General features: G+C 41.5%; 1 protein-coding gene and 1 long non-coding RNA gene across 2 annotated transcripts; one reads left to right on the forward strand and one right to left on the reverse strand.

The window, feature by feature from the left end:
* Nucleotides 1-2,850: 2,850 nt before the first annotated feature.
* LOC115157134 (uncharacterized) lies at nucleotides 2,851-10,905 on the reverse strand. Its single transcript, XR_003868393.1, has 2 exons — nucleotides 10,844-10,905; nucleotides 2,851-3,979 (listed from the first exon to the last, which is right to left on the reverse strand). It is a non-coding gene; the product is annotated as an uncharacterized LOC115157134 (long non-coding RNA).
* LOC115157078 (poly(A) polymerase alpha) lies at nucleotides 10,068-38,276 on the forward strand. The gene is made up of 20 exons (XM_029705026.1): nucleotides 10,068-10,257; nucleotides 12,207-12,377; nucleotides 14,187-14,253; nucleotides 14,462-14,543; nucleotides 14,748-14,857; nucleotides 14,974-15,027; nucleotides 15,195-15,306; nucleotides 17,528-17,617; nucleotides 20,695-20,833; nucleotides 26,566-26,638; nucleotides 27,000-27,120; nucleotides 27,596-27,680; nucleotides 32,146-32,199; nucleotides 32,387-32,506; nucleotides 33,357-33,466; nucleotides 33,636-33,757; nucleotides 33,920-34,195; nucleotides 34,369-34,722; nucleotides 35,346-35,417; nucleotides 36,183-38,276. Exons 1-20 carry the CDS (start codon nucleotides 10,250-10,252, stop codon nucleotides 36,276-36,278), a joined length of 2,316 nt encoding a protein of 771 aa, XP_029560886.1. The 5' UTR covers nucleotides 10,068-10,249; the 3' UTR covers nucleotides 36,279-38,276.
* Nucleotides 38,277-72,089: the final 33,813 nt, after the last annotated feature.

The raw sequence follows: 72,089 nt of genomic DNA on the forward strand, positions 1-72,089 counted from the left end.
GTGGCTCAGCTGGTAGAGCACCGCACCTGCCTTCGCCAAGGTTGTGGGTTTGATTCCCATTGGGGACCAGTATGAATTTTTTGGTGGGTGAATGTATGCATTCACAACTGTAAGTCGCTCTGGATAAGAGTGTCTGCTAAATTACTAAAATGTTAAAAACTAATTAAAAAAGCTAAGCCAGACATATTTATGATCATTAAGTGTATTTCTAAAATTGTTGCATTTCTTTCTTTTAAATAGATGTGTAGATTTCATTCAGCAATCTGGGACTGGTCTAAATTGGAGCATCAGTTTGACCTATTTAAAAAAAAAAAAAAATTTGCACACAGATGTGAATTACTGGAGTGTCAATAACCAGTCTTCTGAAGGATACCTTCATTCTCCACTGGGTGTTCGAGGCTGGAATTGTTGATAAATCAGCCGGGTGGTGGAGGAGAGTGGTCCAGCTGTGGTAGTAACAAGAAAAGCTGTCCAGCATCAGTTTACAATTATATATTATAGGAGTACAGGGCTGTAGCAAGTACACAGCAATGCTGAGTGTACCATGGTATTATTGCCTTATACCCATTTTCAAGCCAGACATAGAATATTGAGATATTGTGCTGTTTGTTTTCCAATCAGTCTGTCTCCTGGGCCCTCCAGCGGTAGGGAAGAGTACTGTGGCAGAGATACTGTGAAGCGGACATTAGGGACAAGGCAGAGAGATGTAAGACCTCGCTCTCACACAGTATCTGCGCATGTGCACTGGTTCTTACCGTGGGAAACAAAACATCGTACAAGTCAATGCTATTAGTTGTTGCGGACAATGACCCACAATGCGGTTTACTTTGCATCTATGTCATATCGCTGAGTCTTTAATACAAAAACGTACAAAGATACATTTATGAAATATTCTATTCCAGGAGGAGGCTATGAAAAGGGTTGAGCGTGAAGAGTCAAAAGCATTTCCCGAGTCCATGGAAATCACCAGTGGCGACCTGGGCGATGACCAATCATATCGAGTGGTTCCCATGACGAAGGTGACGCTCTGCGACAAATACCAGGATGGACGTAATAACGTCATCATCTTAGTTAACGTAGGTAAACGCATTACGCATTTGTCATAAAGTTAATTTAGGAAAAATCGTTATTTAGCAAGCTAGCTGACTACTAGCTAACATTAACCAGCTAGGTAACGTTAGCTTTATGGATGTTGTGACATTGTAATTCTGGTTGTTTAACAACTTAACTCATGTTTCTAGTCTATTGCATAGTTACAATGTGTAACCATTGAGGTCCCAGATTGGTAAACAGTGGAAGTCTATAATTGTCATACATACACAGCATCATTCAAGAATAGAGTTTGATACTCCTGGTATTGGATATGACTGAAATGTTTCTCAGATATTCATATCTGAAACACAACTTTATTTGCCAATTTAGAGTACATGATCAGTGAATATATTCAATGTGCAGGCTACAATGTGAGGATCTCATGCTTGGTAATAATTACATGTATATATGATTTGCATCCTTGGCAAAACGTTATTATATTCTACTCAATCCATAGGCTTTAGTCAGACTGTTTTGTAGTCATTACAACAGGCTATGATAGCTGAGGTTCATAGCTAGGTTCTGAACCAATATTTATACCAAACATTTTAGGGTCCATACACAGATCAGCTAAAGTTTCATAGCTAGCTACACATCCATGGGCATACAGGTATTGTTATACTCCACAAGCAAGAAAATGGCTAGATTACTAGCTACATTACTTCAGCTGCATTGCATGGGAAATGTCAAGGCAAGCTTAAAAAAAAAGTATATTAAATTGCAGTAAATGCTTTTCTAGATTCTTTACATCCACTGTTTCACAAGACGAAAGGCTGGTTCTCAGGAGTCCCTAAAACCATTAAAGGCTGATTTGTAATTCATATATACAGAAACAGAATAATAAAAAAAACACAGTACACTACACTTCCTTTGCATCATGTAACTACTATAAAACCAGTTCATCTCAATGTCAAAACACTTCTTCTGCATTGATCTGAGGACACAGGATAGGTGTAGTATGTCATCAAATGAGACTTCATTTCAACCAGTAGAGAATGTGAAACCCTTTACTGAAAGTTCATTATCCAAGTGTTATAAATACATGCATTACAAATGTAATATATTCTAAATAAAATGTTCAGTCTGTACTTCAATGCACATCTGGTGGCCATTATAAATACAGATGAAAAGAAAGTTGGGGAGAGGTGTGAGAGACAAAAGAGGAACAAACAGAGGAGCATATGATTAATGAATTACAGGGTTACCCTGATATTCTCTCAGTTTATCACAGTTACATAAGTGTCTCTAGCCATGTCTCCAAACAGCCTCGGGCACCCAGTTTATCCTCTCACATCAGAACATACCTGGAGACGAGAGACAGAATAAAAAATAAAACCAAAAAACAAGACACAATCATCCCCTAACACTCAGTCATCAGTAGGTGAAATTCAAAACTAACCTTGTAGTAGTCCCAAAGTTAATAATACATCTCTATTTCAACGTAATCTAATAATACTTCCTGTTGACCCAACCAAGTGACCTCTTACCTCTGAGCATGCTGTGCCCTTTGTCTCACCTGGTGTCCACACTAAGTGGCTGCAGAGTACTTTATACTGAAAAACAGACATGACAAACAATATAGCGTAGTATTCTAAATAATGAAGCATCTTACTATTCTCCATGGTTAGTTCTCTTGCCTATTCTTTGAAGGTGGAAGGAGCCACAGTTACACCTGAGCCTGCACAACAGATTGATACACAAGTGTGTAGGTGTGGGTTATAGGGTGTCTAGTTAATTTGTATTTATTTTTTTTAAATATGGGCGACTCTTAAAAGAGCCCGTTTTGTTTTTGTACAGACATCACCCTCACCTGAACAGCACACTCACCTGAAGTAGAAATCAAAAGGAAAGAAACCTGGAATTGAATAACTGCATTTGACAAAGCTAAGTAAATGGAAGACTCCTCTTATTGCAATGTGGACGGCTCTTAAGAGCATTTGGTTGTACATAGTGTAGTCTGTAGTGTTGCCAGGGAACAGCACCCTCTTTGAAGAAGGTGAAGATCCCCTGCACATGGATTGCCTCCTGTGCCGAGTTGTTTGCCCCCCATCCTTGAAACATCCTGTAGTCCTCTCCTCTGGCGCACAGCGGCAAGCTGCAGATCCCCTCCTGGTCCTCGTGTCCATTAAGTTATGCAGGACACAGGTAGCCGTCACACGGATGGATTAAACTATTTACTTATTTAAAATAACCAGACCTTCATACAAACTTGCTATGCTGAATTCTTGATGCACAAATCAAACGTGCTGCTATATGCTGCCAGCACACCCACAAGTGAGCCACTCTGGGGTGGCTGAAAACAGCAATTTACCATGTGCTAGTGTACACAAGCCATCAATGCTCAGGTCCAACTGGCCTCACTAAAAGGGACAGCATGGAGCAAAATGAAGGTGTTCATATCCCAGTTCTTTATGTGAAGGACACCTGTTGAGGGGAGTTTGCTCTCAAATTGAGATATGGTAGTATGTGTGTATGGAGTTGTGGCACGAGTTCTTCCTGAAAGCATGTTTATAGATTTTATTTAGACTTGCTGCCTCGTCTTATCGTGTTGGATTTCATTATTCAGATAGAAATGTTACAAAAACAACAGAAGCGGAGTTAGTGGTTTCATAAATGTCATTCTTGCAGGTCACCACAAGGAATCGCTAGAGCACGATGGGAACTAGGACTTTCCGGCCGGTCAAACCCTCACGGCGCTGGGCCAATTTTGCACTGCCTCATGGGTCTCCTGGTCGCAGCCGGCTACGAGAGCCGGGGATCGAACCCGGGTCTGTAGTGACGCCTTAGACCGCTGCGCCACTTGGGAGGCCACCTGTCTGTTTTGCAGATTTTATTTTCTCCCTGGAGGCATCTGATGACTTCTTAATGGAGCGGGTGCAGAACCAGGCTGAGGGTGTGGCAGATTAGACACGTTACTCTCAAGACAAGTACTTAACCAGCTGAAGAAATATAGAATGTGGAAGATGAAATGGTTCTGAAATACTTTGACATGCTGGAGAGTCACCAAGAACACAATTGGTAAGGCTAGAATATAATACTGATTTAGCCAAAGCATTTCAAAAACTCCAATATTCAACCTAATTATCAGAATCAGTGTATAGTAATTGTAGTAAATTGAATAGAACTTAACGCATTGAGAGGAAATCTGTCAGTCTTTCATTGTCTGTCAGAGGTGAACAATGCGGTACTGTGATGGAGACCACCACCAGGCTGGTGGGGCATCTCCGGATCTCCGAGGAGAGAAAGGCTGCGTTTTAGAATCCCTCATTAAGTCAAGGTCCACCCACCAAAAAAAAAAAAAGTGTTGTTCTGTGACCCAGAAAACAGAACTGCAAAATGTCAGTAACACTATGTAGCTAACGTTATGGACATGAACACTGTGCGATTCAAAACTTGTAAAAGAGCATAAGTTCTCTTTAAATCAAAGGTAGGATATTCGGCATCAAAATCACAGCGCATCTTAAATAATTTCCCTAGCAACACTGCTGTTTCACCTTGGTTACTTTTGTTCCCACACTGGTGCACAGAACTGTGTGTGTTCGTCCTTGCATCAGCTCAAGCGACACGTTGCCTTCATTGATCCAGATGAATCCCGAAACGAGGAAATATATTTTGTCTGTGTACAGTGGTTCTCAGTTAATGTAGGAGGTTTTGGCAGCTGTATTTAGTCTACAAGAGCCATCATTGCTCTTGCCTGCTAGCCAAACTAAAGAAAAAGATGTTTGCTAGTGTAACCAATATGAAATGGCTAGCTAGTTAGCGGGATGCGCGCTAATAGCGTTTCAGTCGGTGACGTCACTCGCTCTGAGACCTTGAAGTAGTTGTTGCCCTTGCTCTGCAAGGGCCACGGCTTTTGTGGAGCGATGGTAACGATGCTTTGAGGGTGGCTGTTGATGTGTGCAGAGGGTCCCTGGTTCAAGCCCAGGTAGGGGCAAGGAGAGGGACGGAAGCTATGCTGTTACACTAGCTAACACAAAAAAAAAAAAAAAAAAAAAAAAGACCCCACAGCTAAATAAAGCACTGTTCTGACATCCCAATTTTTTAAAATATATTTAGCATGTTTCAAACGCTTCTTAACTCGTATTATTTGGGGATTCCTTCAGTCTGGTAAATGCATTGCTTTCTGCAAGCATGGACAACTTAATGTGTGGAACAATTGTAACATGGCAACCTCAAAATGTTGCTAGTTAAAATTACACAAAATGCGCTGATTTCAAAATCAACAGGGTGGCGATTTATAATATTAATGTGCAACTTTTACAATTTTGAAACCATAGTGTTCATATTCGTAAAATGTTGACGTTTTGTTTCCTGGGTCACAGAACACCTTTTCTGAAGCCTTTGGTGGGTGGCCCTTGGAATATATAGGCTCATCTCCACATTGCTTACTTCTATCCAGTCCTCTCAGACCTGTGAACTCTTAAAACCACTGTATACCATCAAAGAGTGGGCCACCAGCAACAAACCATGGAGCTGTAGTTGTATACACACACACATATGTGTATCTTTACAACAGTCACGTGACTGAGGTGAAGAGACAGGAGCATGAGCTGCTGGAGGCTCGCTTCATCCCCCTGAGAAACTACCTGATGCCCTCTCTCACTGAGGGCACGATGGAGTGCTGCAAGGCCAAGCCAGACGACCCTGTAGACTTCCTGGTAATGTTGTTCCTTTTTTAATCCCACAAAGAGATCTGATTTTTCACCAGAAAGGCACGTACAGAAACATGCATATCAGGGTGGCAGGTAGCCTAGCGTTGGGCCAGTAACCGAAAGGTTGCTGGATCGAATCCCCGAGCTGACAAGGTAAAAATCTGTGTTTTGCTCCTGAACAAGGCAGTTAACCCACTGTTCCCCGGTAGGCCATCATTGTAAATAATAATTTGTTCTTAACTAACTTGCCAAGTTATATATACACTGCTCAAAAAAATAAAAGGGAAAACTTAACACAATGTAACTCCAAGGCAATCACACTTCTGTGAAATCAAAACTGTCCACTTAGGAAGCAACACTGATTGACAATAAATTTCACATGCTGTTGTGCAAATGGAATAGACAACAGGTGGAAATTATAGGCAATAAGCAAGACACCCCCAATAAAGGAGTGGTTCTGCAGGTGGAGACCACAGACCACTTCTCAGTTCCTATGCTTCCTGGCTGATGTTTTGGTCACTTTTGAATGCTGGCGGTGCTTTCACTCTAGTGGTAGCATGAGACGGAGTCTACAACCCACACAAGTGGCTCAGGTAGTGCAGCTCATCCAGGATGGCAAATCAATGTGAGCTGTGGCAAGAAGGTTTGCTGTGTCTGTCAGCGTAGTGTCCAGAGCATGGAGGCGCTACCAGGAGACGTGGACGAGGCCGTAGGAGGGCAACAACCCAGCAGCAGGACTGCTACCTCCGCCTTTGTGCAAGGAGGAGCACTGCCAGAGCCCTGCAAAATGACCTCCAGCAGGCCACAAATGTGCATGTGTCTGCTCAAACGGTCAGAAACAGACTCCATGAGGGTGGTATGAGGGCCCGACGTCCACAGGTGGGGGTTGTGCTTACAGCCCAACACCATGCAGGATGTTTGGCATTTGCCAGAGAACACCAAGATTGGCAAATTCGCCACTGGCGCCCTGTGCTCTTCACAGATGAAAGCAGGTTCACACTGAGCACATGTGACAGACGTGACAGAGTCTGGAGACGCCGTGGAGAACGTTCTGCTGCCTGCAACATCCTCCAGCATGACCGGTTTGGCGGCGGGTCAGTCATGGTGTGGGGTGGCATTTCTTTGGGGGGCCGCACAGCCCTCCATGTGCTCGCCAGAGGTAGCCTGACTGCCATTAGGTACCGAGATAAGATCCTCAGACCCCTTGTGAGACCATATGCTGGTGCGGTTGGCCCTGGGTTCCTCCTAATGCAAGACAATGCTAGACCTCATGTGGCTGGAGTGTGTCAGCAGTTCCTGCAAGAGGAAGGCATTGATGCTATGGACTGGCCCACCCGTTCCCCAGACCTGAATCCAATTGAGCACATCTGGGATATCATGTCTCGCGCCATCCACCAACGCCACGTTGCACCACACACTGTCCAGGAGTTGGCGGATGCTTTCGTCCAGGTCTGGGAGGAGATCCCTCAGGAGACCATCTGCCACCTCATCAGAAGCAAGCCCAGGCGTTGTAGGGAGATCATACAGGCACGTGGAGGCCACACACACACTACTGAGCCTCATTTTGACTTGTTTTAAGGACATTACATCAAAGTTGCATCAGCCTGTAGTGTGGTTTTCCACTTTAATTTTGAGTGTGACTCCAAATCCAGACCTCCATGGGTTGATAAAGAATCAATGGAAATCCAATTTTTGTGTGATTTTGTTGTCAGCACATTCAACTATGCAAAGAAAAAAGTATTTAATAAGATTTCTTTCATTCAGATCTAGGATGTGTTGTTTAAGTGTTCCCTTTATTTTTTTGAGCAGTGTATAATTTTTAATTTTTTTTTTATATATAAATATACGGAGCGCTGATGGCTGGTGAAATGAGCACAAACCAAATGGGTTCAATATGGCGTAGAAGATAGTAGATGGCGTAGAAGTAGTAGGCTACTACCTCCATTGTATAGGTTGCACTTCAACAATGGGAATTGTTGTCAGGTATCAATACGTGAAGTAGCTAGGTCTACAGTAAAGTAGTCAACTGAAGTGTTTATATAAAAATAAACAAAATCAATAATGTGTTTGTTTCAGGCGGAATATCTCCTCCGGAACAATTCACAAGACTAGTGTGATGTGGTTAACACTTCAAACATCTAGGAGACCTTGTCGACTGGTATTTAAATGTTGTCCTGACAGTGTTAAGGCTCTGTGTTGATCAAGTCTTGCAATACACCTTGTTTATTTTTCCCATGAGAGATAAACATGCATTCCTCTATTTTGACTCTTGAGTTTTTGTAAAGATACAACTAAATGGTACATTTTATGAAGAAAATGTGCGCTTGCCTGAGCTACACCTACCCTAGCACGTGATATAATCTAATTACAAACCCACAGGATCTGAATTGCAATGGTTCCAATCTTTATGATAGCCACATTAGCGTTCACATTTGTTGGGGGTAAATACATTTATAAGTGACCTTGTCCGAGAGAGATTTACACATTAATCAAAACATCAGGATAAGCCTAAAAAGTGGGAAAACAGCTGTGCTATAGAGCCCCACAGTGAAGATGTCATAATACCCATAAAACCTTGTGGTCAAACGGGGTATCGTGGCAAAATTACAAACTCAGCGCTCTGTATACACATGTGCTGTAAAGCTTTAAACCTGTACATTGCCACTGTCTTTCTCTCATAAGAAAAGTGGTTTCCCTCTTGTTTCTGAGTAGCTTGGTCACACGGCCAAAAACAAAGAGCCTCAGAGTGACCACACTTTGTTGGTCCATCCTGTCCTTTCCGTTATCTTTCAAGGGCACAGCTGTGTGACGATGCGAAGGGAACAGAGGCTAGCTTGAGCAGCAGCGACAATTCTAGCAGCAGAAAGGAGTAACACTGTTGTTATCGCTTGTTTGTACACCACGTTCCCACCATGATCTCACACACCTGCTAAACTGACACGTAGGCAGAGGTTGTATTTCCCTATAAAGGCTGAGACCCAACTCTTGTTTGAAGGGCCCTTAACTCTGCACTGTTGTTGAGTGGATTGTTAACCAGCTTCAGATTTGCAAATCTAATAATAAAAGATTGATTGTTTGAAGAAATTATAAAGTCTCTCACTTGGTTAGAATTTCACAGACAAGGGAAATGGTTCCAATCATTTTCCACTATTCATTTTTCCCCCTATAAAGGGATTTTTAGAAACACTTAAAGGGCTGTGTTTCGTGTAGGCTTACCACAGCGTGACGTTTTGATAACCATGTAAATCTTTCTCAGACAAGGTGATTTATCAATATATTCAGCTCTTTACGCAAAACTACAAATCCCTGGAAGCATCCTGCACTTCATCTCTAGCTGACATGTTCCCTAACAGGTACATTTAAAGATACAGCAGTCAATTCATTCATTCATTATTACATTAAGGTAAATGTATAGTTAATCCAGAGATTCTTACCTTTGCCTCGATTCAACAGCCTCATCCAGATAATCATGGCATTTGTATTTCTTTATGATAGCCACATTAGCAGCTAATTACAATTTCATTTGTTGGGGGTAGAGAGATTTACACGGTTGTCAAAACATCAGGGTAAGCCTACACAAAACACAGGCCCTTAATTTAAGTGTTTGTAAAATCCCCTATGGGAAAAACGAATGATGGAAAAAACAAGTGGAACCATTTCCCTGTTTGACTGGTAGGATTATGGGTATTATGACTCATACTGTGGTACTATATTCCAGGTAACAGTGATGCTGAGATTTCGATTTCTCACTTTATATTTTTTTAAACTAAAACCAATGATTGCAAAAGTTAAACAAACCATAACTCTATGCACAAGGACTACTTTTAACAAAAATCACATTTACTCGAACAGTGCAAATACCAAGTTTAGTAACAGAATGATGGTTTGTGCCGTCATTCTGTTACCAAACTTTGCATCTGCACTCTTCAAGTGAATGTGTTTTTGTAAAATTACTACTAGATATTCAAATACATCTATTGTATAGTAAAAAAATGAAGGCTATGCAGCAGATGAGAGATATATATATATATATATATATGACCCAACCCCCTGAAGGTAAAACCAAGTAATACATAAATAGACACCCTCCTAGGTTAAGGATGTATGATAAACACAACACAGAGTACTTACTACACAGAGCTCTTAAAGCTTACAATTGACTCATTCATCCCCCTCCTCCTCCTCCTCCTCTCCCCTGAAACTATTCCCCAGGTCGTTGCTGTAAATGAGAATGTGTTCAGTCAAATTACCGTCTATTTTAAAAGACTACAGTTCCCATGTGATAAAAGTGTGCTCTACATTATGACGTGCACACAACCCACTCACAGTGCGATTTTGTTGCAGAGACCGCACAGCTTGAATACGCGCCATGTTTAGAGGAAACAAAAGGTGTAAATCCCACTGCTCGGTTGCTGGTTAAATAACAACATAGCTAGATAAATAAAATAACGAGTATGAGAAGGGACTTTTGGGAAGGCTGATTGGATTTGCTGGAGGTTGTTTCAATGGCCCTGTAAGTATCTCGTTACTTTGAAAAGATACGTGTTTGGAAAGGGGATTGGGCCTACCGATGCTGGCGAGCCAGTTTGTCAAGTATTTATTTTTGGTAGCAAGTTTTGTAGCGGGAAATGGTATAGAAACAATTGAGTATTAGTTAGCTACAATAGTTATCGTTAGTACGGTCTGACTTTCAACCCAATGCATTCAAGCGTTCTTGGCAAGTGAATTCGCAAACGGCTAGTTAGCATTTCCAGGAGTTAGCTAGCATAACAAAACACGTTGACGTTAGCTTTATGCTATGTTTGCGCCATCTAGCACGTAGCTAGTAAGTAATTGATTCGGTAACCAGCTAACGTTAGTTAGCTACGTGTTTGCTAGTGCCAAAGTTTAGTTTAAAGTTGATATTGGAATTTGTCCGTTGCAAACGTTAAGCTAAAGGTTGAATACAAACAAAGAACGTTACGCTAGTTACTGTTACTACTCCAATTCGCTTGTATTTTGTCCTTCGTAATTATGTTAAATATATATATGTCAGATACAACTAAAAACCATGTGGCTTCATTGCCAGTTTGAGAAAGTTGGCTGTTCAGGAGTCTTACCCGCTGTTATTTAGGCGTAGCTCTTACATGCTGGCCATCGTGTTGATTTTGTCCTTCCACACCAGACACGATCAGGACACGCAGGTTGAAATATCAAAACGAACTCTAAACCAACTACATTAATTTGTGGACAGGTCGAAAAGCATTAAACATTTAGCAACTTAGATCGCTAGCTTGCAAATGTGTCCAGGGATATAAACAATGGGTTGATATTTTACCTGAAATGCACAAGGTCCTCTTCTCCGACATTTAATCCACAGGTAAACGTTTGTTTCAAATAGTCTCTCCTTTTTCTGGCATCTTCAGACTTTATATAGCAGTAGGCAACCAACTTTAAGGTGCATTACCACCAACTACTGGAGTGTGGACCTCAGTTCATCTTTCAATCACCCACGTGGGTATATGCTTCTAAAAACCAATGAGGAGATGGGAGAGGAGGGACTTGCAGCGTATCAAGTGTCACAAATACAACCAAGTTCTATTTTAGTGCAAGCGAGCAGTGTGGGTGCAATGATTGAATAACATGTATGTGTACATTTATTTTGCGACTCGAGCGGTGTGGTCAGCATGTTATGTTTTACATTGTGATGGGTCACTAGACGTGTCAAATCAGCTTGGTGCAAAAATATATTATTTTACATGCTAACAACACCGCTCGCGTTGCAAAAATAAATGTACACATGTATGTTATTCAATCATTGCACCTACACTGCTCGCCCGTGTCTGAATAGCCAGGTGCTAAAATAGAAGTTGGTTCTATTTGTGACACTTGGCAGTTGATTCAGAGTTGGTTTTGATATTTCAACCTGCGTGTCCTGATCGTGTCTGGTGTGGATGGACAAAACCAACATGCGCACGATGGCGGACACATGTGTGCCTGGTCTGGTCAGCATGTTAGGCCTTTGTAATGTCATGTCAACATCAAACTGTAACATTACAGAAGGTCACCAAGTTGATGTTCACTATGTCCTTGGTGGCTCTGTTCAGTCAAAACATTTTAGATAATGAGGTATGACATCATCAGAATCAATTCAGAAAGCCTCTGTGTTTTTCCCCAGAGTCCAATAGGAAGATGTATAGCTATGTCTGTTTTTCTCTACCACCACACCCACAGAAACCACAGCAGGCAATGAATGCTAGGGAGTCAGTATAGAACTAACTTTAAAAGACACACTGCACACAACATTTGTATGTGCTGTGATGCCATTAGGCACTTTCTGTATGGGTTGTCATGTATATTTGTATTGATGGATTGTTGATGTGTGGATGTTTCTTTGTACAATACCAAGAAAAATTCCTAGTAACATTTGTTACATGGCACATAAGTTTATTCAGATCACAAACACATCTGTCCTGTTTTCAGTCCAACTGCTAACCAGGTGTCGTTGGGTCGGGAGACTCCCAAGCACTATGGGATCACTTCTCCTATCAGCCTGGTCCAAGCTAAGGAGGCTGACCTTGTCCTCACACACAGGCTGACTGAGGCCCTGAAACCGTACGGGGTGTTTGAAGAGGAGCTGGAACTTCAACGCAGGTAGGATGGTGGTCACTAGTAAAAGGTCATGTTAGAATGGACACAAGTTATATCAGGTAGTGTCAAGGCCTATGAGGAGGAGGAGAACTTTATCCAATATCTTGCCACTACATCAGCTAATTATTTTTATGTTGGTTTCAGTCAGTACTTGGTAAACTGTGTATTTTTTTTTTAATTACACATTTAACTAGGCAGGTCAGTTAAGAACAAATTCTTATATACAATGACGGCCTACAGGGGAACAGTGGGTTAACTACGTTGTTCAGGGGCAGAACGACATATTTTTTACCTTGTCAGCTCGGGGATTCGATCTAGCAACCTTTCGGTTACTGGCCCAACACTCTTATTGCTAGGCTACCTGCCGTGGTTATAAAGTGACATACTTCTATAGTTATTTATGATATATTCTATATGAAGTTATAGATATTTTAGACATTTTCTGTTTGGCTTTGCTGCTGTTACAATTGGCTCATTCATCCCACCTCCTCTCCCCTGAAACGATCTATAATGTCTGTCCTATGTCTGAAAGATATAAGAAATATACAGTACTGTTTCAAAAGTTTGCGGTCACTTAGAAATGTCCTTGTTTTTGAAAGAAAAACACTTTTTTTTGTCCATTTAAAATGACGTCAAATTGATCAGAAATACAGTGTAGACATTGTTAATGTTGTAAATGACTATTGTAGCTGGAAACGGCAGATTGTTTTTAATGGAATATCTACATTGGTGTACAGAGGCCCATTATCAGCAACCATCACTCCTGTGTTCCAATGGCACGTTGTGTTAGCTAATCCAAGTTTATCAATTTCAAAGGCTAATTGATCATTAGAAAACCCTTTTGCAATTATGTTAGCACAGCTGAAAACTGTTGTCCTGATTTAAAGAAGCAATAAAACTGTCCTTCTTTAGACTAGTTGAGTATCTGGAGCATCAGTGTTTGTGGGTTCAATTACAGGCTCAAAATGGCCAGAAACAAAGACATTTCTTCTGAAACTCGTCAGTCTATTCTTGTTCTGAGAAATGAAGGCTATTCCATGTGCGAAATTGCCAAGAAACTGAAGATCTCGTACAACGCTGTGTACTACTCCCTTTACAGAACAGCGCAAACTGGCTCTAACCAGAATAGAAAGAGGAGTGGGAGGGCCCGGTGTAAAACTGAGCAAGAGGACAAGTACATTAGAGTGTCTAGTGAGGCGTCTTTTTCTCAAACAAGTCCTTAACTGGCAGCTTCATTAAATAGTACCCACAAAACACCAGTCTCAACGTCAACAGGGAAGAGGCGACTCCGCGATGCTGACCTTTTAGGCAGAGTTCCTCTGTCTAGTGTCTGTGTTCTTTTGCCCATCTTAATCTTTTCTTTTTATTGGCCAGTCTGAGATATGACTTTTTCTTTGCAACTCTGCCTAGAAGGCCAGCATCCCGGAGTCGCCTCATCACTGTTGACGTTGACACTGGTGTTTTGTGGGTAATATTTAATGAAACTGCCAGTTGAGAACACCGATTTTCGGGGGTGTCTCATAGTCTGAGAAACACCACTCTAGCTCTGTCACCTCGGATGCGGCATCAGTGGATGGAGACGCATCCAATGCAATTTTTATTTATATATATATATATATATATATATATATATTGCTGAAATCTAATTGGCGTAATAAAAATTATCCTAAAAAAATCCATCAGTTTAAGCTAGAGAGAGATTTTTATTTTTTATTATGCTCATTACATTTCAGCAAGGGCGTGAACATCGACTAGGGGGTTACATTTCAAAATACCACAGACTTCCTCTAAATCATGCCTTGTTTTCCATAGAATACATGTGTTGGGAAAACTGAACACACTGGTGAAGGAATGGATCCGTGATGTCAGTGAGACAAAGGTATTATTTTACATTCACCTATAGACAGTTCTCTGATACAGCAAGAGGTCTGGTGATAACATCGACTCTGCACTATAAAAAGGGAATAGTGTGCTATTTGGTACGCAGATAATATTTGGTTGATATGACAACCGCATGGCACTGTTACCTACCATGATGCAACAGTTTGTAAGGATTGTATGCACGGATTGGTTTATTTTTTTCCTAGAATCTGCCTGCCTCGGTCATTGAGACTGTTGGAGGGAAGATATTCACATTTGGGTCGTACAGGTTAGGAGTTCACACTAAAGGTAAATGTTATGTCCACTTTTCACTGCACAAGTTACAGTAAGAGTTGTTGTCCAACAGGAATGCTTATTTTCATTTCAAAATATTTCCCTGTTTGGTACCTACTGAATATGACTACCAACCACACAGGTTCAAAAGTTCAGAAAACATATGACCACAGAGTTTACATCTAAACAAGATCTTCTGTCCTTGTGCTCGTCTTCTAGGGGCAGACATTGACGCCCTGTTTGTGGCTCCTCGGCATGTGGAGAGAACAGACTTCTTCTCCTCGTTCCTGGACAAGCTGAAGGAGCAGGAGGAAGTCAAGGATTTGAGGGTGGGTATTGTATTGGTAGAGTGGGACTTGTGTTGGTAGTAGGTGAGAGTGAAGTGGGTATTGGTAGAGTTGGAGGTAAAGATGCATACCCATGAACTTCTGTCTTTATTTTCCAGGCTGTTGAGGAGGCATTTGTCCCGGTGATAAAGCTGTCTTTCGACAGCATTGAGGTGTGACATTTGAACATATTTTTCTTGTTCATGATTTCTTTATAGGCCTATAATGTGAACATTTGCATTATTGCAAGGAATCCATGCAAAACTGGTTCTGTACATCCAGTATTGAGATGTACCACTTTTTAATAAATGTCCATGAACTGTTTGTTGTGTATTTTTAGATCGACATCCTGTTTGCTCGGTTAGCGTTGCAAACCATCCCAAAGAATCTGGACCTTCGAGATGATGGGCTGTTGAAGAACCTTGACATCCGCTGCATTAGGAGTCTCAATGGTAACACGGAGCTCTTTGTATCCTCTGAGCTTGGGTCCTGATGTGGTTCAGTTAGTGAAAGTGTGGCGTTATCAGCACCAGGGTGATGGGTTCGATTCCCGCTGGGGTCACAGATACTAAAATGTACAGTGTATTCGGGAAAGTATTCAGACCCCTTGACTTTCTCTACATTTTATATTACAGCCTTATTCTAAAATGTATGAAATTGTTTCTGCCCCTCAATCTATACACTACCCTATAATGACAAATCAAAAACAGGTAGATCTTTTGCTAATGTATTAAAAATAAAATGCATATCACATTTACATAAGTATTCAGACTCTTTACTCAGTACTTTGTTGAAGCACCTTTGGCAGCGATTACAGCCTCAAGTCTTTTTGGGGTATGACGCTACAAGCTTGGCACACCTGTATTTGGGGAGTTTCTCCCATTATTCTCTGCAGATCCTCTCAAGCTCTGTCAGGTTGCATGGGGAACGTTGCTGCACAGCTATTTTCTAGTCTCTTCATAGATGTTCAATTGGCTTCAAGTCCGGGCTCTGGCTGGGCCACTTAAGGACATTCGGAGACTTGCTCTAAAGCCACTCCAGCATTGTCTTGACTGTGTGCTTAGGGTCGTCGTCCTGTTGGAAGGTGAACCTTTACCCCAGTCTAAGGTCCTGAGTGTTCTGAAGCAGGTTTTCATCAAGGATCTCTCTCTACTTTTCTCTGTCCATCTTTCCCTCGATCCTGACTCGTCTCCCAGTCCCTGCTGCTGAAAAACATCTCCACAGCATGATGCTTCCACCACCATGCTTCACCGTAGGGATTGTGCCAGGTTTCCTCCAGACGTGACGCTTGGCATTCAGGCCAAAGAGTTCAATCTTGGTTTCATCAAACCAGAGAGTCTTGTTTCTCATGGTTTGAGAGTCCCTTTAGGTACTTTTGGCAAACTCCAAGTGGGCTGTCACGTGCCTTTTACTGAGGAATGGCTTCAATCTGGCCACTCTACCATAAAGGCCTGATTGGTGGAGTGCTGCGGAGATGGATGTCCTTCTGGAAGGTTCTCCCATCTCCACAGAGGAACTCTAGAGCTCTGTCAAAGTAACCATCGGGTTCTTGGTCACCTTCCTGACCCCCTATTTCCCCCGATTTCTCAATTTGGCCGTGCGGCCAGTTCTAGGAAGAGTCTTGGTGGTTTCAAACTTCTTCCATTTAAGATTGATGGAGGTCACTGTGTTCCTGGGGACCTTCAATGCTACAGAAAGGGTTTGGTACCCTTCCCCAGATCTGTGCCTCAGCACAATCCTGTCTCGAAGCTCGTCGGACAATTCCTTCGACCTCATGGCTTGGTTTTTGCTCTGACATCCACTGTCAACTGAATTTACCACAGGTTGACTCCATGTTGTAGAAACATCTCAAGGATAATCAATGGAAACAGGATACACCTGAGCTCAATTTTGAGTCTCGTAAAAAAAAAAAATAAGTGTCTGAATACCTACGTAACTAAGGTATTTGTGTTTTTTATTTTGAATACATTTGCAAACATTTCTAAAACCTGGTTTTGCTTTGTCATTATATGGTATTGTGTGTAGATTGATGGAAAAAAATATAATTATATAATCCATTTTAGAATAAAATGTAGAAAAAGTAAAAGGGTTGGAATACTTTCCAAATGCACTGCATGTACTGTGTGTATACTGTACTGTGTGTATACTGTACTGTGTGTATACTGTACTGTGTGTGTACTGTACTGTGTGTATACTGTACTGTGTGTATACTGTACTGTGTGTGTACTGTACTGTGTGTATACTGTACTGTGTGTATACTGTACTGTGTGTGTACTGTACTGTGTGTGTACTGTACTGTGTGTATACTGTACTGTGTGTATACTGTACTGTGTGTGTACTGTACTGTGTGTGTACTGTACTGTAAGTCGTTTAGGATAAAATAATTTGCTGAATGGTATCTCAGTACACTGATCCAAGGTAAAAACAGTGTGGTTTGAATGGTTGAAAGGCCTCTTAACAATTGGTTGTTGACTCACCTCTAACCGTACCTACAGCTGGTTGAAAGCAACTGCTGTGTTGTAGGTTAAGTGTTCTCTCTGCATTGTGTTGTAGCCTGACTGTCTCTATTGTGACTGTGGGTTAGTTACGGGGATACATTGTAGCCTGACTGTCTGTCTCTATTGTGACTGTGGGTTAGTTGAGGACAATAATGACTTGACCTTGTGTTTTCAGGTTGCAGAGTTACAGATGAGATCCTTCATCTTGTACCCGACATTGAGAACTTCAGATTGACTCTGAGGACCATCAAGCTGTGGGCTAAACGTGAGTTGGATCTGTAGTATTGTTGTTGCGTAGGAGCACAATCATTTGTCTTGGTGGAAAACAGAACTGTGTCTGAGTCGGTATCTTCCGTGTGTGTGTGTGTGTGTGTGTGTGTGTAACACTGAGTGACTGAGACTGTTGTGGCTAGGCAGGTAGGGATTATCTCACTCATTCTCACCTTGCCCTCTTTTCACACTAACAATCAACTAATGACATGTGAACACGCTGGGCCCAAACTGAGCTCCTACTTCCTAAACAGGATTATACTGCCTTAAAGAAACCGTGTGTCATGGCATTTTTACACACAGGACGGACCACAAGCCTCGTTGCCATGGTGAATTTGTTTGGCTTGCATATTCTTCCTGGCAAACAACTTTCCAGTCATATTTTGTCTTGCGGGAACAGAAGCCGCAGAGCGAGTCACTCCCTGGCCTGTGGGCCAGCCAGGTGCAAGTACTGAATGGGATTCTCTAGCTGTGGCTGTAGTTATTTGTGTAAAACTAATCCCAATTAAAAAAAACATCCCCTGCCCCTTCGCCCCCAACCCTTTAGTTGTATTTAGAAGCTCGATGGCTGTACGCGATATGGCATAGGGTTCGCCAGAGTTATTGGAAGACGAGGCAGAACCGTCAAGGAATTGCAGGACCAGCTAAATTACACCGGTGCCTGGTGATCATTCATATACGGCCAAATAGCTCACTTGCTATCAAATGTGAATCGGCTTGTATACTGAAGATGTGATGAATATAATTTTTTTTCTTTACGATTTGAATCGGTTTTCCATTTAAAACGATATTTAAAAAAAAAAGTGAATTAAAGTTGTCGTTCTTAGACTGAACCCGGCTGGTCTCGACCGCCCATCCTGGTCTTATACCGGGCCAGACTCAAACTCTGAGAATTGATTTGGGCCGGACAAGTCATGTGTGGAAGACATTTGACGACATGGTTGTGGAAACTACTGGAGAATCCACTGGCCATGTGAAATGTAGAGGGTGCGAGGCATTTCTAAATTAGGACAGCAGGAAGACGGGTAGGCTACTTCTCTGAGCCTGCAGGAAGACGGGTAGGCTACTTCTCTGAGCCTGCAGGAAGACGGGTAGGCTACTTCTCTGAGCCTGCAGGGAGACGGGTAGACTACTTCTCTGACCCTGCAGGGAGACGGGTAGACTACTTCTCTGACCCTGCAGGGAGACGGGTAGACTACTTCTCTGAGCCTGCAGGGAGACGGGTAGACTACTTCTCTGACCCTGCAGGGAGACGGGTAGACTACTTCTCTGAGCCTGCAGGGAGACGGGTAGACTACTTCTCTGAGCCTGCAGGGAGACGGGTAAACTACTTCTCTGAGCCTGCAGGGAGACGGGTAGACTACTTCTCTGAGCCTGCAGGGAGACGGGTAGACTACTTCTCTGAGCCTGCAGGGAGACGGGTAGACTACTTCTCTGACCCTGCAGGGAGACGGGTAGACTACTTCTCTGAGCCTGCAGGGAGACGGGTAGACTACTTGTCTGAGCCTGCAGGAAGACGGGTAGGCTACTTCTCTGAGCCTGCAGGAAGACGGGTAGGCTACTTCTCTGAGCCTGCAGGAAGACGGGTAGGCTACTTCTCTGAGCCTGCAGGGAGACGGGTAGACTACTTCTCTGACCCTGCAGGGAGACGGGTAGACTACTTCTCTGAGCCTGCAGGGAGACGGGTAAACTACTTCTCTGAGCCTGCAGGGAGACGGGTAGACTACTTCTCTGAGCCTGCAGGGAGACGGGTAGACTACTTCTCTGAGCCTGCAGGGAGACGGGTAGACTACTTCTCTGACCCTGCAGGGAGACGGGTAGACTACTTCTCTGAGCCTGCAGGAAGACGGGTAGGCTACTTCTCTGAGCCTGCAGGGAGACTGGTAGGCTACTTCTCTGAGCCTGCATGGGTATGTGTGCAAATAGATTAAAAAGTTAGGAGGAGTTAGCACTGTGTACGTATTAGGCCAGTTTCTGTCAAACAGGTGCTGTTAGATTAGCAGGGCCTAAAACACCCGCCACCTGCCAAATCCTGGTACATTTTGGCATTGGTAAGGTGTCTTTCACTAGCCACGTTGACAGGTGGTCAGGGTGCCACAGTGCGAGCATTTCACTTGTATTTGTGAATAGAAATAGTCAAGTATGCTCCCATTTTATAGTAAAATGCTGCAGTTGCTGTTTTCAAAGTATTTCTGGCGCTTTTGTTTAATAGCTGGTTAAATTAAATCGCACAAACTCAGAGAACTAGGAATCCTATCCCCCTCCTCGTGCTGCAACACTAACTGGCTGGATCTGTGATATTTTGGTTAAGATTCAGATCACAAAAAAATAAATGGAAACAATATACCACATTTATTTCTCACTAGAAATACATTTGTTTTAGGAACATTCCCAAAAATATTTTGCCTGGTTAAAAATCAGAGTGACTGGTAGATTTTTACATGTGTTTGTTGGACCTATAGATTAGCCCTCTAAGAATCCTGCCCGTTTGGAACAGTGTAAACCCTAAATACATTCTGAGATATCCCAGAGAGTTTGTTCAGTTATTTTTTTTTTTACGCATTTATTACATCATGGCAAAAGATTTAAAAACAGTTGAATTGGTGAAATTGCTTTATCTGACAGATGTTGTGTGAATCTTAGAGCTCACGGAATCAGTATTAAACAAACACTCAACAGAACCAGGATCTGTCTCATTTCTGAAGATATTTCTGGATGTGTTTTAATAATCCTGGCACATTTTTAACAGTTGATTTATAACTAAGTTGGGGTTTCCTTAAGAAAAGTCCGAGGAGTGAGTAAAGGGCTGTTTCCTTGTCTCCTCACTCCTCTGCTGCCTCCGCCACATTGTTCTCATGATTGAGACCTCTTAGTGGTATTTTTTTCCCTTCCGTTTAAACGTTCACACTCCTATTGTATGTATCAGATATGTATGTATTGCTGTTACGACTACTACAACTCACCTCTATTCTGCCAACTGCCTTGTAGGGCAACAACAAATCTATGGACCTACCAGCTCTACCCAACACCATTTTATATATATATACACCTAATGTTATTGTTCTTTCCCAGGCCATAACATCTACAGTAACATCCTGGGCTTCCTGGGTGGTGTATCCTGGGCCATGCTGGTAGCCAGGACCTGCCAGCTCTACCCCAACGCCGTGGCCTCCACCCTCGTGCACAAGTTTTTCCTCGTCTTCTCTAAGTGGTGAGACGTCTCTCTCTTTCAGGCTTACTCTGTGACCTGTTTTCAGACGGTCATTCGTTTTTCTGTGCTTTGCCAGTGACGTGTCGTTTTTGAATGAGGCGTTTTATGAACGAGGGTTTTCCGTGGTGCCGGACAACGTGACCGGGAAGATTTTCAAATTACTGTCCATTTGAGAAATTTACCGGCCCCATATGCATTGGGTGCAGAAGCCATTAGGGCGTCCAGCCACGATGTTCAGAATGACAGAAATCACATGTAGATTATGGTAATTCATCTTAACAGAACATACAGCTGTAATGAAGCAGCCAATAAAACGTAATTTTCAAACATTTGCCAAAATGTAGTTTGCGGGAAAACACCATTCTTAACAGCGTGTCTAGGAAAAGACCATTCTTAACAGCGTGTCTAGGAAAACACCATTCTTAACTTCTTGGGGCTATGTGGGACGCAAGCATGCCACCCGTGGTGCACCCTATCAACAGCAGGTGCATTTCAAGAGCGGCAAATTTGAAACCAAATAAATGTCAAAATTCAAATTTTTCAAACATACAACTATCTTACACCCTTTGAAAGATAAACATCTCCTTAATCTAACCACGTTGTCCGATTTCAAAAGGTTTTACGGCGAAAGCATAAAGTTAGATTATGTTAGGAGAGTACATTGACAATAGCTGTGTGTAATGTTTTGTCAATTCAAAGACAGGCGTCACCAAAACCATAAAATCAGCTAAAATTATGCACTAACCTTTGACAATCTCCATCAGATGACACTCCTAGGACATTATGTTAGACAATACATGCATTTTTAGTTCTATCAAGTTCATATTTATATCCAAAAACAGCGTTTTACTATGGCGTTGATGTTCAGGAAATCGTTTCCCTCCAATAACCGGCAGTCAAGTCAGCACAACAAATTAAATAATTAATATTAGAAAACATTGGTAAAATATTATATTGTCATTCAAAGAATTATAGATTTACATCTCTTGAACGCAACCGGCTTGCCAGATTTAAAAATAACCTTACTGGGAAATCACACTTTGCAATAATCTGAGCACTGCGCCCAGAAAAATACGCTTTGCGATACAGACTAACCGCCATGTTGGAGAGATCGAAAATACTATGTAAATAATCCATTACCTTTGATTCTCTTCATCAGATGTCACTTCCAGGAATCCCAGGTCCATAACAAATGTAGTTTTGTTCAAAAAAGCCCATCATTTATGTCCAAAAAGCTCCGTGTTGTTAGCGCATGATCTAAGCCCGCCGGACTTCACTTCATGAACGAGGGGGAAAAAAATACGTTCGTTCAAACATGTCAAACGTTGTATAGCATAAATCATTAGTGCCTTTTTTTAACCAGAACATGAATGAAATTCAAGGCGGACGATTGCGTTCTCTTTTAAAACGTATTGGAACGAGAGTACCCAACATGAACTCGCGCGCCAGAGTCTAATCGGCCATCACCGTTCCATGGCTCTTGTTCGGTCAGATCTCACAGTAGAAGACTCAAAACACTTTGTAAAGGCTGGTGACATCTAGTGGATAATAAGCCCCTGTGTGTTTCAATGGCATAGGCTTAAAGGTAATTCAACACATCAGGTATCCACTTCCTGTCAGAATCTGTCTCAGGGTTTTGACTGCCATATGAGTTCTGTTATACTTACAGACACCATTCAAACAGTTTTAGAAAATTCAGAGTGTTTTCTATCCAAACCTGAACAATAATATGCATATTCTAGCTTCTGAGTTGGTGTAGGAGGCAGTTAAAAATGGGCACATATTTTTTTCAAAATTCTCAATACTGCCCCCTAGCCCTAAGAAGTTAACAGCGTGTCTAGGAAAACACCATTCTAAGCAGCGTGTCTAGGAAAACACCATTCTAAACAGAGCATCTGATAGCGTTTCTGTTAGATTCTCCCACTTTCTACATTTCTAAAGATGAAACAACTAGGATGGGTTTCTGATATGACTAGGACTGTGCATTTGTCTTCTGGACAATGAAGGAAAGTTGATATGATAACCAATAGAACAGGAGAGAAATGGCATAGTGGTGGGTCCTATAGAACAGGAGAGAAATGGTATAGTGGTGGGTCTAATAGAGCAGGAGAGAAATGGTATAGTGGTGAGTCTAGTAGAGCAGGAGAGAAATGGTATAGTGGTGGGTCTAATAGAACAGGAGAGAAATGGTATAGTGGTGGGTCTTATAGAACAGGAGAGAAATGGTATAGTGGTGGGTCTTATAGAACAGGAGAGAAATGGTATAGTGGTGGGTCTAATAGAACAGGAGAGAAATGGCATAGTGGTGGGTCCTATAGAACAGGAGAGAAATGGTATAGTGGTGGGTCTAATAGAGCAGGAGAGAAATGGTATAGTGGTGGGTCTAGTAGAACAGGAGAGAAATGGTATAGTGGTGAGTCTAGTAGAGCAGGAGAGAAATGGTATAGTGGTGGGTCTAATAGAGTAGGAGAGAAATGGTATAGTGGTGGGTCTAATAGAACAGGAGAGAAATGGTATAGTGGTGGGTCTAATAGAACAGGAGAGAAATGGCATAGTGGTGGGTCCTATAGAACAGGAGAGAAATGGTATAGTGGTGGGTCCAATAGAACAGGAGAGAAATGGTATAGTGGTGGGTCCAATAGAACAGGAGAGAAATGGTATAGTGGTGGGTCTAATAGAACAGGAGAGAAATGGTATAGTGGTGGGTCTAATAGAACAGGAGAGAAATGGTATAGTGGTGGGTCTAATAGAACAGGAGAGAAATGGTATAGTGGTGGGTCTAATAGAACAGGAGAGAAATGGTATAGTGGTGGGTCTAATAGAACAGGAGAGAAATGGTATAGTGGTGGGTCTTATAGAACAGGAGAGAAATGGTATAGTGGTGGGTCTAATAGAACAGGAGAGAAATGGTATAGTGGTGGGTCTAATAGAACAGGAGAGAAATGGTATAGTGGTGGGTCTAATAGAGCAGGAGAGAAATGGTATAGTGGTGGGTCCAGTAGGAAATTAAATGGAAATTTGCCTAAATTATATAATTACTCCTGTCTATACTAAATAAAATAATTAAAAATACTTTAACAGAAAGCATAACTTTGACAAAGAGGAATAAATGTACCATTAATCCCTTTCAGTTGTTGATGCATGTATTAATTAGTAATTTACCATTCTCATTCTCCGAGTGGAAACATTTGCAGAGTTCACAACTTGCTACGCTTGTGAGAAACAAATGTTGGTTTATTTCGTAACCATCATTTAAGAGATTTTTCCATTTTAATTTGTTTTCATTGTCTTTTGTTTGGTGAGCAATGGGTATGTGTCTGGTTTCTCTGTCCTGATAATGTTGAGAGAGCACACCTAGTACCTGTACCTGGCCTGCTGTGCAGAAATGTAGGAAAGTCTTTTATTGTTTTACATTCATTGCGAATTATATTTCAAAACTATAGTTCCTCACAGTAAGCTATTTGAAAAATCTTTCCAACAATGTCTCGATAATCACCAGTCGTCGGTGTGAAAGATCAATGGAAGTTATAGACCTACTGCTGCATTGGCCTATAGGCTATGAGTTCCATGCGCTCATTTCTTTAGTCTCCCGAGTGGCTTAGCAGTCTAAGGCACTGCATCTCAGGGCTTGATGCATCATTACAGACACCCTGGTTCGATTCCAGGCTGTATCACAACCGGTCGTGATTGGGAGTCCCATAGGGCGGCGCACAATTGGCCAAGTGTCGTTCGGGTTTGGCCGGGGTAGGCCGTCATAGTAAATAAGAATTTGTTCTTAATAATTTCTTTGAATTTATTTATTTATTTTTTGCCGCTAATGGATCACGACGTATCAGTGTGTCCATATGGCAGAGGATGAAGATCCCTCATGACTTTAACTTTTAGAATGATTAACCACGTGACGATGATGGAAGAGAGAGCAGAACATTATTATTGAAATGAAACTGATCATAACTAGCTTTTAGAATGGTAGGTTAAATTGTAAGCTTCCCCTAACATGAAACTCACGTGCCGCCTATGTAAAACTCAAACGTTTCAATGGTCAGATTTTGCCTATAGGCTACTTTGAAGCAAGGTAAGACATGCCTCATAAACAAAATTCAGGTTTAAAAAATGTTACGTTTGTTTTGGAAATGCATACTGCCTCCAGCTCACATTGTAAAGTGGTGGGTGACTCGCTGATTGCATGTTGCCTGCACTTAAATGGTGACTGGGAGGTGCACTTCAATTACCAGTTGAGAAATTAAAAAAATGAGTAGCTCTTTTTAATCGTGCAGCAACCAGCTGAGGAGCTCCAGGATAAATCTGTCTCAAAATAGGCTCTGTATGCTGTGCACGTGTGATAGTTGTTGGATAATGTTAGGTTCTGAACAAACAGTGTAGAAAAAGCTCAAACCAAGTTTAATCACCCACTGGGTCATACAGCTGCAAAGACAACATCATTCCTCAGTAACTGGTCTGCCTTATCAAGAACGGACACTAGATTGTTGCCCTTTGCCTCCCTCCTTAGGAACATTCATATTCAACAATAACATATTTCAACAGAATATGATCTTTCTGCATTACCCTTTTTCTCACTCAGTAACTTTCCACATCACTCAGTAACTTTCCACATCACTCAGTAACTTTGCACACACCTATTTCACATTTACCCTTCCTTGACCTCTATCATACTGTATACGTTGCTTATACGTGTAAAGTAATCAATAAGTTCTGGTATGGTAACATTAACAAGTATATTTCAAGCTAGAATCCAACAATAAATAAGATGCATGATAACTAAGGAAAATACAGACAAGTCAATTTAATTCCACTCCATTATACTAAACAGCCCTGTTATACACCAATAAGCATGACTGTCAAATGTATTTCCATCAATTAATTTAAAAAAAAACATTATTTTACAATTTATTATTTTTACAGTTTTTATTTTTTTGATCCCTGTCATTTGCCAACAACTGTTTTTATTTATTGGCTTCAAATAAAACAATTTAGGGCCAAAAGCCTGCGTTTCCCGCCTACCAGAAACCCTGTTATGAAGCAGGATTTAATAGACACCCTTTCTATATTATGGTCAGGGATTGTTCTGCCATTCTAGTCCTTAGGGGGTCGCCTAAAAGCTTTGTGTAAACTCAAACGACTAAAACCACAGGTCCATTATCTTTTAATATAATATAGTCTTTCAGAACTAACAATCACCAAAATAAAAGCTAGACAGTCGGAGAATTGAGAATTCCAAAAACAATGAATTTAGCTGTGTTCATTTTGTTATGTTTGAGCAAAAGAACACAGCATTATCCATGGCAAAAATGCACAGAATTGCAGGAAACATCTTTAAAACTACAACATTTTCACTCCGCTCCATGGCAAAATGTGTAGAATTGCAGGAAATTAGCCTTAAAAAAATAAATATATATATCTATGCTCTATAGAGACATTTATATAATTGCAGGCAATTGGCTTAAGAATGCAATGTCTCTACAGTGCCAAGATGGAGGCCTCTAAAATGTAGCCGTGCCGACAGTCCTCGTTGCCACGCCCCCCTGCCCTTTTTGATCCAGAGAGAACCCTGATTGGCATCACATTTTCTCAGTCCTTGGTGCTTTTGGCAGCCTTAATTACTCCTGTATTTCCTAGGAACATAGTGAAACAAGATGGCTAGTGCAAAGGATTGACTGATGGTATACTTGGTCCGTATCATCACACTGAACTTGAGTTGTGTTGTGTTGCAGGGAATGGCCCAACCCTGTTCTCTTGAAGCAGCCAGAGGACTGCAACCTAAACCTGCCAGTCTGGGACCCCAGGGTAATGTTGGTCATGCTGATACAAGTCCTTTCCTGAGCAACACTAATACATCAAGGACTGTCATAAACATGAAGTAAATTTTTTTAAAGTGGTTATTAACACCTGTTCCTCCAGGACACAGACCCATCCCACTTGTATCAACCATTTAAAGTCTAGGGCCAGGGATTTTACCTGTGATCTGAACCCCGAGTCAGTCACTTATTTCATCTGTTCCAGTACAAACAATTGGATTCAACTGCATTTGAGGCTTAATATATCATACAACTGACTGAATTGAAATGAAATTGACTCCAACCCTGCTAGAGGCCCTGTATTCCCATGTAGGATATAACTGTCTGAGAATGTGTCACTGTTGTTCCAGGTGACACCCAGTGACAGGTATCACCTGATGCCCATCATCACACCAGCCTATCCCCAGCAGAACTCCACCTACAACGTCTCCGTCTCCACACGGGCTGTCATGGTGGACGAGTTCAAACAGGGTCCGTTGGCCGTCTCGAATTTTTTCACAAACTTTTGCATCCACAGGCCCTCTGTGCTCTTTTTATACAAAACCCTTCAGATCAATGTCCTAACTTCAGAGACTTGAGTGAGAAACTTACTCAAACATTTACATAAATTATACATTGATGTCAAAGGGAAGTTTCATCAAATGTAAGTTTTGCGTGCATATCAAGTAAATTCCATCTAGTCTGGCCTTTTTATTTAGTTATTTTTTTTGTTGTTGAAGGGGTTCCTAACGTCCTACTTCATTGTAGCCTAGATACGTTGTCTCATCTTTAGTTCTCCTCGTTGGTTAACAAGGTTTCCTTTAGTTCTCCTCGTTGGTTAACAAGGTTTCCTTTAGTTCTCCTCGTTGGTTAACAAGGTTTCCTTTAGTTCTCCTCGTTGGTTAACAAGGTTTCCTTTAGTTCTCCTCGTTGGTTAACAAGGTTTCCTTCCTCCTTCCTCCCACAGGTCTGTCCATCACAGATGAAATTTTGCAGAATAAAGCAGAGTGGTCCAAACTATTTGAAGCACCAAACTTCTTTCAGAAATACAAGTATGTATTAAGCAGCTTATCCTGTGGGACACACATGGTGAGACAAACCAACTATTTCAATAAAGGTTTCTATTTTCTAAATATACCAACATACTTTTCAGTAAATGTGAAGTTCTCCTCTTCGTCTTTTATATTCAACTGTATATGTAATCCACTCCTTCAGTTTGAATTACTTGTATTATTAAATATACACTTCAGGCTTTCATACAAGACTCAAAATAAGCTTTCTTCTTACCTAAGCATCCTCTTTGATTCACAAAACAATTATCATAAACGCAAATACTATGTTAACGTTATGCAGGGCCTGAAGCCCAGTGTTATCAGTAATATTTAGTATAGACTGTGCCTCTCTAATGTAAGCACAACTCAGTATTTGATGTTTTGTATATTTTAGTAAAGGTAGGTACTTCAGTTGTACGGTTTCCTATATTAAACCATCTCCTGGTTTTCCTTGTCTTGTTATATTGTCTATCAATTCCCAAATAAAATGCTTTAGTTCACAATTTGCACAATGTATTTCTTGTTAGTCTTGATTTTGTAGACATGTTTTTTTATTTTCCTTATCAAGTTTTGATCATGATAAATCCGTAAATTGTAGCACTAAGCATTAGCAAGAAGCCGTGTGAAGAACACCAAAAATGAAAGCGTCATTTTAATGAAAGTGTCATTTGGCTCTTTCAGTTTAATTCTATACATGGATCCAGATCACTAACTCACATCCTGGATTCCATTTTCACTTAGCAGTTCTGCTCAAACTTGAGTGTTAATCTGTGTATAGAGAAATGTATTTACATTTGTTTTACATTTCAGCTTTATTTAACTAGGCAAGTCAGTTAAGAACACATTCTTAAGGGAGGGACACATAGCTAGATAGGTTTTAGATATAGATACGTTTTTAATTGGTTTATCAGTAGTATGCAAGAGCATGATGATAGAACAGTGGCCACAGTTCTGTTACCCAAGAGGCATTGTCCTTGGAAGAGGAGGCATTTCTCCTTTTGCAGCCCCAATCAACGTGTAGACCTATTTTCAGAATGCAGAGCTTTTTGCTGCCCAATCCCCTCCCCTTTTGTCTTAAGTGTTCTATTGAGAGTTTAGTAATCCAATCCTCTCCTTCACTTACCAAAATCTTCCATTACTGGAGTGCTCCGTTTGAAGTGAAATACCCTCAGTCTTCTGGCAAATCAGTTTGATCCATTCACCCTTTCTTGGCCAGAAAAATGTTGATATATTGCCTACAGCACACCCTGGCTAAGCATACCTCTGGGTTGCTGGCAGAGGAAAGGTTGTCGCCTTAAGCACACCCTGCCTTAAACACAAGTCCTCCTCCTCTGGGTTGTTGACAGCACACCCTGCCTTAAACACAACTCCTCCTCCTCCTCTGGGTTGTTGACAGCACACCCTGCCTTAAACACAACTCCTCCTCCTCCTCTGGGTTGTTGACAGCACACCCTGCCTTAAACACAACTCCTCCTCCTCCTCTGGGTTGTTGACAGCACACCCTGCCTTAAACACTCCTCCTCTGGGTTGTTGACAGCACACCCTGCCTTAAACACAACTCCTCCTCCTCCTCTGGGTTGTTGACAGCACACCCTGCCTTAAACACAACTCCTCCTCCTCCTCTGGGTTGTTGACAGCACACCCTGCCTTAAACACAAGTCCTCTTCTGGGTTGTTGACAGCACACCCTGCCTTAAACACAAGTCCTCCTCTGGGTTGTTGACAGCACACCCTGCCTTAAACACAACTCCTCCTCTGGGTTGTTGACAGCACACCCTGCCTTAAACACAAGTCCTCCTCTGGGTTGTTGACAGCACACCCTGCCTTAAACACTCCTCTGGGTTGCTGACAGCACACCCTGCCTTAAACACTCCTCCTCCTCTGGGTTGCTGACAGCACACCCTGCCTTAAACACTCCTCCTCCTCTGGGTTGCTGACAGCACACCCTGCCTTAAACACTCCTCCTCCTCTGGGTTGCTGACAGCACACCCTGCCTTAAACACTCCTCCTCCTCTGGGTTGCTGACAGCACACCCTGCCTTAAACACTCCTCCTCCTCTGGGTTGCTGACAGCACACCCTGCCTTAAACACTCCTCCTCCTCTGGGTTGCTGACAGCACACCCTGCCTTAAACACTCCTCCTCCTCTGGGTTGCTGACAGCACACCCTGCCTTAAACACTCCTCCTCCTCTGGGTTGCTGACAGCACACCCTGCCTTAAACACTCCTCCTCTGGGTTGTTGACAGCACACCCTGCCTTAAACACTCCTCCTCCTCTGGGTTGCTGACAGCACACCCTGCCTTAAACACTCCTCCTCCTCTGGGTTGCTGACAGCACACCCTGCCTTAAACACTCCTCCTCCTCTGGGTTGCTGACAGCACACCCTGCCTTAAACACTCCTCCTCCTCTGGGTTGCTGACAGCACACCCTGCCTTAAACACTCCTCCTCCTCTGGGTTGCTGACAGCACACCCTGCCTTAAACACTCCTCCTCTGGGTTGTTGACAGCACACCCTGCCTTAAACACTCCTCCTCCTCTGGGTTGCTGACAGCACACCCTGCCTTAAACACTCCTCCTCCTCTGGGTTGCTGACGGCACACCCTGCCTTAAACACTCCTCCTCTGGGTTGCTGGCTGAGAAAAGGAGACGATGCAACAGAACATTCTGGATGGCCTTTTATAGCACTGGAGAGCCTGAAAAAAATGAATGATAATTTAAGTGAATAAATACATCCAGCCTGTGGATTGGACAGGAGCATTAGAGATGTAATTCCACTTTGATTGTCATCCAGGTTAGACTTTTACACATCAGGCTTGATTAATAGATTTCAGAATCAGACCATCCTGCTGGCTTGGGTGACGTCCTGCTGATTACTGCAACTGGTTTCTCTGTACTGTTGTTTGAATAAATCTGTCATTTTATCCCGGGCTCAGACCTTTTTTTATTTTCAATGTGGCCTGAAAAACTATCCTTCCCGTTATCATCTGCTTGTCATTTTAAACCTATTATAATATTGTAACCTCATGGGAAATAATCAGAGTACACGCTCCTGTGATTGAACGAACAGTGAGGTGGTTTTTAACAAGATGCAAGGCAGAGCTGTTCCACACAGAGCATAGACAGAACTTTATGGTGCTACCGTGGTAACTGCGTAGAGAGAACTTTACGGTGCTACCGTGGTAACTGCGTAGAGAGAACTATACGGTGCTACCGTGGTAACTGTGTAGAGAGAACTATACGGTGCTACCGTGGTAACTGTGTAGAGAGAACTATACGGTGCTACCGTGGTAACTGTGTAGAGAGAACTATACGGTGCTACCGTGGTAACTGTGTAGAGAGAACTATACGGTGCTACCGTGGTAACTGTGTAGAGAGAACTATACGGTGCTACCGTGGTAACTGCGTAGAGAGAACTATACGGCGCTACCGTGGTAACTGTGTAGAGAGAACTATACGGTGCTACCGTGGTAACTGTGTAGAGAGAACTATACGGTGCTACCGTGGTAACTGTGTAGAGAACTATATGGTGCTACCGTGGTAACTGCGTAGAGAGAACTATACGGTGCTACCGTGGTAACTGTGTAGAGAGAACTATACGGTGCTACCGTGGTAACTGCGTAGAGAGAACTATATGGTGCTACCGTGGTAACTGCGTAGAGAGAACTATATGGTGCTACCGTGGTAACTGCGTAGAGAGAACTATATGGTGCTACCGTGGTAACTGTGTAGAGAGAACTATACGGTGCTACCGTGGTAACTGTGTAGAGAGAACTATACGGTGCTACCGTGGTAACTGTGTAGAGAGAACTATATGGTGCTACCGTGGTAACTGCGTAGAGAGAACTATACGGTGCTACCGTGGTAACTGTGTAGAGAGAACTATACGGTGCTACCGTGGTAACTGTGTAGAGAGAACTATACGGTGCTACCGTGGTAACTGTGTAGAGAGAACTATACGGTGCTACCGTGGTAACTGTGTAGAGATTGTACACAGACAGACAATACTAGTTTTGCTCAGTTGTAGTATAATAGTGACTATCAGGATACTTTTTAATATTGTGGAAGATATGTTTTCTAGACTGAATCAGGTTTGTTCTCTGACATGATGATGATTTGCAGAGTAAATGATTGTTTTAGTTCTATTGGTTTTATTTGACTAGTTTGATGTGCTGTGATGCGTTTGTAGCTGATACTGTGACGTGTTGCTGTAAGACAGTGTCACGTAAGCTATTGACGTTTGTGTCTATCATTTATTGCCTTAACACACACTTTGGTATTAGTCCTGTAGTTTTTAGCAGTTTGAGAGAAGTGTGTTTAATATATTAAAAAAATATATATTTCCATGACATGCTGTGAGAGCGGTGGCGATCTGGTCCGGGCCTCAGTGCCTCTCTTCTAGCCTGGGTTCGTTGCCTGGCCTCTGTCTTTTAGGGTGTAATGGTATTGTTCTGTCTCTTATGTTCCAAGGCATTATATTGTGTTGCTAGCAAGCGCCCCCACCGAGAAGCAGCACCTGGAATGGTGAGTACTGACAAAAACAAATTTAAAAAACTGGAAAAACCTTGGGATGAGAATTAGATGAGGGTGGAGACCTAGTGTATTGCATTTAATCTGTTTCAATGCTGCTCCTAAAGCCAGAAGATGGGTCTTTATCAGTCTACTGTTGGGGAATAGATTGCTAAAAGCACTGTTTTCTCTGTCCCTGCAGGGTTGGTCTGGTTGAGTCTAAGATCAGGATCCTTGTGGGGAACCTGGAGAAGAATGAGTTCATAACGCTGGCCCATGTCAACCCCCAGTCCTTCCCTGGACCCAAGGAAAGCAGGGAGAAGTGAGTTTATTATTGAGCTGGGACATTTGATTGATTTCATGTATTTATGCAAGATTGTAACAAACTCTTACTTCACCATGGACAGGGTCTCTTTCTTTTATAACTCTGTGTCTCTGTCTCTCTCCCTGTGTGTCTCACTCTCTCTCTCTCTGTCTGTCTCTCTCCCTGTGTCTCTCTCCCTGTGTCTCTCTCCCTGTGTCTCTCTCCCTGTGTCTCTCTCCCTGTGTCTCTCTCCCTGTGTCTCTCTCCCTGTGTCTCTCTCCCTGTGTCTCTCTCCCTGTGTCTCTCTCCCTGTGTCTCTCTCCCTGTGTCTCTCTCCCTGTGTCTCTCTCCCTGTGTCTCTCTCCCTGTGTCTCTCTCCCTGTGTCTCTCTCCCTGTCTGTCTCTCTCCCTGTCTGTCTCTCTCCCTGTCCTCTCTCTCTCTCCCTGTCTGTCTCTCTCTCTCTCCTGTCTGTCTCTCTCTCTCTCTCCCTGTCTGTCTCTCTCTCTCTCTCTCCCTGTCTGTCTGTCTATCTCTCTCTCTCCCTGTCTGTCTGTCTCTCTCTCTCTCCCTGTCTGTCTGTCTCTCTCTCTCTCTCCCTGTCTGTCTGTCTCTCTCTCTCTCTCTCCCTGTCTGTCTGTCTCTCTCTCTCTCTCCCTGTCTGTCTGTCTCTCTCTCTCTCTCCCTGTCTGTCTGTCTCTCTCTCTCTCTCCCTGTCTGTCTCTCTCTCTCTCTCCCTGTCTGTCTCTCTCTCTCTCTCCCTGTCTGTCTCTCTCCTCTCTCTCCCTGTCTGTCTCTCTCTCTCCTCTCTCCCTGTCTGTCTCTCTCTCTCTCTCCCTGTCTGTCTCTCTCTCTCCCTGTGTGTCTCAGAGAGGAGGTCAGCACCATGTGGGTGATAGGAGTTATCTTTAAGAAGATGGAGGCATCAGAGAACCTCAACGTTGACCTGACCGTTGACATCCAGTCCTTTACTGACACGGGTATGATCACCTCACTCAAACAAAGTCAAACGCCATGGGATGTAGAATTACAAACGTTCCAGATTTGGATTATTGTCCTGTTTTCTGTATTTATTATTTGACACAAACTGGTGCTAATGTTCTATAAAAAGGACCATAATCCTAGTTATTTTCTAAATGATTCCTGCAGTGTACCGCCAGGCGATCAGCAGTAAGATGTTTGAGGCAGACATGAAGATCCAGGCCATGCATGTGAAGAAGAGACAACTGCATCAGCTACTGCCCAGCCTGGTCATGCCCAAACGCAGGAAGGTACGACAGACTCCCATTTCCTTATCCTCCACCTAACCATTCAGATATGCATCTTCAGCTGGTGTTTTTAACTCTATAGAAGTGGAACAGATACTCTGCTTGTCTCTAATTTCGCTGACTGCATGCTTCCTGTAATCCGTGTCATTTTGTTCTGTCCTCCAGCACTCTACAGAGGGGCTTCGTCAGATGAATGACAGTAGTCTGGACCTATCGCTGGACAGTGACAACAGCATGTCAGTGCCCTCCCCCACAGCCTTGTCAGCCGCAGTGCCCACGTTGACCCCAGTGAAGAGTGGCCCACTAGGTCCCCCTCCCAGTCCCATCGCGGCAGCAGCCAGCCAACCAGAGGTCCAAGCTTCCACTATGAGTCCGCCAGCTGTGAAGAGACCTGGTTCCCCTATGCAAGAAGAGAGGAAGAGGTTAAAATCAGACTCAGAGGTATTCTGTTCAATATTAATTGTCATTGTTTAGCCAGGAGTTTCACAGAGCGTACAACATGTATACACCACGTAAAAGTTTGTTGTTGTTGCAGATGTTTGTTGCTGCCATTTTGGGACAGTAGACTCCAGATATTGATCCGGTTTGATAATGTTCTTCTCTGTTTCCTGTAGGAGTCAGCCGCTGAGAGACAGACCTCAGGAGACCCCGTCCCCAGCAGCCAGAACCCCACTCCTCCCCCCTGCATGGGTCCCCCAGCGGCCCCCCAAACCCCCTCTCCTCCCGCCACCATGGGTCTCCCAGCGGACCCCCAAACCCCCTCTCCTCCCGCCACCATGGGTCCCCCAGTGGCCCCCCAGACCCCATCTCCTCCCCCCACCATGGGTCCCCCAGCGGCCAACAAGACCCCTAACCAGGAGGTGCTGGAGGAGAAGAGCCCTAAGGAGCACCAGATGGAGGACCCCTCCATAGTCCCAGAGACAAAGACGACAGAGGATAGAGGTGCAGCTAGCGCAGGAGAGGGAGAGGTACACAACAAGCTTATCATCATGACCCAATTTCATGTATGGATACCATTTTTATGTCTCTGCGTCTCCTAATGTATTGCAGAAGTTGACTACAGATATTCACATTTATTGAAAAACTTCAAATAAATAGTTTGGACGGTGTTGAAAAACCATCTGTTTTTCCAAATACCTTGGTATACGGTATACTGCCCCAGCCTAGTAGTTGTGATAAACTGTTCTGTGGGTCCTGGTGTTGCCAGGTGAATGGTAGTTGTGATAAACTGTTCTGTGGGTCCTGGTGTTGCCAGGTCAATGGTAGTTGTGATAAACTGTTCTGTGGGTCCTGGTGTTGCCAGGTGAGTGATAGTTGTGATAAACTGTTCTGTGGGTCCTGGTGTTGCCAGGTGAATGGTAGTTGTGATAAACTGTTCTGTGGGCCCTGGTGTTGCCAGGTGAATGGTAGTTGTGATAAACTGTTCTGTGGGTCCTGGTGTTTCCAGGTGAATGGTAGTTGTGATAAACTGTTCTGTGGGTCCTGGTGTTGCCAGGTGAATGGTAGTTGTGATAAACTGTTCTGTGGGTCCTGGTGTTGCCAGGTGAATGGTAGTTGTGATAAACTGTTCTGTGGGCCCTTGTGTTCCCAGGTGAATGAGGACAGTATATCTGAGGAGATGGCTGCTTCTGAAGGGGAAGTGAAGATGGAGGCAGACATTAAGGTGTCAGCTCTCTTTCTCTTGTCCCTCTCTGTCTCTCTGTCTTTCTCTTGTCCCTCTCGCTCTCTGTCTTTCATCTCTCTCTGTCTTTCATCTCTCTCTGTCTTTCATCTCTCTCTGTCTTTCATCTCTCTCGTCCCTCTCTGTCTCTCTGTCTTTCTCTCGTCCCTCTCTGTCTCTCTGTCTTTCTCTCGTCCCTCTCTGTCTCTTGTCCCTCTCGCTCTCTGTCTTTCGTCTCTCTCTGTCTTTCGTCTCTCTCTGTCTTTCATCTCTCTCGTCCCTCTCTGTCTCTCTGTCTTTCTCTCGTCCCTCTCTGTCTCTCTGTCTTTCTCTCGTCCCTCTCTGTCTCTTGTCTCTCTCTCTCTCTGTCTTTCATCTCTCTCGTCTCTCTCTCTCTCTCTCTGTCTTTCATCTCTCTGTCTCTGTCTCTCTCTCGTCCCTCTCTCTCTCTGTCTCTCTCTCGTCCCTCTCTCTCTCTGTCTCTCTCTCGTCCCTCTCTCTCTCTGTCTTTCTCTCTCTCAATTCAATTCAAGGGGCTTTATTGGCATGGGAAACATATGTTTACATTGCCAAAGCAAGTGAAATAGATAAAAACAAAAGGGAAATAATCAGAAATGAACAGTAAATATTACACCCACAAAAGAGTATCTCTCTCTCTCTCTCTCTCATAATTCTAGGTAGGCTACAGGTAATTTTCTCCACTTTGGTCTGTTTATATAGTGAATTTTACAGCCAAATAACAACTTAATAATCTCTCTCTCCCCTCAGAGAGTGGTGAGTACGGATCTGTCTGACGTGCCTCTCTTGCCAGCCAACCCCATTCCAGTGGTGAAGAACTCTATCAAGCTTCGTCTCAGCAGGTAGGAGAGGGCAGACAGACGCACCAATCCAGACTCCCCAACCCCTGACTGCTACGGTGGCTGTCCTAAGACCTACTTGTCCTCTGTCCTTTGCCACGGAATGCCCACAGTGCTGCAGACAGACGCAGACAGACAGGGCGGACGCACAGGCGACTAGACACACACAGACAGCGCTCTCTCGACTAGGGACATTGTCAGTTGACATGCAGGGCGTAGTTGCAACTATCTTCACAAGAGGGCGATGTTGCCCTTCTACTGGATTCTCCCAGGCAGCTTCCAAACCTCTACCTTACTGGTTAAATTTAAAGTCGTCCCATTGGCACAGATCTGGGATCAGCTTACCTTCCCCTGTGTCTTCACCTTAACCATTGAGGGAAAACACAAAACTGTCCCTAGATCAGCGTTGAGGTATCTTCGTCCTACTTCTTCCAGAGCTGCTGGAAGGAGTAGAATGTTGCACAAAGATGTCACAGTGACTCTGCAGACAGACAGACACACGTGCTCACGTACGCCGGTTCTAACATGTTATTTCCGGTCTTCTATAACAGATTAGAGATGACTGACTACAGGTTATGACACCCTGTTCCCTATAGCAGGGTTAATAAACTCTGACCCCTACGAGGTCTGGAGCCTGCTGCTTTTCTATTCTACCTGGTAACTAATTGCACACATCTTGGTGTCCCAGGTCTAAATCAATCCCCGTTGTAGACGGGACCAATGAAAAGTGGAACTGGCTTGGAAGCCCTATATAGTCCACTATTTATAACCCTGGTCACTATATAAAGGGAATCGGCTGCCATTTGTGTTTCAGTCTATAATCCATGGGCAGGTAATCACTGTCTGTCAGATAACTGTTGGGATATGAGGTGGCCTTCAGGGTATACAGGTAGTGTATACAGGTAGTGTATGAGGGGACGCATCATAACGATGTCCACGCTGTCATCACGTGCAGCTACACGCTTGCTAATGGAACTACATCAGGTTTGTGTACATGTACAACACAATAACTTTGACCAAAAAAACTAATATCTCAGAATGTCTCTGTGGCACAGGATGGCATAGTTTCTCTGTCTAGGATGCATGTTTATAATCTAGAGATGACATAAGGGAGTTAAGAGTTTAGTAATCTTTCTACATTCACGCTAACGTTCAGATTATCTCTGATTTATGTCCGAGGACTGCTACAGTAAGAAAGGGCAGTAGCAGAGTGCTATAGGCCGAGTGTAGAGTAGAGAGGTGGTCTGGTGTCTGACTAAAGCGTTCAGCTATACATTGTATAGAATCCAAATGATTAGAATGGACATAGACCACATTTAGATTCTATGTTTACATGCATTGTACAGTAACCATTAGTGTCTGTCTTGTACAATAACATTACAATGATGAAAAACAATGCTTCTCTTTTGCTTAGAATATAAAAGACTTGGAGCTTTCGCCTTGGTGAATTTTTTTTGAAAAGAATTTGCATAAAATGGTGCAAGTTGAATAAAGATAATTATTCTAACATTTACATAGAGGGTTTAGTTCATAAGACCAATTGTCTTTGTTGGTTATTCATTTTGGATTTGCTTGTTCACATCGTAGTGGATGTGGACTTTGTGGGAATAGTCAATGGGTTTAAAACTTGTCAGTAGGGTTAGCAAACAAAGTAACATATTTTTGGTTCAGTTTTTTTTTTTAAGTTTAAAAACAATGTGTACTGACTTAACATTTTAACTTTCTTAATATTTTCTAGATGTATTAACAAAATGATACTTTTGTTTGCATTTGTTTGTGCTAATCGTGTGGACTTGTATGGTAACGATGAATCTGAAGACAACTGTCTACCTACAGTGTGTTAATCAACATGTACAGGTGTTTTTCTTCAATGACTACCATTTAAATGTTATGTCCCCTGTTCTTACAATGCTCTTTCAGTTGAACGTTTCTTTTCTTAGGCGTATTTGTAAGGATGCGGTATTGTACTTTTTTTCACAAATAAAGGTATACCTTGTTGCAAAGAGATGCTTGTGTTCTTGTTCAAAGTGCGCCACAACTGCGTGAGGAAAAACGCAGCAAGAAGTTCCGACCCAGTCGCATAACACCACAGCGGACTCTTACCCCTGCTGTTTCACCATCTCGGTCTTCGGGAACTGAAGGGGTTGTACGTTTTGGTTTTTGCCCCAGCACTACACAGCTGATTCAAATGATCAACTAATCATTCAACTTTGATCGTTTTGAATAAACTATGTAGTGTTAGGGCAAAAACCAGAACGTGCTCCAGGACCGAGTTGAGGAAGCCCTGGGTTGTTGATTTGTGCTATATGAGACCTATGGTTCAAATGAGAGTGCTTACATTATCAGATTTATATTTCTATTCATTTTAAAATGTTCTTACTTTTTAACTTGATTTACCACATTACAGTGAAATCTAAGAAAAAATCCTAAATTGTTTGTAAGTCTGAAGTAAATTTATAAAGTAGGAAATACATTTCCTTTTGCTTCTTAAGTATCTCAACTCCTAGTAGACGTAGAGACTGGTATACCCAGGGAGCAGTCTCCTAGTAGACGTAGAGACTGGAATACCCAGGGAGCAGTCTCCTAGTAGACGAAGAGACTGGTATACCCAGGGAGCAGTCTCCTAGTAGACGAAGAGACTGGTATACCCAGGGAGCAGTCTCCTAGTAGACGTAGAGACTGGAATACCCAGGGAGCAGTCTCCTAGTAGACGTAGAGACTGGTATACCCAGGGAGCAGTCTCCTAGTAGACGTAGAGACTGGTATACCCAGGGAGCAGTCTCCTAGTAGACGAAGAGACTGGTATACCCAGGGAGCAGTCTCCTAGTAGACGTAGAGACTGGTATACCCGGGGAGCAGTCTCCTAGTAGACGAAGAGACTGGTATACCCGGGGAGCAGTCTCCTAGTAGACGAAGAGACTGGAATACCCGGGGAGCAGTCTCCTAGTAGACGAAGAGACTGAAATAACCAAGAGTGTAGTCCCACAAGTCAGACAACAGTTTCTGAAATATCACAACAGAAATGTAAACCATGGCTACTCAGAGAGCAGGCTCATAACTTGTCCTAGTTAAAGTTGTCTGTAGTCTGTTGTTATTCCTATGTGCCCCGAATCCTCCTATCTGCATCCCGAGCTGGTCCGAATTTCCCAAGACATTAGACGGAGCTTGTAAGAGTGTGTTGTTGCTTAGGAACAGAACAGTCTTCCTCTTTACTCAGCAGGTGGTCAGTCTGTCTTTTGAATATATTTGATTGGACACACCAGTTTATTCACTCCCAGATCATGTTTATCATTAGTTTATGTATTGCTTCAATATGGTCAGATGTTTGCATTCACATCTCTGCTTTATATAGGGTCTAACTTTTTTAGGTCCTATGTATTTACAGCAAGCCGTATCCGTGGCTCGGCGCATTCGGTCAATAATCCCAGACGTGGTATAAAATGGCAGGAGGACATGTTAAGGAATACTAAACTTGGTAGTTCGTATTGCCTGTCTTTGCTGACTGTTCCTATTGCACCACTATAAAAGCAGTGCTTGTGTTCTAGCTAGGTTAATTCAGATGGATCCTCATCATTGGCACCAGTGACCCTGCACCATAGAAAATGCATCGGAATGTCCATTCTATTTCAAAGGCTTCTCCACCATACAAACGGTCCTCCATAGAGATGTGTTAAATAACTGTTCTGTGTGCTGTCCTCATCAATATTCCCCTACATTAGGCCCTCATCCAGAGGTGTGTCTGTCTGCTCTGTGGGAGAGATCCGGGCTGGGCCGTGGGTCTCCCCCAGTCTTGTGACTCCTCTTTGCCCAGCAGAATGCTCTCTGTTTTGGAGGAGCCCAGGGCACGGCCCCCGGTCTTCCTTCTGGGAGCGACCCAGGCTATCCTTGTGTTGTGTCCCCTCTTAGCCCAACAGAGTGCTCTCTGTGTGGGGTAGCGGCCTAGGGCACAGCCCTCCTGTCCTCCTGCTGGGACTCCATCTGCTGGAGGTTGTTAGATCACCAGATTGATGACGGGACAAGGAGTAAGTGACGTTTACCATGTGAGTGACAGAGGGGTTCTGTACCACCTACGGGCCCGCCTCTACGTTGCCGTGGCCCCACACTCGTCGCCACGGGCAACGTGCCAATGCTGGTGGGAGGGCATGGTCTGGCAATGCATGCTGTGACATGTAGTTTAGTTCAGGACGGCTCGTGTTGAGAGTACTGTAATGTCTACAGGTAGCCTGGTTTATAGGCACGCTTGGATTCTTTATCAGTGAATGAAATGAATTGTCCTTATTTTATATATGTACTTTTCAATCAATTAATTCAATTTCAATGTTGAAATAGAACCATAGTGATGTTATGAGGTGACATAGAACCATAGTGGTGTTATGAGGTGAAATACAACATAGAACCATAGTAATGTTATGAGGTGACATAGAACCATAGTAATGTTATGAGGTGACATAGAACCATAGTGGTGTTATGAGGTGACATAGAACCATAGTGATGTTATGAGGTGAAATAGAACCATAGTGGTGTTATGAGGTGAAATAGAACCATAGTGATGTTATGAGGTGAAATAGAACCATAGTGGTGTTATGAGGTGAAATAGAACCATAGTGGTGTTATGAGGTGAAATAGAACCATAGTGGTGTTATGAGGTGAAATAGAACCATAGTGGTGTTATGAGGTGAAATAGAACAATAGTGATGTTATGAGGTGAAATAGAACCATAGTGGTGTTATGAGGTGAAATAGAACCATAGTGATGTTATGAGGTGAAATAGAACCATAGTGATGTTATGAGGTGAAATAGAACATAGAACCATAGTTATGTAATAAGGTGAAATAGAACCATAGTGGTGTTATGAGGTGAAATATAATCATAGTGGTGTTATGAGGTGACATAGAACATAGAACCATAGTGATGTTATGAGGTGAAATAGAACATAGAACCATAGTGATGTTATGAGGTGACATAGAACCATAGTGGTGTTATGAGGTGAAATAGAACCATAGTGGTGTTATGAGGTGACATAGAACATAGAACCATAGTGGTGTTATGAGGTGCTATAGAACATAGAACCATAGTGGTGTTATGAGGTGAAATAGAACATAGAACCATAGTGATGTTATGAGGTGAAATAGAACCATAGTGGTGTTATGAGGTGACATAGAACATAGAACCATAGTGATGTTATGAGGTGAAATAGAACCATAGTGGTGTTATGAGGTGAAATAGAACCATAGTGATGTTATGAGGTGACATAGAACCATAGTGATGTTATGAGGTGAAATAGAACCATAGTGGTGTTATGAGGTGACATAGAACCATAGTGGTGTTATGAGGTGAAATAGAACATCGAGCCATAGTGATGTTATGAGGTGAAATAGAACATAGAACCATAGTGATGTTATGAGGTCAAATAGAACCATAGTGGTGTTATGAGGTGGAATAGAACCATAGTGATGTTATGAGGGGAAATAGAACCATAGTGGTGTTATGAGGTGGAATAGAACCATAGTGATGTTATGAGGTGAAATAGAACCATAGTGGTGTTATGAGGTCAAATAGAACCATAGTGGTGTTATGAGGTGACATAGAACCATAGTGGTGTTATGAGGTGAAATAGAACATAGAACCATAGTGATGTTATGAGGTGAAATAGAACATCGAACCATAGTGATGTTATGAGGTGAAATAGAACCATAGTGGTGTTATGAGGTGAAATAGAACATAGAACCAAATGATGTTATGAGGTGAAATAGAACCATAGTGATGTAATGAGGTGAAATAGAACCATAGTGGTGTTATGAGGTGACATAGAACCATAGTGGTGTTATGAGGTGAAATAGAACATAGAACCATAGTGGTGTTATGAGGTGACATAGAACCATAGTGATGTAATGAGGTGAAATAGAACCATAGTGGTGTTATGAGGTGATATAGAACCATAGTGGTGTTATGAGGTGAAATAGAACATAGAACCATAGTGGTGTTATGAGGTGACATAGAACCATAGTGGTGTTATGAGGTGAAATAGAACATAGAACCATAGTGGTGTTATGAGGTGACATAGAACCATAGTGGTGTTATGAGGTGAAATAGAACCATAGTGATGTAATGAGGTGAAATAGAACCATAGTGGTGTTATGAGGTGATATAGAACCATAGTGGTGTTATGAGGTGAAATAGAACATAGAACCATAGTGATGTTATGAGGTGAAATAGAACCATAGTGATGTAATGAGGTGAAATAGAACCATAGTGGTGTTATGAGGTGACATAGAACCATAGTGGTGTTATGAGGTGAAATAGAACATAGAACCATAGTGGTGTTATGAGGTGACATAGAACCATAGTGGTGTTATGAGGTGAAATAGAACCATAGTAGTGTTATGAGGTGAAATAGAACCATAGTGGTGTTATGAGGTGAAATAGAACATAGAACCATAGTGATGTTTTGAGGTGAAATAGAACATAGAACCATAGTCATGTAATAAAGTGAAATAGAACCATAGTGGTGTTATGAGGTGAAATAGAACATAGAACCATAGTGGTGTTATGAGGTGAAATAGAACATAGAACCATAGTGGTGTTATGAGGTGACATAGAACCATAGTGGTGTTATGAGGTGAAATAGAACATAGAACCATAGTAGTGTTATGAGATGAAATAGAACCATAGTGGTGTTATGAGGTGAAATAGAACATAGAACCATAGTGATGTTTTGAGGTGAAATAGAACATAGAACCATAGTGATGTAATAAAGTGATATAGAACCATAGTGGTGTTATTAGGTGAAATAGAACATAGAACCATAGTGATGTTATGAGGTGAAATAGAACCATAGTGATGTAATGAGGTGAAATAGAACCATAGTGGTGTTATGAGGTGAAATAGAACATAGAACCATAGTGATGTTATGAGGTGAAATAGAACCATAGTGGTGTTATGAGGTGACATAGAACATAGAACCATAGTGATGTTATGAGGTGAAATAGAACCATAGTGGTGTTATGAGGTGAAATAGAACCATAGTGATGTTATGAGGTAACATAGAACCATAGTGATGTTATGAGGTGAAATAGAACCATAGTGGTGTTATGAGGTGGAATAGAACCATAGTGATGTTATGAGGTGAAATAGAACCATAGTGGTGTTATGAGGTCAAATAGAACCATAGTGGTGTTATGAGGTGACATAGAACCATAGTGGTGTTATGAGGTGAAATAGAACATAGAACCATAGTGATGTTATGAGGTGAAATAGAACATCGAACCATAGTGATGTTATGAGGTGAAATAGAACCAGAGTGATGTTATGAGGTGAAATAGAACATAGAACCAAAGTGATGTTATGAGGTGAAATAGAACCATAGTGATGTAATGAGGTGAAATAGAACCATAGTGGTGTTATGAGGTGACATAGAACCATAGTGGTGTTATGAGGTGAAATAGAACATCGAACCATAGTGATGTTATGAGGTGAAATAGAACATAGAACCATAGTGATGTTATGAGGTCAAATAGAACCATAGTGGTGTTATGAGTTGGAATAGAACCATAGTGATGTTATGAGGTGGAATAGAACCATAGTGATGTTATGAGGTGAAATAGAACCATAGTGGTGTTATGAGGTCAAATAGAACCATAGTGGTGTTATGAGGTGACATAGAACCATAGTGGTGTTATGAGGTGAAATAGAACATAGAACCATAGTGATGTTATGAGGTGAAATAGAACATCGAACCATAGTGATGTTATGAGGTGAAATAGAACCATAGTGGTGTTATGAGGTGAAATAGAACATAGAACCAAATGATGTTATGAGGTGAAATAGAACCATAGTGATGTAATGAGGTGAAATAGAACCATAGTGGTGTTATGAGGTGACATAGAACCATAGTGGTGTTATGAGGTGAAATAGAACATAGAACCATAGTGGTGTTATGAGGTGACATAGAACCATAGTGGTGTTATGAGGTGAAATAGAACATAGAACCATAGTGGTGTTATGAGGTGAAATAGAACATAGAACCATAGTGGTGTTATGAGGTGACATAGAACCATAGTGATGTAATGAGGTGAAATAGAACCATAGTGGTGTTATGAGGTGAAATAGAACCATAGTGATGTAATGAGGTGAAATAGAACCATAGTGGTGTTATGAGGTGACATAGAGTCATAGTGGTGTTATGAGGTGAAATAGAACATAGAACCATAGTGGTGTTATGAGGTGACATAGAACCATAGTGGTGTTATGAGGTGAAATAGAACATAGAACCATAGTGGTGTTATGAGGTGACATAGAACCATAGTGGTGTTATGAGGTGAAATAGAACCATAGTGATGTAATGAGGTGAAATAGAACCATAGTGATGTTATGAGGTGATATAGAACCATAGTGGTGTTATGAGGTGAAATAGAACATAGAACCATAGTGATGTTATGAGGTGAAATAGAACCATAGTGATGTAATGAGGTGAAATAGAACCATAGTGGTGTTATGAGGTGACATAGAACCATAGTGGTGTTATGAGGTGAAATAGAACATAGAACCATAGTGGTGTTATGAGGTGACATAGAACCATAGTGGTGTTAGGTGAAATAGAACCATAGTAGTGTTATGAGGTGAAATAGAACCATAGTGGTGTTATGAGGTGAAATAGAACATAGAACCATAGTGATGTTTTGAGGTGAAATAGAACATAGAACCATAGTCATGTAATAAAGTGAAATAGAACCATAGTGGTGTTATGAGGTGAAATAGAACATAGAACCATAGTGGTGTTATGAGGTGAAATAGAACATAGAACCATAGTGGTGTTATGAGGTGACATAGAACCATAGTGGTGTTATGAGGTGAAATAGAACATAGAACCATAGTAGTGTTATGAGGTGAAATAGAACCATAGTGGTGTTATGAGGTGAAATAGAATATAGAACCATAGTGATGTTTTGAGGTGAAATAGAACATAGAACCATAGTGATGTAATAAAGTGAAATAGAACCATAGTGGTGTTATGAGGTGATATAGAACCATAGTGGTGTTATTAGGTGAAATAGAACATAGAACCATAGTGATGTTATGAGGTGAAATAGAACCATAGTGATGTAATGAGGTGAAATAGAACCATAGTGGTGTTATGAGGTGACATAGAACCATAGTGGTGTTATGAGGTGAAATAGAACATAGAACCATAGTGGTGTTATGAGGTGACATAGAACCATAGTGGTGTTATGAGGTGAAATAGAACATAGAACCATAGTGATGTTATGAGGTGAAATAGAACCATAGTGGTGTTATGAGGTGACATAGAACCATAGTGGTGTTATGAGGTGAAATAGAACATAGAACCATAGTGGTGTTATGAGGTGACATAGAACCATAGTGGTGTTATGAGGTGAAATAGAACATAGAACCATAGTGGTGTTATGAGGTGACATAGAACCATAGTGGTGTTATGAGGTGAAATAGAACCATAGTGATGTAATGAGGTGAAATAGAACCATAGTGGTGTTATGAGGTGATATAGAACCATAGTGGTGTTATGAGGTGAAATAGAACATAGAACCATAGTGATGTTATGAGGTGAAATAGAACCATAGTGATGTAATGAGGTGAAATAGAACCATAGTGGTGTTATGAGGTGACATAGAACCATAGTGGTGTTATGAGGTGAAATAGAACATAGAACCATAGTGGTGTTATGAGGTGACATAGAACCATAGTGGTGTTATGAGGTGAAATAGAACCATAGTAGTGTTATGAGGTGAAATAGAACCATAGTGGTGTTATGAGGTGAAATAGAACATAGAACCATAGTGATGTTTTGAGGTGAAATAGAACATAGAACCATAGTCATGTAATAAAGTGAAATAGAACCATAGTGGTGTTATGAGGTGAAATAGAACATAGAACCATAGTGGTGTTATGAGGTGAAATAGAACATAGAACCATAGTGGTGTTATGAGGTGACATAGAACCATAGTGGTGTTATGAGGTGAAATAGAACATAGAACCATAGTAGTGTTATGAGATGAAATAGAACCATAGTGGTGTTATGAGGTGAAATAGAACATAGAACCATAGTGATGTTTTGAGGTGAAATAGAACATAGAACCATAGTGATGTAATAAAGTGATATAGAACCATAGTGGTGTTATTAGGTGAAATAGAACATAGAACCATAGTGATGTTATGAGGTGAAATAGAACCATAGTGATGTAATGAGGTGAAATAGAACCATAGTGGTGTTATGAGGTGAAATAGAACATAGAACCATAGTGATGTTATGAGGTGAAATAGAACCATAGTGGTGTTATGAGGTGACATAGAACATAGAACCATAGTGATGTTATGAGGTGAAATAGAACCATAGTGGTGTTATGAGGTGAAATAGAACCATAGTGATGTTATGAGGTAACATAGAACCATAGTGATGTTATGAGGTGAAATAGAACCATAGTGGTGTTATGAGGTGAAATAGAACATAGAACCATAGTGGTGTTATGAGGTGACATAGAACCATAGTGGTGTTATGAGGTGAAATAGAACATAGAACCATAGTGATGTTATGAGGTGAAATAGAACCATAGTGGTGTTATGAGGTCAAATAGAACCATGGGGTGTTAAGAGGTGGAATAGTACCATAGTGATGTTATGAGGTGAAATAGAACCATAGTGGTGTTATGAGGTGGAATAGAACCATAGTGATGTTATGAGGTGAAATAGAACCATAGTGGTGTTATGAGGTCAAATAGAACCATAGTGGTGTTATGAGGTGACATAGAACCATAGTGGTGATATGAGGTGAAATAGAACATAGAACCATAGTGATGTTATGAGGTGAAATAGAACATCGAACCATAGTGATGTTATGAGGTGAAATAGAACCAGAGTGATGTTATGAGGTGAAATAGAACATAGAACCAAAGTGATGTTATGAGGTGAAATAGAACCATAGTGATGTAATGAGGTGAAATAGAACCATAGTGGTGTTATGAGGTGACATAGAACCATAGTGGTGTTATGAGGTGAAATAGAACATCGAACCATAGTGATGTTATGAGGTGAAATAGAACATAGAACCATAGTGATGTTATGAGGTCAAATAGAACCATAGTGGTGTTATGAGGTGGAATAGAACCATAGTGATGTTATGAGGTGGAATAGAACCATAGTGATGTTATGAGGTGAAATAGAACCATAGTGGTGTTATGAGGTCAAATAGAACCATAGTGGTGTTATGAGGTGACATAGAACCATAGTGGTGTTATGAGGTGAAATAGAACATAGAACCATAGTGGTGTTATGAGGTGAAATAGAACATAGAACCATAGTGGTGTTATGAGGTGACATAGAACCATAGTGGTGTTATGAGGTGAAATAGAACATAGAACCATAGTGATGTTATGAGGTGAAATAGAACCATAGTGGTGTTATGAGGTCAAATAGAACCATGGGGTGTTAAGAGGTGGAATAGTACCATAGTGATGTTATGAGGTGAAATAGAACCATAGTGGTGTTATGAGGTGGAATAGAACCATAGTGATGTTATGAGGTGAAATAGAACCATAGTGGTGTTATGAGGTCAAATAGAACCATAGTGGTGTTATGAGGTGACATAGAACCATAGTGGTGTTATGAGGTGAAATAGAACATAGAACCATAGTGATGTTATGAGGTGAAATAGAACATCGAACCATAGTGATGTTATGAGGTGAAATAGAACCAGAGTGATGTAATGAGGTGAAATAGAACATAGAACCAAAGTGATGTTATGAGGTGAAATAGAACCATAGTGATGTAATGAGTTGAAATAGAACCATAGTGGTGTTATGAGGTGACATAGAACCATAGTGGTGTTATGAGGTGAAATAGAACATCGAACCATAGTGATGTTATGAGGTGAAATAGAACATAGAACCATAGTGATGTTATGAGGTCAAATAGAACCATAGTGGTGTTATGAGTTGGAATAGAACCATAGTGATGTTATGAGGTGGAATAGAACCATAGTGATGTTATGAGGTGAAATAGAACCATAGTGGTGTTATGAGGTCAAATAGAACCATAGTGGTGTTATGAGGTGACATAGAACCATAGTGGTGTTATGAGGTGAAATAGAACATAGAACCATAGTGATGTTATGAGGTGAAATAGAACATCGAACCATAGTGATGTTATGAGGTGAAATAGAACCATAGTGGTGTTATGAGGTGAAATAGAACATAGAACCAAATGATGTTATGAGGTGAAATAGAACCATAGTGATGTAATGAGGTGAAATAGAACCATAGTGGTGTTATGAGGTGACATAGAACCATAGTGGTGTTATGAGGTGAAATAGAACATAGAACCATAGTGGTGTTATGAGGTGACATAGAACCATAGTGGTGTTATGAGGTGAAATAGAACATAGAACCATAGTGGTGTTATGAGGTGAAATAGAACATAGAACCATAGTGGTGTTATGAGGTGACATAGAACCATAGTGATGTAATGAGGTGAAATAGAACCATAGTGGTGTTATGAGGTGAAATAGAACCATAGTGATGTAATGAGGTGAAATAGAACCATAGTGGTGTTATGAGGTGACATAGAGTCATAGTGGTGTTATGAGGTGAAATAGAACATAGAACCATAGTGGTGTTATGAGGTGACATAGAACCATAGTGGTGTTATGAGGTGAAATAGAACATAGAACCATAGTGGTGTTATGAGGTGACATAGAACCATAGTGGTGTTATGAGGTGAAATAGAACCATAGTGATGTAATGAGGTGAAATAGAACCATAGTGATGTTATGAGGTGATATAGAACCATAGTGGTGTTATGAGGTGAAATAGAACATAGAACCATAGTGATGTTATGAGGTGAAATAGAACCATAGTGATGTAATGAGGTGAAATAGAACCATAGTGGTGTTATGAGGTGACATAGAACCATAGTGGTGTTATGAGGTGAAATAGAACATAGAACCATAGTGGTGTTATGAGGTGACATAGAACCATAGTGGTGTTAGGTGAAATAGAACCATAGTAGTGTTATGAGGTGAAATAGAACCATAGTGGTGTTATGAGGTGAAATAGAACATAGAACCATAGTGATGTTTTGAGGTGAAATAGAACATAGAACCATAGTCATGTAATAAAGTGAAATAGAACCATAGTGGTGTTATGAGGTGAAATAGAACATAGAACCATAGTGGTGTTATGAGGTGAAATAGAACATAGAACCATAGTGGTGTTATGAGGTGACATAGAACCATAGTGGTGTTATGAGGTGAAATAGAACATAGAACCATAGTAGTGTTATGAGGTGAAATAGAACCATAGTGGTGTTATGAGGTGAAATAGAACATAGAACCATAGTGATGTTTTGAGGTGAAATAGAACATAGAACCATAGTGATGTAATAAAGTGAAATAGAACCATAGTGGTGTTATGAGGTGATATAGAACCATAGTGGTGTTATGAGGTGAAATAGAACATAGAACCATAGTGGTGTTATGAGGTGACATAGAACCATAGTGGTGTTATGAGGTGAAATAGAACATAGAACCATAGTGGTGTTATGAGGTGACATAGAACCATAGTGGTGTTATGAGGTGAAATAGAACCATAGTGATGTAATGAGGTGAAATAGAACCATAGTGGTGTTATGAGGTGATATAGAACCATAGTGGTGTTATGAGGTGAAATAGAACATAGAACCATAGTGATGTTATGAGGTGAAATAGAACCATAGTGATGTAATGAGGTGAAATAGAACCATAGTGGTGTTATGAGGTGACATAGAACCATAGTGGTGTTATGAGGTGAAATAGAACATAGAACCATAGTGGTGTTATGAGGTGACATAGAACCATAGTGGTGTTATGAGGTGAAATAGAACCATAGTAGTGTTATGAGGTGAAATAGAACCATAGTGGTGTTATGAGGTGAAATAGAACATAGAACCATAGTGATGTTTTGAGGTGAAATAGAACATAGAACCATAGTCATGTAATAAAGTGAAATAGAACCATAGTGGTGTTATGAGGTGAAATAGAACATAGAACCATAGTGGTGTTATGAGGTGAAATAGAACATAGAACCATAGTGGTGTTATGAGGTGACATAGAACCATAGTGGTGTTATGAGGTGAAATAGAACATAGAACCATAGTAGTGTTATGAGATGAAATAGAACCATAGTGGTGTTATGAGGTGAAATAGAACATAGAACCATAGTGATGTTTTGAGGTGAAATAGAACATAGAACCATAGTGATGTAATAAAGTGATATAGAACCATAGTGGTGTTATTAGGTGAAATAGAACATAGAACCATAGTGATGTTATGAGGTGAAATAGAACCATAGTGATGTAATGAGGTGAAATAGAACCATAGTGGTGTTATGAGGTGAAATAGAACATAGAACCATAGTGATGTTATGAGGTGAAATAGAACCATAGTGGTGTTATGAGGTGACATAGAACATAGAACCATAGTGATGTTATGAGGTGAAATAGAACCATAGTGGTGTTATGAGGTGAAATAGAACCATAGTGATGTTATGAGGTAACATAGAACCATAGTGATGTTATGAGGTGAAATAGAACCATAGTGGTGTTATGAGGTGAAATAGAACATAGAACCATAGTGGTGTTATGAGGTGACATAGAACCATAGTGGTGTTATGAGGTGAAATAGAACATAGAACCATAGTGATGTTATGAGGTGAAATAGAACCATAGTGGTGTTATGAGGTCAAATAGAACCATGGGGTGTTAAGAGGTGGAATAGTACCATAGTGATGTTATGAGGTGAAATAGAACCATAGTGGTGTTATGAGGTGGAATAGAACCATAGTGATGTTATGAGGTGAAATAGAACCATAGTGGTGTTATGAGGTCAAATAGAACCATAGTGGTGTTATGAGGTGACATAGAACCATAGTGGTGATATGAGGTGAAATAGAACATAGAACCATAGTGATGTTATGAGGTGAAATAGAACATCGAACCATAGTGATGTTATGAGGTGAAATAGAACCAGAGTGATGTTATGAGGTGAAATAGAACATAGAACCAAAGTGATGTTATGAGGTGAAATAGAACCATAGTGATGTAATGAGGTGAAATAGAACCATAGTGGTGTTATGAGGTGACATAGAACCATAGTGGTGTTATGAGGTGAAATAGAACATCGAACCATAGTGATGTTATGAGGTGAAATAGAACATAGAACCATAGTGATGTTATGAGGTCAAATAGAACCATAGTGGTGTTATGAGGTGGAATAGAACCATAGTGATGTTATGAGGTGGAATAGAACCATAGTGATGTTATGAGGTGAAATAGAACCATAGTGGTGTTATGAGGTCAAATAGAACCATAGTGGTGTTATGAGGTGACATAGAACCATAGTGGTGTTATGAGGTGAAATAGAACATAGAACCATAGTGGTGTTATGAGGTGAAATAGAACATAGAACCATAGTGGTGTTATGAGGTGACATAGAACCATAGTGGTGTTATGAGGTGAAATAGAACATAGAACCATAGTGATGTTATGAGGTGAAATAGAACCATAGTGGTGTTATGAGGTCAAATAGAACCATGGGGTGTTAAGAGGTGGAATAGTACCATAGTGATGTTATGAGGTGAAATAGAACCATAGTGGTGTTATGAGGTGGAATAGAACCATAGTGATGTTATGAGGTGAAATAGAACCATAGTGGTGTTATGAGGTCAAATAGAACCATAGTGGTGTTATGAGGTGACATAGAACCATAGTGGTGTTATGAGGTGAAATAGAACATAGAACCATAGTGATGTTATGAGGTGAAATAGAACATCGAACCATAGTGATGTTATGAGGTGAAATAGAACCAGAGTGATGTAATGAGGTGAAATAGAACATAGAACCAAAGTGATGTTATGAGGTGAAATAGAACCATAGTGATGTAATGAGTTGAAATAGAACCATAGTGGTGTTATGAGGTGACATAGAACCATAGTGGTGTTATGAGGTGAAATAGAACATCGAACCATAGTGATGTTATGAGGTGAAATAGAACATAGAACCATAGTGATGTTATGAGGTCAAATAGAACCATAGTGGTGTTATGAGTTGGAATAGAACCATAGTGATGTTATGAGGTGGAATAGAACCATAGTGATGTTATGAGGTGAAATAGAACCATAGTGGTGTTATGAGGTCAAATAGAACCATAGTGGTGTTATGAGGTGACATAGAACCATAGTGGTGTTATGAGGTGAAATAGAACATAGAACCATAGTGATGTTATGAGGTGAAATAGAACATCGAACCATAGTGATGTTATGAGGTGAAATAGAACCATAGTGGTGTTATGAGGTGAAATAGAACATAGAACCAAATGATGTTATGAGGTGAAATAGAACCATAGTGATGTAATGAGGTGAAATAGAACCATAGTGGTGTTATGAGGTGACATAGAACCATAGTGGTGTTATGAGGTGAAATAGAACATAGAACCATAGTGGTGTTATGAGGTGACATAGAACCATAGTGGTGTTATGAGGTGAAATAGAACATAGAACCATAGTGGTGTTATGAGGTGAAATAGAACATAGAACCATAGTGGTGTTATGAGGTGACATAGAACCATAGTGATGTAATGAGGTGAAATAGAACCATAGTGGTGTTATGAGGTGAAATAGAACCATAGTGATGTAATGAGGTGAAATAGAACCATAGTGGTGTTATGAGGTGACATAGAGTCATAGTGGTGTTATGAGGTGAAATAGAACATAGAACCATAGTGGTGTTATGAGGTGACATAGAACCATAGTGGTGTTATGAGGTGAAATAGAACATAGAACATAGTGGTGTTATGAGGTGACATAGAACCATAGTGGTGTTATGAGGTGAATAGAACCATAGTGATGTAATGAGGTGAAATAGAACCATAGTGATGTTATGAGGTGATATAGAACCATAGTGGTGTTATGAGGTGAAATAGAACATAGAACCATAGTGATGTTATGAGGTGAAATAGAACCATAGTGATGTAATGAGGTGAAATAGAACCATAGTGGTGTTATGAGGTGACATAGAACCATAGTGGTGTTATGAGGTGAAATAGAACATAGAACCATAGTGGTGTTATGAGGTGACATAGAACCATAGTGGTGTTAGGTGAAATAGAACCATAGTAGTGTTATGAGGTGAAATAGAACCATAGTGGTGTTATGAGGTGAAATAGAACATAGAACCATAGTGATGTTTTGAGGTGAAATAGAACATAGAACCATAGTCATGTAATAAAGTGAAATAGAACCATAGTGGTGTTATGAGGTGAAATAGAACATAGAACCATAGTGGTGTTATGAGGTGAAATAGAACATAGAACCATAGTGGTGTTATGAGGTGACATAGAACCATAGTGGTGTTATGAGGTGAAATAGAACATAGAACCATAGTAGTGTTATGAGGTGAAATAGAACCATAGTGGTGTTATGAGGTGAAATAGAACATAGAACCATAGTGATGTTTTGAGGTGAAATAGAACATAGAACCATAGTGATGTAATAAAGTGAAATAGAACCATAGTGGTGTTATGAGGTGATATAGAACCATAGTGGTGTTATTAGGTGAAATAGAACATAGAACCATAGTGATGTTATGAGGTGAAATAGAACCATAGTGATGTAATGAGGTGAAATAGAACCATAGTGGTGTTATGAGGTGACATAGAACCATAGTGGTGTTATGAGGTGAAATAGAACATAGAACCATAGTGGTGTTATGAGGTGACATAGAACCATAGTGGTGTTATGAGGTGAAATAGAACATAGAACCATAGTGGTGTTATGAGGTGACATAGAACCATAGTGGTGTTATGAGGTGAAATAGAACCATAGTAGGATTATGAGGTGAAATAGAACCATAGTGGTGTTATGAGGTGACATAGAACCATAGTGGTGTTAGGTGAAATAGAACCATAGTAGTGTTATGAGGTGAAATAGAACCATAGTGGTGTTATGAGGTGAAATAGAACATAGAACCATAGTGATGTTTTGAGGTGAAATAGAACATAGAACCATAGTGATGTAATAAAGTGAAATAGAACCATAGTGGTGTTATGAGGTGAAATAGAACCATAGTGGTGTTATGAGGTGAAATAGAACATAGAACCATAGTGGTGTTATGAGGTGACATAGAACCATAGTGGTGTTATGAGGTGAAATAGAACATAGAACCATAGTGGTGTTATGAGGTGAAATAGAACATAGAACCATAGTGGTGTTATGAGGTGAAATAGAACATAGAACCATAGTGGTGTTATGAGGTGACATAGAACCATAGTGGTGTTATGAGGTGAAATAGAACATAGAACCATAGTGGTGTTATGAGGTGAAATAGAACATAGAACCATAGTGGTGTTATGAGGTGACATAGAACCATAGTGGTGTTATGAGGTGAAATAGAACATAGAACCATAGTGGTGTTATGAGGTGAAATAGAACATAGAACCATAGTGGTGTTATGAGGTGACATAGAACCATAGTGGTGTTATGAGGTGAAATAGAACATAGAACCATAGTGGTGTTATGAGGTGAAATAGAACATAGAACCATAGTGGTGTTATGAGGTGAAATAGAACATAGAACCATAGTGGTGTTATGAGGTGAAATAGAACATAGAACCATAGTGGTGTTATGAGGTGACATAGAACATAGAACCATAGTGGTGTTATGAGGTGAAATAGAACCATAGTGGTGTTATGAGGTGACATAGAACCATAGTGATGTTATGAGGTGAAATAGAACCATAGTGGTGTTATGAGGTGACATAGAACATAGAACCATAGTGGTGTTATGAGGTGACATAGAACATAGAACCATAGTGGTGTTATGAGGTGAAATAGAACCATAGTGGTGTTATGAGGTGACATAGAACCATAGTGGTGTTATGAGGTGACATAGAACCATAGTGGTGTTATGAGGTGACATAGGGTTACATTGACCTTAACCTCCACCCATTGGAGTGCAGCCTGGTTCATTTTGCAACCATGCCTTAGGTGCTATGTTCATCTAGACAGACAAGACTTTCCTTTGCCTCGGATGCCTCCTGCGTCTCTCAGAGGATCCCCTCTTTATTTAACTAGGCAAGTCAGTTAAGAACAAATTCTTGTTTACAATGACGACCTTCCAGGGAACAGTGGGTTAACTGCCATGTTCAGTGGAAGAACAACAGATTTTTACCTTATCAGCTTGGGGATTTGACCAGCAACCTTTCGGTTACTGGGCCAGCACTCTAACCACTAGGCTACCTACCTGTCATTAATGTTCTCTTTATCATACCATACTGGTCATTGATGTTCTTTATCATACCATACTGGTCATTGATGTTCTCTTTATCATACCATACTGGTCATTGATGTTCTCTTTATCATACCATACTGGTCATTGATGTTCTCTTTATCATACCATACTGGTCATTGATGTTCTTTATCATACCATACTGGTCATTGATGTTCTCTTTATCATACCATACTGGTCATTGATGTTCTCTTTATCATACCATACTGGTCATTGATGTTCTCTTTATCATACCATACTGGTCATTGATGTTCTTTATCATACCATACTGGTCATTGATGTTCTTTATCATACCATACTGGTCATTGATGTTCTCTTTATCATACCATACTGGTCATTGATGTTCTCTTTATCATACCATACTGGTCATTGATGTTCTCCTCTTTATCATACCATACTGGTCATTGATGTTCTCTTTATCATACCATACTGGTCATTGATGTTCTCTTTATCATACCATACTGGTCATTGATGTTCTCTTTATCATACCATACTGGTCATTGATGTTCTCTTTATCATACCATACTGGTCATTGATGTTCTCTTTATCATACCATACTGGTCATTGATGTTCTCTTTATCATACCATACTGGTCATTGATGTTCTCCTCTTTATCATACCATACTGGTCATTGATGTTCTCTTTATCATACCATACTGGTCATTGATGTTCTCTTTATCATACCATACTGGTCATTGATGTTCTCTTTATCATATCATACTGGTCATTGATGTTCTTATCATACCATACTGGTCATTGATGTTCTCCTCTTTATCATACCATACTGGTCATTGATGTTCTCTTTATCATACCATACTGGTCATTGATGTTCTCTTTATCATACCATACTGGTCATTGATGTTCTTTATCATACCATACTGGTCATTGATGTTCTCTTTATCATACCATACTGGTCATTGATGTTCTCTTTATCATACCATACTGGTCATTGATGTTCTCTTTATCATACCATACTGGTCATTGATGTTCTCTTTATCATACCATACTGGTCATTGATGTTCTCTTTATCATACCATACTGGTCATTGATGTTCTCTTTATCATACCATGCTGGTCATTGATGTTCCCCTTTTAGATGCATATTAAATCTCTCCTGACTGTTTTCAAACGTCTCCACTCAACAAATCAGGTGATAAAAGCAGGAGCGGCTTTCACAAACTGAGAGGTGAGATGAAAACAATGAATGCTACTGTGCTTTCTACCTTGAAAGGGAAGGGAGACGCCGCAATGTTTAGAGTTCTCCTTCTCAAGGATATCTGAGAAGATAAACTTAGACAGCGCTCTGAGTGATCTGACCAGTTCTATAGCGCAGAGATGGCTGCTGTGTGACCTTAACCTAATTCTCCTAACCTACTACGTTAATTCTCCTAACCTTCTGCATTATTTCTCCTAACCTGCTACGTTAATTCTCCTAACCTGCTGCGTTAGTTCTCCTAACCTGCTACGTTAATTCTCCTAACCTGCTGCATTATTTCTCCTAACCTGCTGCGTTAATTCTCCTAACCTGCTAGTTAATTCTCCTAACCTGCTAGTTAATTCTCCTAACCTGCTACGTTAATTCTCCTAACCTGCTGCGTAAGTTCTCCTAACCTGCTACGTTAATTCTCCTAACCTGCTAGTTAATTCTCCTAACCTGCTAGTTAATTCTCCTAACCTGCTAGTTAATTCTCCTAACCTGCTGCGTAAGTTCTCCTATCCTCCTAATCAATTTTGAAAAGCTGTATCCTTTCTAGTCAAAACCGGTTGAGGATGTGGATGCCTTGTTGTACTGTTGGAGGTAAGCAAAGGTACAGTTAGCAAAGGCTTGGCTCTAGAGGAGACAGTAAGGAAAGGGGGATACCTAGTCAGTTGCACAACTGAATGCATTCAACTGAAATGTGTCTTCCGCATTTAACTCAACCCCCCTCAATCAGAGAGGTGCGGGGGGCTGCCTTAATCGACGTCCACATCATCAGTTGTTGTCGGGGGTTAACGGCCTTCAACACATGTATTGTAGCCCCAGTCTCTTAGCAGGAGAATGTTTGTGCTCCCACCTCAAGCGGTTGATTTGTCAAGCCCATTTCAACCTTATCCCTGTACTAGCTTCCTCTCTGGTCCTGTACCAGTACCCCCACCTCCAGTCCCTATACCACCCCCAGTACTTCTTTATCACCTCAGTTGCCATCCAAACCTTGCCTGGCTATCCAGACTATCCTTGCTCTAGCCAAACGCTACGCCTTGCCCACAGACGTTCATTTCTTCTCTGCAATGAGTCTGGATCTGAGAGCCTCCCCCGACCCTTCACCGAATGCCAACATATTCGGGGCCGTCTAATTGGTTCAGAAACCGATGGGTTGGGCCAGATCCAGGACGCACGCGGGTAAAGCGGCGGTTTGAAAATTCGTCATTGGCTTTGATACTCTGATTGGTTAAAGACGATCCAATCGCTGATGACTTTGTTTTGTACAGCACCCCTTGTGCCCATCGTCACCACAAAGGACTTCAATCCAACACCCCAGTCATGTGCCACCTCATGGCCGCTGGTCACACTCTCCCTACACAAGCGCTCTCTTTCACGGGCGCTTGCACTATACAAAACCTAATTAAGGCCTTCATATGCAAATGAGCGTCTCCACAGCTGCTGGCACAGCCTGGCAGCTCCGCCTCAGGAGGTTTGTCAGGAGGCGAGCATGGGGCTTGGGGTCTTGGTGACGAGGAGGGGGCTGAGGTGGGTGCCTCTCTCTCTCTCTCTCTCTGTAGAACAGGCCTTATTAGAGAAATGTAGCGTGCATAAGCCTTTACTGTACTGTGTCATTTCAACCAAACTCCAGAATTAGCATTGTCAAATAGAAATGTATCACCTGAGTAATCAGCCGATCTGAAGTACTTAGACCAGAGGTGGAAAAAGTACCCAATTGTCATACTTGAATAAAAGTATTGATAACTTAATTGAAAGTTACTCAAGTAAAAGTGAAAGTCAGCCAGTAAAATACTATTTGAGTAAAAGTCTAAAGGGATTTGGTTTGAAATATACTTAAGTATCAAAAGTAAATGTAATTGCTAAAATAAACTTAAGTATCAAAAGTAAAAGTTTAAATCATTTAAAATGAATACAACAGGTGCAGACCTTACCTTGAAATGTTTACTTACAAGCCCTTAACCAACAATGCAGTTTAAAAAAAATAAGAAATTAAGAAAATATTTACCACATATACTAAAGTAAAAATTAAAAAAACAAAATAAAATAACAATAACGAAGCTACAGTATATACAGGGGATACCAATACCGAGTCAATGTGCGGGGGTAGAGGTTAGTCAATGTAATTGAGGTAATACAGTTGAAGTCGGAAGTTTACATACACCTTAGCCAAATACATTTAAACTCAGTTTTTCACAATTCCTGACATTTAATCCTAGTAAAAATTCCCTGTCTTAGGTCAGTTAGGATCACCACTTTATTTTAAGAATGTGAAATGTCAGAATAATAGTAGTGAGTGATTTATTTCAGCTTTTATTTCTTTCATCACATTCCCAGTGGATCAGAAGTTTACATACACTCAATTAGTATTTGGTAGCATTGCCTTTAAATTGTTTAACTTGGGTCAAATGTTTCGGGTAGCCTTCCACAAGCTTCCCAAAAAAAGTTGGGGGAATTTTGGCCCATTCCTTGTGGCAGAGCAGGTGTAACTAAGTCAGGTTTGTAGGCCTCCTTGCTCGCACACGCTTTTTCAGTTCTGCCCAAAAATGTTCTGTAGAATTGAGGTCAGGGTCTTGACTTTGTTGTCTTTAAGCCATTTTGCCACAACTTTGGAAGTATGCTTGGGGTCATTGTCCATTTGGAAGACCCATTTGCGACCAAGCTTTAACTTCCTGACTGATGTCTTGAGATGTTGCTTCAATATATCCACATAATTTTCCAGCCTCATGATTCCATCTAGTTTGTGAAGTGCACCAGTCCCTCCTGCAGCAAAGCACCCCCACAACATGATGCTGCCACCCCCGTGCTTCACGGTTGGGATGGTGTTCTTCTGCTTGCAAGCCTCCCCCTTTTTCCTCCAAACATAACGATGGTCATTATGGCCAAACATTTCTATTTTTGTTTCATCAGACCAGAGGACATTTCTCCAAAAAGTACGATCTTTGTCCCCATGTGCAGTTGCAAACCGTAGTCTGGCTTTTTTATGGCGGTTTTCAGAGCAGTGGCTTCTTCCTTGCTGAGCGGCCTTTCAGGTTATGTCGACATAGGACTCGTTTTACTATGGATATAGATAATTTTGTACCCGTTTCCTCCAGCATCTTCACAAGGTCCTTTGCTGTTGTTCTGGGATTGATTTGCACTTTTCGCACTAAAGTATGTTCATCTCTAGGAGACAGAATGAGCGGTATGACGGCTGCGTGGTCCCATGGTGTTTATACTTGCATACTATTGTCTATACAGAGGATTGTGGTACCTTCAGGCATTTGGAAATTGCTCCCAAGGATGAACCAGACTTGCGGAGGTCTACAATTTTTTTTCTTGATGTCTTGGCTGATTTCTTTTGATTTTCCCATGATGTCAAGCAAAGAGGCACTGAGTTTGAAGGTAGGCCTTGAAATGCAACCACAGGTACACCTCCAATTGACTCAAATGATGTCAATTTGCCTATCAGAAGATTCTAAAGCCATGACATAATTTTCTGTAATTTTCCAAGCTGTTTAAAAGCACAGTCAACTTACTGTATGTAAACGCTCTGATCCACTAGAATTGTGATACAGTGAATTATACGTGAAATAATCTGTCTGTAAACAGTTGTTGGAAAAAGTACTTGTGTCATGCACAAAGTAGATGTCCTAACCGACTTGCCAAAATTGAAAACGAGTTGTAATGACTCCAACCTAAGTGTATGTAAACTTCCAACTTCAACTGTATATACATGTAGGTAGGGGAAAAGCATACGCTTAGCCAGGGGCGCACTCCGACCCTCAGACATTATTTACAAAAGATGCATTTGTGTTTAGTGAGTCCGCCAGAACATAGGCAGTAGGGATGACCACGTGTTGTCTTGATAAGTGAGCGTATTTGACCATTTGTCTGTCCTGCTGAGCATTCATTTTGTAACAAGTACTTTTGGTTGTCAGGGAAAATGTATGGAGTAAAAAGTACAATATTTTCTTTAGGAATGTAGTGAACTAAAAGTAGTCAAATGTAAATTTTTAAGTAAAGTACAGAAAACAACTTAAGAGGTACTTTAATGTATTTTTACTTAAGTACTTTACACCACTGACTTAGACACACTAACAATGAAGTAGACTAGAGGTAGGAAGTACTAGATTTGGTCTTCCAAACCTCTCTGTGACTCTTTTATACAACTACTCAAGTGTCCATGAAAATCTTCCCTTTTCCATTTTCGGTGAATGGAGCTGATATTCTCTCCCCCTCCACACCCCAGGTCCTGTCTTTGTATTGTTGGACTGTCTCCTCTACTCTCCTTTGTCCCTAGTGATCTTAATTACACACCGTGGGCCTGTGCTGCGAGCCGAACGCTCGGCCCCATTTAAATCGGAACACATCTCACCAGCCTCCATTATAGGCCTGCCTGCTTGGCATTTGGTCTTTGTGCCAGTTGCTCTTAAATTACATGCTGCCAATCCCTGTGGGCACTGGGTAGAGTAGACCGGGGATATGGTAGAAATGAGGTGAGGGAAAGGGGAGAGAAAAGAGAGAGATACAGTAGGGGGAAACGAGAGAAAGAAACAAAGCTAGAGAAGGGCAAAGCCTCATCATCCACCTGACTTGCCATCCCCTCTATCTCCAGATAACTTCTGATAAGCACCAGATGAAATCCATTCCTATTCACGTCACCTGATTATCAGAATAAACTTAAAGCATTCCTTTGAAAATGTGATTGACCATTTGAAAGGGTTCTAATTAGGTGTCTTCTCTTCTTCTCCGGGGCTCAGAGGGCGTATTAGCTGCAGTCAGATTCATCCAGGCCCAAGATGAAGTGAACTCAGGCAGGTCTGATCTGAATGGCTCTGGTCTGATTGAATAATAGATTGCCTTTGTGCGGCCGTGTGTTTAAAAGGGGATAACTACACATCCATTGGAGTGTAATGATTGTAATTACAGCGATGACTGGTCATGTCAAATATGACATGGTGAACCACTGTGATTAACCTTTATTATCTACAACGACCATGGAGAGGAATGGCATCCCACCCTGGAGCTAGCTATCCTCTGTCTCAGGTGTCGGCTGGTGTCGGTGTTTCACCTTTGCTGTGGCAGGGACAAGGAGCGCTGAACGCATGGGCGAACACATGGATGGTCCCTGTGTGTGTGTGTGTTCCTCCTCTCCTCACAGCCCAGGGAATGGAAAGGAATACAGTTCCTTCAGAAAGTATTCACACCCATTTACTTTTCCCACATTTTGTTGTGTTTACAAAGTGGGATTAAAATGTATTTCATTTTCATTTTTCGTCAACAATCTACACAAAATATTCTGTAATGTCAAGGTGGAAGAGCCAAAATATATTTATATATAAAAAAAAAACCCTGACTAATATCTTGATTAGATAAGTATTCACCCCCTTGAGTCAATACACGTTAGAATCACCTTTGGCAGCGATTACAGCTGAGAGTCTTTCCGGATAAGCTTTCCACAGCTGGATTGCCCATTTCAAAATTATTTTCAAAATTCTTCAAGCTCTGTCAAATTGGTTGTTGATCATTGCTAGACAACCATTTTCAGGTCTTGCCATAGATTTTCATGCAGATTTAAGTTGAAACTGGAACTCTACCTGTTTCTTGGTAAGCAACTCCAATGGAGATTTGGCCTTGTGTTTTAGGTTATTGTTCTGCTGAAAGGTGAATTCATCTCCGTGTCTGGTGAAAAGCAGACTGAACCAGGTTGTCCTCTGGGATTTTGTCTGTGCTTAGCTCCATTCCATTTATTTTTTATCCTGAAAAACTCCCCAGTCCTTAAAACCTCTAATGGACAGGCGTTCTGATATCCAATGGTAGCGCCTGGCGAGAAATACGAAAAACCTTAAAAATGCTATAATTTCAATTTCTCAAACATATGACTATTTTACACCATTTGAAAGATAAGACTCTCCTTTATCTAACCACATTGTCCGATTTCAAAAAGGCTTTACAGCGAAAGCAAAACATTAGATTATGTCAGGAGAGTACCCAGCCAGAAATAATCACACACCCATTTTTCAAGCTAGCATATATGTCACAAAAACCAAAACCACAGCTAAATGCAGCACTAACCTTTGATGATCTTCATCAGATGACACTCCTAGGACATTATGTTATACAATACATGCATGTTTTGTTCAATCAAGTTCATATTTATATCAAAAACCAGCTTTTTACATTAGCATGTTTTGTTCAGAACTAGCATACTCACGATAAACGTTGACAAAAAACATAACAATTATTTTAAGAATTATAGATACAGAACTCGTTTATGCAATCGCGGTGTCCGATTTTAAAATAGCTTTTCGGTGAAAGCACATTTTGCAATATTCTGAGTATATAGCCCGGCCATCACAGCTAGCTATTTTGACACCCACCAAGTTTGGCACTCACCAAACTCAGATTTACTATAAGAAAAATTGGATTACCTTTGCTGTTCTTCGTCAGAATGCACTCCCAGGACTTCTACTTCAACAACCAATGTTGTTTTGGTTCCAAATAATCCATAGTTATATCCAAATAGCTCCGTTTTGTTCGTGCGTTCAAGTCACTATCTGAAGGGTGACGCGCCGGCGCGTTTCGTGACTAAAAATGTCAAAATATTCCATTACCGTACTTCGAAGCATGTCAAACGCTGTTTAAAATACATTTTTATGTGATTTTTCTCTTAAAATAGCGATAATATTCCAACCGGGAGATGTTGTATCCGTTGAAACACTGAAAGTAAAACATGGAGTCGTCACATGCACGCGCGTACCAGTGTCATTGTCCTCAGAAGGACCACTCACCAAAACCCCTGCTGTTTTTCGCCCAGAGACTGCAGAGCTATCATTCAACGTTCTGGCGCCTTCCTAGAGCCAATGAAAGCCTTAGAAAATGTCACGTTACAGCAGAGATCCTGTATTTTTGATAAAGAGGCTACAGAAGGCCAAGAAATGGTCAGACAGGGCACTTCCCATATAGAATCTTCTCAGGTTTTGGCCTGCCCTATGAGTTCTGTTATACCCACAGACACCATTCAAACAGTTTTAGAAACTTTAGGGTGTTTTCTATCCAAATATACTAATTATATGCATATTTGAGTTTCTGGGCAGGAGTAATAACCAGATTAAATCGGGTACGTTTTTTATCCGGCCGTGAAAATACTGCCCCCTATCCCTAACAGGTTACGATGACAAGCATACCCATAACATGATGCAGCTGCCACAATGCTTGAAAATATGGAGAGTGGTACTCAGTAATGTTGTATTGGATTTGCCCCAAACATAATACTTTGTATTTAAAGTGTACAGGCTTCCTTCTTTTCACTATGTCAATTAAGTTAGTATTGTAGAGTAACTGCAATGCTGTCGATCCATCCTCAGTTTTCTCCTAATACAGCCATTAAACTCTGTATCTGTTTTAAAGTCACTATTGGCCTCATGGTGAAATCCCTGAGCGGTTTCCTTCTTCTCTGGCAACTGAGTTAGGAAGGATGCCTGTATCTTTGTAGTGACTGGGTGTATTGATACACCATGCTCAAAGGGATATTCAATGTCTGCTTTTCCCCAAAAGTTTTACCCGTCTACCCTTTTTTGCGAGCCATTGGATAACCTCCCTGGTCTTTGTGGTTGAATCTCTGTTTGAAATTCACTGCACGACTGAGGGACCTTACAGATAACTGTATGTGTGGGATACAGAGATGAGGCAGTCATTTAAAAATCATGTTAAACACTATTATTGCACACGGAGTGAGTCCATGTAACTTATTATGCAATTTGTTGAGCACATTTTTACTCCATAACTTATTTAAGCTTGCCATAACAAAGGGGTTGAGTCAGGGTTACTCAAACTTGGTGCACGTTTAGTTTTTTGCCCTAACGCTACACAACTGATTCAAATAATCAACTAATCATCAAGCTTTGATCATTTGAATCAGCTGTGTAGTTTTAGGGCAAAAAACAAAACGTGCACCGCTTGGGCTCCCAAGGACCGAGTTTGGGAAACGCTGGGTTGATTACTCCAGACATTTCAGCTTTTAATTTCTAAAAACAGAATTCCACTTTGACATTATGGGGTAATTGTGTGTAGGCCAGTGACAAAAACAATATAAATATAATCAACTTTAAATTCAGGCTGTAACACAACAAAAAATGTGGAAAAAGTCAAGGGGTGTGAATACTTTCTGAAGGCACTGTACAGTATTTCCAGTAACTTTGAACATGGGAGAGAATGACAGAAGCAAGTACTGTAATACAGTAATAACTCCATCCTCTTCATCCCTCTAGGGCTAAACGATCAACGTAAAGGATGAAAAGAATCAGAATGGCCTTCATATCCCAATGAAAGGATGTCTCCTCCATCTTCTTTCTCTCTTTCTCTCTGTCTCTATCTCTCTCTCTGTCTGTCTCTCTCTCTCCCTTTCTCATCCCTCCATCTCTCTCTATGTTCCCTTCCTAAGGACACTACTCTCTCCCCTTCCTATTGCTCTGGTTGGCGGCTTCATACCTGTCTCTCTCACCCTCTCTTTATTCCCTCCCCCTCTCTCCCCCCTCCCTCTTTCTCTCTCTCCATCCCTCCATCGCTCTTCCTCAGGACACTACTCTCTCCATCCCTCCATCGCTCTTCCTCAGGACACTACTCTCTCCATCCCTCCATCGCTCTTCCTCAGGACACTATTCTCTCCATCCCTCCATCGCTCTTCCTCAGGACACCACTCTCTCCAACCCTCCATCGCTCTTCCTCAGGACACTACTCTCTCCTCAACTGTACTGGGTGGTGGCTTTTTCCGTTTAATTAGATTTGTTAAAACAATTTTTGGAGTGCTTTATTCGCTAAAAGCTCTCTGGGGTTAACATCCACACAGTACTTCTGTTCGGCTTCTTTTCACCAATGGAGCATAAATTATTTAAATTATTCAGAATTGCACGACCTTTTATCTCACCCCCTTTGAAGGCAGCAAATTAAAAATGCAAATGAATTAACTAATTAATATGCAAATGTATTCATTCCCAGTTCACAATTAGCAATTAAACCTGCAGTGTCTAGAAAGAGCACCGACGAAATTAGCAAGTTATTTTTTCATTCGAAAAATAGAAGGCAAGGCCCGGAAAAATGTATTGATGAAATTACTATTGCTGACGATCACCTGTCCCGGTGCAAACAGAATTAATGGAATGTCATGTAGAATACTGGGGAATCTAAGAAGACGGATGTCACAAACAACAAAATGTCTTGTCATTTTGTATATTTCATAACTCAATCAAAAGTTAATTGAAATATGAGTGCCTGGTAAGGGATGTCTGAGTGTGTGTTGAATTATTAATTTATTTTCCTGTCAGAGAGAGTGGAATTACACAAGATGAATGAATGACATTGACTTCATGTAGCAGAGCTGGCCATAGGCATATCACACTAAAGGAACTGCTAGGATCATTACCAGAAACCAAGGGGAGTCAAACCTCTGAAATACATGACAAAACACCCTCCTTTCAGTTAGACAACCCTTACCTGACAACACCCTCCTTTCAGTTAGACAACCCTTACCTGACAAAACACCCTCCTTTCAGTTAGACAACCCTTACCTGACAAAACACCCTCCTTTCAGTTAGACAACCCTTACATGACAAAACACCCTCCTTTCAGTTAGACAACCCTTACCTGACAAAACACCCTCCTTTCAGTTAGACAACCCTTACCTGACAAAACACCCTCCTTTCAGTTAGACAACCCTTACCTGACAAAACACCCTCCTTTCAGTTAGACAACACTTACATGACAAAACACCCTCCTTTCAGTTAGACAACCCTTACATGACAAAACACCCTCCTTTCAGTTAGACAACCCTTACATGACAAAACACCCTCCTTTCAGTTAGACAACCCTTACATGACAAAACACCCTCCTTTCAGTTAGACAACCCTTACCTGACAAAACACCCTCCTTTCAGTTAGACAACCCTTACCTGACAAAACACCCTCCTTTCAGTTAGACAACCCTTACATGACAAAACACCCTCCTTTCAGTTAGACAACCCTTACCTGACAAAACACCCTCCTTTCAGTTAGACAACCCTTACCTGACAAAACACCCTCCTTTCAGTTAGACAACCCTTACCTGACAAAACACCCTCCTTTCAGTTAGACAACACTTACATGACAAAACACCCTCCTTTCAGTTAGACTACCCTTACATGACAAAACACCCTCCTTTCAGTTAGACAACCCTTACATGACAAAACACCCTCCTTTCAGTTAGACAACCCTTACATGACAAAACACCCTCCTTTCAGTTAGACAACCCTTACATGACAAAACACCCTCCTTTCAGTTAGACAACCTTACATGACAAAACACCCTCCTTTCAGTTAGACAACCCTTACAGCAAGCTAAAATACTCTATGTACTCTACTACACCTTAAATTGCCTAATACAAAAACATCATTCACATATGCCAGTCCTGCCTGTCCTGCCTGTCTTCCCTTCCTCTGCATGAGAAATTGAGAATCTATCCAAACCATCTCCATATCCTTTCATCAGATAGATAGGGGCAGAATGGAGGGCGGCAGGAATGAATTACACCTTATTCTAAAGGTTATCACTGATACACAGACCTCGGGGGCATGCTTTAGTCTCTCTGCAGAGATTTCATACGAAGAGAGAGTTCATACACACACACACACACACACACACACACACACACACACACACACACGTCGCTCACTCACTGTTATTTTATCCATATGAGAACATACACAGTGTGATGTATGGAGATCACTGTACTGTCAGCTGTTTATTCATTATTATGGAGGTTAGCCAGGGTAGCAGGGGAAGGATTTCTCTTTTATCATCCGTAGCACTGTTGCTAATCAGACAGTTTAAATTTTTTTAAATTTTTTATTGTGGCTTTTTATCTCTTGCCAGCTTGAACTTTTGTGTCACAAATGCCTTTATCTTATTGTTAGGCTACAATATTTTATCTAGGCCTATCTGTTACTATTGCTTGCTACCTCTGCAAACAAATTCCTTTATGTTCCTGTGACAGCATGATTCATGATTCTTGTGTTTCATTTACTTATATTGAAAGTACTTGTCGTCCCTTGACCGTTGAATGTTATATTACCAAAGAAGAAGGTTATTACAGTATTTGATCACTATTTAATATTGTTTTTTAATGTTTGTGTGTTGCCTTCAGGTCTGGCTCCTAGTCGCCCGCTATATTCCTTAATTTCTCTCTGGAATTGTATTTTATTACTATGTTTGATTAAAAATGTCTTGCATAAAATGTAGGTGAATGTTCCCGTAATTTATACCTTAATACACCAGATGTTCGTTACATTATGTTTAGATTAGGGTGTTATAGATTTATGGCCTAATTTAATTGTTTGTTCATTTGAGTTTGTGAGGTGAATAACTTTCTGTATTGTTTTGGGGTGGGGTGTAGAGTGGGGTTTGGGGTGGGGCTAAGAGTGGTGTTTGGGGTGGGGCTGGTGATGGGGCTTGGGGTGGGGTTGAGAGTGGGGTTTGGGGTGGGGTGTAGAGTGGGGTTTGGGGTGGGGCTAAGAGTGGTGTTTGGGGTGGGGCTGGTGATGGGGCTTGGGGTGGGGTTGAGAGTGGGGTTTGGGGTGGGGTGTAGAGTGGGGTTTGGGGTGGGGTGTAGAGTGGGGTTTGGGGTGGGGCTAAGAGTGGTGTTTGGGGTGGGGCTGGTGATGGGGCTTGGGGTGGGGTTGAGAGTGGGGTTTGGGGTGGGGTGTAGAGTGGGGTTTGGGGTGGGGCTAAGAGTGGTGTTTGGGGTGGGGCTGGTGATGGGGCTTGGGGTGGGGTTGAGAGTGGGGTTTGGGGTGGGGTGTAGAGTGGGGTTTGGGGTGGGGTGTAGAGTGGGGTTTGGGGTGGGGCTAAGAGTGGGGTTTGGGGTGGGGCTAAGAGTGGGGTTTGGGGTGGGGCTAAGAGTGGGGTTTGGGGTGGGGCTGGTGATGGGGCTTGGGGTGGGGTTGAGAGTGGGGTTTGGGGTGGGGTGTAGAGTGGGGTTTGGGGTGGGGCTGGGAGTGGGGTTTGGGGGTGGGGTTGAGAGTGGGGTTTGGGGTGGGGCTGAGAGTGGGGTTTGGGGTGGGGCTGAGAGTGGGGTTTGGGGTGGGGCTGAGAGTGGGGTTTGGGGTGGGGTGTAGAGTGGGGTTTGGGGTGGGGTTGAGAGTGGGGTTTGGGGGTGGGGCTGAGAGTGGGGTTTGGGGGTGGGGTTGAGAGTGGGGTTTGGGGGTGGGGTTGAGAGTGGGGTTTGGGGTGGGGCTGAGAGTGGGGTTTGGGGTGGGGTTGAGAGTGGGGTTTGGGGGTGGGGTTGAGAGTGGGGTTTGGGGGTGGGGTTGAGAGTGGGGTTTGGGGTGGGGCTGAGAGTGGGGTTTGGGGTGGGGTTGAGAGTGGGGTTTGGGGGTGGGGTAATTAATTCAGAGATTAATGTAGTGTTGCAGTGGTGTGTTATTAAAACACTATTTTGAAATTACAGTTGAGAAAGCACCCCATTGGGATTAAGTGTTTTATTCACTGATCTCCTCTTAAATTATGGAGGAATCTCCTCAACACTCACGAGCAGTGGGTGACTGTGTGTCTGTACATGTTTGTTTGTGTGTGTTTGTGTGTACTCAGGTCAGGTTTTATAGCTCATGCTGCGGTGTGAGGCTCGTGATCGTTTGGGTGATCTCTGCTTCACTGATTTAGTTATTAGAAATCCTTCCTTACCAGTCATCTATTAACCTCTGTAAGCCGTTCTTGGTGTGTGTGTGTGGGGGGGTTGGTTCTAAGTGACATATGGAATTGTTTTAAGATGGTCATACTATGGATCATTCAGGTATTTGATTTAGAAGTTTAGGACCTCTTTAGGTATACAAATATAACATTTATTTTATAAACTATAGAATTTGGCCTTTATTGCTATAGCCCAGGGAAACTCATTGAATAACACATTCATAAATGGCAAAAAATACAGTAAAAGAATATAGAAAAATCATAAGAAAAAAGGATTTGAGAAAGAAAGTTCAGGAAATAGTTTTGGTTTTCTTTACACATATTTAATCGTTTTCTGGGGTTTGGTACAAAACTACCTTCATAGTTACATTCATGTTTACTAACCGGTACCAGTTAACCTTCAAATAAATCCACTTGTGGTGGTCGTAGAGCAAAATAGAGACCACCGTCTTGTTCGTGAGATAATAGTTTGTAGGCCAAACCGTTCGGACGCTACAGATGTTTTCATGAAAAAAACCATTTTCGGGATGTCTCCTGGTCTGACAAACACCACTGTAGCTCTGCCACCTTCCACCGCAGATGTCTCCTAGTCTGACAAACACCACTCCAGCTCTGCCACCTTTCACCGCAGATGCGGAAGTGCGACGTAGGAGGATATGGTAAATTGAGACACATCCAATGCAAAAAACCCCAGATATCTCTAGTTTAAACTGACAGATTTTTGATGGAGATTTTTGTATTATGTTACTTAGATTGACACACTGGTGTGTCAAGTGACTCTAGTGGGTTTAATGTAGTAGTTCCTGTTCTCAGCAATTATCCTTTAAAGTGCAGTAGATGTATGATACCAACCTGTGTCTCTAGTGATGTGTCATCAGTTCATTATGTGCTATCCTCGTGCTTTGCTTGCATTTTAAAGAAGTTAGTTGGTATTTTGCCTGAGTCCTATGGGCTCTGGTCAGAAGTAGTGTACTATATAGGGAATAAGGTGACATTTAGGACACAGCGTTTTTGTTTGGCCACAGACAATCTTCATGCACAGATGTTGGACCTGAGATTGAAAGGCCATATCATTCCAATATGATTGCATATAGCCCCTTGGATGACTCATTGTGTGAAGAGGACATCAGGGAAATAGCTAGATACACACAGTGTTGTTCTGTGTGTCTTTAACATTGGCTGTGTGGGTGTGTATGTGTGCTTGCGTGTGCGATGTACAGTTGAAGTCAGAAGTTTACATACACTTAGATTGGAGTCATTAAAACCAATTTTTCAACCCCTCCCAAAATGTCTTGTCAACAAACTATAGTTTTGGCAAGTCGGTTAGGACATCTACTTTGTGCATCACACAAGTAATTTTTCCAACAATTGTTTACAGACAGATTATTTTACTTATAATTCACTGTATCACAATTGCAGTGGGTCAGAAGTTTACATACACTAAGTTGACTGTGCCTTTAAACAGCTTGGAAAATTCCCAAAAATGATGTCATGGCTTTAGAAGCTTCTGATAGGCTAATTGACATGATTTGAGTCAATTGGAGGTGTACCTGTGGATGCATTTCAAGGCCTTCAAACTCAGTGCCTCTTTGCTTGACATCATGGGAAAATCAAAAGAAATCAGCCAAGACTTCAGAAAAATAATTGTTGATCTCCACAAGTCTGGTTCATCCTTGGAAGCAATTTCCAAACGCCTGAAGGTACCACGTTCATCTGTACAAACAGTTGTACGCAAGTATAAACACCATGGGACCACGCAGCTGTGATACCGCTCAGGAAGGAGACACATTCTGTCTCCTAGAGATGAATTTACTTTGGTGCGAAAAGTGCAAATCAATCCCAGAACAACAGCAAAGGACCTTGTGAAGATGCTGGAGGAAACAAGTACAAAAGTATCTATATCCATAGTAAAACGAGTCCTATATCGACATAACCTGAAAGGCCGCTCAGCAAGGAAGAAGCCACTGCTCCAAAACCACCATAAAAAAAGCGTCCGAACTACGGTTTGCAACTGCACATCGGGACAAAGATCGTACTTTTTGGAGAAATGTTAACAAAAATAGAACTGTTTGGCTATAATGACCATCGTTATGTTTGGAGGAAAAAGGGTGGGGCTTGCAAGCCGAAAAACACCATCCCAACCGTGAAGCATGGGGGTGGCAGCATCATGTTGTGGGGGTGCTTTGATGCAGGAGGGACGGATGCACTTCACAAAATAGATGGCATTATGAGGCTGGAAAATGATGTGGATATATTGAAGCAACATCTCAAGACATCAGTCAGGTAGTTAAAGCTTGGTCACAAATGGGTCTTCCAAATGGACAATGACCCCAAGCATACTTCCAAAGTTGTGGCAAAATGGCTTAAGGACAACAAAGTCAAGGTATTGGAGTGGCCATCACAAAGCCCTGACCTCAATCCTATAGAAAATATGTGGGCTGAACTGAAAAAGCGTGTCCTCGCAAGGAGGCCTACAAACCTGACTCAGTTTCACCAGCTCTGTCAAGAGGAATGGGCCAAAATTCACCCATCTTATTGTGGGAAGCATGTGGAAGGCTACCCAAAACGTTTGACCCAAGT

The sequence above is a fragment of the Salmo trutta genome, chromosome 1, assembly GCF_901001165.1.
Source record: "Salmo trutta chromosome 1, fSalTru1.1, whole genome shotgun sequence".
Lineage (NCBI taxonomy): Eukaryota > Metazoa > Chordata > Actinopteri > Salmoniformes > Salmonidae > Salmo > Salmo trutta.

What these genes read in the sequence shown, in the direction of transcription:
- LOC115157078 (XM_029705026.1), top strand. An exon ending in TTCCTCGTCTTCTCTAAGTG is followed by an intron (nt 20,834 to 26,565) that starts GTGAGACGTCTC and finishes GTTGTGTTGCAG; the next exon opens with GGAATGGCCCAACCCTGTTC. An exon ending in TGCCAGTCTGGGACCCCAGG is followed by an intron (nt 26,639 to 26,999) that starts GTAATGTTGGTC and finishes CTGTTGTTCCAG; the next exon opens with GTGACACCCAGTGACAGGTA.